This window comes from Rhinichthys klamathensis, unplaced genomic scaffold (genome assembly GCF_029890125.1).
Source record: "Rhinichthys klamathensis goyatoka isolate OS25496 unplaced genomic scaffold, OSU_Roscu_1.1 h1tg000066l_1, whole genome shotgun sequence".
NCBI lineage: Eukaryota > Metazoa > Chordata > Actinopteri > Cypriniformes > Leuciscidae > Rhinichthys > Rhinichthys klamathensis.
The window spans coordinates 395,643-467,731 of NW_026606609.1; the positions used below are offsets into that span (position 1 = coordinate 395,643).

The 72,089-nt window shown below is 40.6% G+C and overlaps 1 protein-coding gene across 1 annotated transcript; it reads right to left on the reverse strand.

Moving 5' to 3' along the window:
- Positions 1 to 7,005: 7,005 nt before the first annotated feature.
- On the reverse strand, positions 7,006 to 53,615 carry oprl1 (opiate receptor-like 1). Its single transcript, XM_056249997.1, has 4 exons — positions 53,326 to 53,615; positions 52,001 to 52,217; positions 12,372 to 12,724; positions 7,006 to 8,208 (listed from the first exon to the last, which is right to left on the reverse strand). The coding sequence occupies exons 2-4, from the start codon at positions 52,207 to 52,209 to the stop codon at positions 7,685 to 7,687; spliced, it is 1,086 nt and encodes a 361-aa protein (XP_056105972.1). The 5' UTR covers positions 52,210 to 52,217; positions 53,326 to 53,615; the 3' UTR covers positions 7,006 to 7,684.
- Positions 53,616 to 72,089: the final 18,474 nt, after the last annotated feature.

A 72,089-nucleotide genomic window follows, 5' to 3' on the forward strand; every position in this document is an offset into this window, starting at 1 on the left:
GCTAAACTTACGCAATACGAGAGAACCTCTCGTAAGAGAACTCAATTAACATTATAATAAACCTCAAGGAACAAATTAACATTTTAAAATAATAATAATAAAGAAATCCATGTCATGACCCCTTTGAGATATTTTAGGCGCATAACCAGAAAAATCCAATATTTCAATAGAATTGTGTTTTGCATTTAACATAAGTAGATTAAAACAGTGGCCATGAATGAGAATATACAAATTAGCTACCTATTCAACAAAATGTAAAATAGTTACGAACTGTCAAGAGATTGTGTTGTCCTGACCCCATCGAGTAACTTAACTAGTCTCATGTCTGAATTGGAACAAACCCCCATGACAACATCTAGGACAGTCTTCCCAGAAGAGTGGATGCTGTTATGGAGGACCCATGGTTTTAAAATGCATTCACATATTGTTAAGGTGTGATATTCAGGTTTCCATATATATTTGGCCATATAGTGTAGCTTCTAAATTGATCAGTTCCACTGTGATTCCTCTGCAGTCAGATCTACATGCGCTTGAGAAAAACAGCGGGGACCATTTCTAATTTAATATCTTATATCACAGACTTATTTTCAAAACATTTCCCCTAGTCCATATGAAACTGAAATAAGATGGGGCTGAGAAACCATGTTTCCATAGCAACAGAAATGAAAACATCAAATATTGATGAAATATAACAGGAAACAGAGATTCCTAGAGTTGTGCATATGTCTCATTTTGAGAGTGTGATTGTTTGATTTCCTAGTTAGCACTTGAACAAATGAAGTACATGTGGGCCCCAAGCCACATACAGCCGTCTAACATGTTCTGTTTTAACCTGCAAGTGCCAAAATAAAAGAAAATATTATTGTTTTTTGTTTTGTTTTGTTTTTATATATACACATAGTTTGGTGCTGCAGAAAAACAGTTGGTAACAACTGTGTATAAAGCATCAACCAAACATAAAGACACAACTGATTTACCACAAAACAACAGTGTATGGAACTAAGCAGACCTTATTTAAATAATGTATGAATTGCAGCATAATCATGTCCGGTATAACTGACTACCGGTATTCACTATGAAACTGCAATCACTGAAAGTGTGAAACAGTGTAAAGTCTACAGATATGTGATGGTTCTGACTATGGTGGTTCTGACTAAGGGTATTACAGTGATACTGACAATCCACTGACCAATGATGAATCTCAATAACACTGATCTAGAGCCAAAATGCTTCTGAAATAAATTTATTCAAACTTTACTAATTCTGGGTCACTGAGAATGGAAATTATGCTTAAAATGGTTGATTGGCTCTAATTTTCAAGATTCAATTTTCAATTTTGCTATTGAGTCAGTTTATACAACCTTGACTTGGAAATGGCAGGGGATAAGTGTGTAATAAAGGAAAGGGATCTCAATTTAAACCAGAAATGACTAAAATACATCTTTGCGTGGATCTATGAATAAATCCATGACTGGGTTTGGACAGTACTTACTTTTTAGGCAAAACAGTGAATTATGCAATCTGAAGCTGGTATTGCGTCATACATGATGTGAATTGTTATTCCTAGAAAGTCATGGATGATGCAATCATAACAACGCTTACATCTCTCAGCTAGACAACTTGCCCTATATTACTCCTGGAGGGCCACAGCCCAGCAGAGTTTCAACACACATACCTGTAGTTTTCAAATAAGCCTGAAGGAATTGATGAGTGTCACAGCGGGTTGAAATGACGAGGGAGAAATAATCTAATTAGAGCAGTGATATAGTTTATTTAAAAAAGAACTTAGGAATCAGACATGAACAGAACAACCACACTAAAATGCGATGAAAACAGAAAGAATAGAACAAAACACAGTGCTTAAATAGACCGACCAAATAAACTAGAACACATAACTAAAACACATGACAAATCCACACAAAATGGAAACAAACCCAGATGATCCCTGAATCACATTTGGTGGCAGTGGTTGAATGGCTACCCGTAAGAGAGCACCAAAAGGTAAGAGGCCTGGTCTGCGCTCACAAGCAAAGCTGGAGGCTAAAGTGGACGAGACCTGGGACAGCTTGACATCGGAGAGAGAAGAGGCCTCATCAGTCGAGCTTCCAGTGTCGAGCAAATCCAGTACATTACAGACCAGCAGGCCTTCCACATTGTCCAGCAGGGGCATCGTGAACCTGATGAGGGACTTCCTCGACACACAGCAAGCGAGGGAGGAGAGATATCTGCGAGAGCTTCGGGAATTTATCCAGCAGTCAGTCCCTATCAAGAAGGCGCCACTATACGCCTTAACAGAAACAACATCAAAACCAAAGTCCAACAGAGGAGGGATGGAGGGAGATTAAGAGGTGGGCGGGGTGCAAGAACACAGGCCAGGAACCAGAGATAATCTCCAGCCATTGTGGAGATGAAGACGGGACGAGCCCCAGCTGGAACACCAGGACGAAAGCCCACAGCGGAGCCGAGGGAGGATGGAGCCCTGGTGAAGAATTGATCGGCGGAACCAGGGGGACAACTGACTGAGACAGAGCCGATGGTGGTGGAGACCCAGGCGGAGCTGAAGAGCTGACAGGACCGGGCAACATCGAAGGTCCATCGCAGCGACCAATCAAGGTGGATCCAGGATGGTGGAGGACTGAGATGAAGGCAAAGTGACTGAGGACCAAGGTGGAGCTGTAGAGGAGCCCATTAAAGCTGAAGGATTTGAGGGACGAATAGTAGCTGAAGGCCTGGAAGTCCATGGCACAGGGAGAGCGGCAACTGACCAAGACGGAGCTAGCGGGATGAGGATGCCCAGTGTAGTCATAGGGACGATATTCCTGGGTGGAGCTGAGTGGGTGAGGAGCCAAGGCGGAGCTAGCGGGATGAGGATGCCCAGTGTAGTCATAGGGACGACATTCCTGGGTGGAGCTGAGTGGGTGAGGAGCCAAGGCGGAGCCAACTGCTCGACAAGCCGAGGTGGAGTTACGGGCCTGGAGGTTCTAGGCAGAGCTAGTGGTTCAACACTCCAGGGCCAGACTGGCGTGCTATCAGTCTGAGGCGGATCCACAATGGGTAGATCGGGCAGAGATGAAGGGCTGGAGTGAGAGAGCAGGCAGGGCTGAGGGACTGGGCAGTGCAGGCAGGGGTTCACAAGAAGTGGTCTTGGACAATACAGGACAAAAATGAATTTCAGGAATTACCCTCTTGGTCTACGCTGAACAGGCAGACATCTCACTTGGCTGACTAGAAACAGGTAGAGCAGGTGGGAGTGGGAGGCAGGGGGGAAGACAAACCCAAACAATAAGGTGCTGGGTGAAGAAATAGGCTCAGTGCGGGGAAACAAAACCGGCAGGAAACAATCACTTTTCCAATCTATCAGAGCCTCTCCATCAGCCACTGTTGAGGGGGTTGGGCTCCACATCATCCTCTCATACTTTACCAGTAAATCCACAGGAACATGCAATGCTGCCGGCTCATGCACCTGGTCAGACGCAGTTGTCTCAAGCTCCAGGGTGATCTGTGGCTCTGGCTTTGGCTCAAGATTTTCTATCACGACAGGCTCTGGCTCACGGTCTGCGGTGGACTCAGGAGTCGCTGTTTTCCTCCTCACTCTCGCAGATGGTGAAGGGGGAACCGTTGTTGAGGAATACCCACTCCACAAACTCCTGGAATGTCTTTTGAGGTCTTTCCCTTGAAAACGGACAAAGACAGAACAAAACACATGCTTAAATACACTGACCAAACTAATTAACAAAACGAACAGCAGGTGTGAAAATTAATCAAACATTAAAAAAACCACAGCAACAAACTTAGAACACAGAACTTAAACACATAACAAAAACCCACCCAAAACAGAAACAAACCCAGACGATCCCTTACAAAGAGCTGGATTAATTAGGGTTGAAGCTAAGCTCTGCATGGCTGTGGTCCTCTAGGAACAGGAGTTTTGCATCCCTGTCATAAAGTGTCTTGTTCTCTTATGTCAGTGTTTGATTGTGCAAAGAGACACATTTCCGTTAAGCCAAAGTAAGCAGAGATAAATCATACTTGTATGAGCAGTGCAGACAACATCAAATGGAGCAAATGGAGCCCATTAATGCTTGTAGACTATTTCTGGACAGTGTCAAGAGATGCTCCATTTAATGAATACAAGAAACAAGCCAAGAAGCACATAGTAGACTCTGAACAGGACTAAACTATGTACACAATAGATATTTTTATTTATTTGTTTTATTTATATAACCCTTTTGCTGATTTTTAAAGTATTCCATAAACAGGAACGGTGACAGGCACTGTCTACACAATATACATAGACGTAAAAGGTAAAAACTTAAATAGCTTGGAAACAGTAGCCAGTCGGTTGTTTTAATTGTCATATTTGAATTTATCACATCAATATACATAATAAATAGCACATTTTATCTCTGAAGCAGATGACTAATACAAAATTGTAGACCAGTGTAATTCCTGCGAATTTCAAGACATGTTCACATCCGAGGTTTTGTTTTCTTTAACAAGCACAAAGTGATCTGTGAAATGAAGTATGATGGCAGATACACATGCTGTGCAATTGAGGTGCCACCCAATATGAATGCATCTCATTTAAACATTTTTTTAGTTGAGAAATACAGTTGCAAGAAAAGTATGTGAATCCTCGGCTCAAACCAATAACACACAAACATTTATACATTTTCATATAATTATTGAACCCACTGTTTAAACATTCACAGTGCATGGTGGAAAAAGAATGTGAATCACTAGGTTTGGGGCTGCTTTGTTGCCTGAGGGCCTGGACAGCTTGTTTTCATTGACAAAATTAATTTATTCTCAGCTTATCAGGACATATAGCTGGAGAATACAATCCATTTTCTCCTCTTTTTGCATCTCATGTGAACTTGGGTGATCCAGCAGGACAATGACCCAAAGCTCAGGAGCAAATCAATAGCAGAATGGCTTCAACAGAAGAAAATATACCTTTGTATGTGACTCAGTCAGAGTTCTGACCTTAAGCCTAATTAAACCTTGTCTACACCAGATGCGAGCGGCAAAACAAAAGCAAATAGAACCCAGTGATGCTGTCTACACTGTATGCGGCACGGCGTGATGCGACACACAAATTTCTGGCAGTAAACTGATGTCCCGTTCTATTTCTGACGTACTTCAAGCGCTCGTACAACTTCTGACATGAAGAACAAATAGATTTGCAATGGTCATGTGTTGCATCCAGTGTAGACAGCTTCAAGCTGTTGCGGCGCAACAACTGTCGCATATATATATATATATATATATCAAAATTCAAAATATATCAAAATATCATCCAGTGAGAATTTCAAATCATAAACACAGTGCATTACACCCATAGCACGCAATAGAAGATAGAAGTGCCTTTTGATAACTGCTCTTTAATTAATAAGTATGCAGAAGAGAAAAAGATTTCAAAGATTTCCCATATAGGCTGTGTAAACGTCCATAGCACTAGCTGGCATTTGATTTAAGTCCATCTGAAAATGGTGCCACCAGTCAATAAATATGCAAGTAGATAATCAGCCAGTCAATGCAGCAAGTAAACAAACAATCACAATAACAAGTTAAAGTTTACAGGAATAAGCATTAAGTGTACATTTTCTCTATATTTCACTGACAGTTTCAATATATATATATATATTTAATTTGGCTTTTTTACAGTCTTTTTTTCACATTCAGTGGTCTGTGATGTAAACCCATGACAATGCTGGCTCTTTGTTGTCTGTCTCATCGAGAAGAATCCGTATGTATTAACAAAGCAAGATACATAGCGGCGCAGAAAACATTAAAAAAATAAACGAGGCAATGCTGATGGACTTCTTCAACAATGCACAGCCTCTAACGTGATTAACTTAATTTAATGCACATAATAGAACACTACAGCAACGGTTTTGCAATAAGTTTTCATTTCTTTACAAGTATTTTTTTTTTTTAAAGGGGACCTATTATGCCCCTTTTCACAAGATGTAATATAAGTCTCTGGTGTCCCCAGAATGTACACAAATTCCAATCGGAAGTGAGCATTCCTATGCCCTACTCACTCCGAAGGGCTGAACATGACCATAAACTATTCAATTACTTCCTTGAAGTGACCATTGCATTTCCCTTCACCAACGGAACTGTGGAAGGGCCCTTTGTGAAGGGATGCAGTTTTTCACTTTCATTTTGAATGCTCCTACAAATGGCTCCCCCTTGACGAAGTAACCTTCAAGGGTGCAAAAACGCTGTTTGGAATTCACCCTGCGTATGAAGTTTCAGCTTAAAATACCCCACATGCTTCAGATTCTTCGGCAACAACAAAACTGGACAATGTCACACAGCCAAAATGTCAGAAATTGTCAGTAGCGGTGTTTAGCCTTACATGTTAGTCAGACAATGATGGAGAGACTGAGGACTTATAGAATGCAACTGGACGTTTCTGAATGGTTAGTGGATAAATGTATGTAGTTGTTGTAGAGTTAAGTTGATTCAACTCATCGACTAGCATGTACCATCATGTTAATCTAAAAATCGTTCAGAAACAACTTTTGTGCAAATCCAGCGTTGAACTGACCCTTGTTTGTGAAGCAGTCCAGCGTAAAATGATTTACGCAAATATATAATACTTTAATGATTTTCTTCGGCACATATCCTTCATAAATGAAATTCAACCATGGTGTCCTCAATGGCTCAGATGTCGGAAGTCTAAGGAGACTCTTATAATCGTTGGTACATCAAATAACAGAACATTTGCAGTGTTTTTAGGCACAGACATTATGTATCTCCAGCTGCTACAGTGAGGGTTCTCCAGCTGCTACTCAGGTCTATGCTAATAGGGCAGATCATCTCTAGTCATGGGCGGGGCTTCTGGAACCACTCGTTTGGAGAGACTATTTATAGTTTATTGGGATTATAAAAAAAGGAGTGGGCGGATTTTACCATTATATGCTGGTTGTTTACATGCACTGTGGACACATCTGTGTTCAAACACCTTATAAAAGTAAATTTTGCATAATAGGTCCCCTTTAAGCTTGAAAGCTTGAATCTGTGCTACCAAACGTACATGAATATAAAATATTTTTGCTTATTGTACAGTCAAACCAAGAAAAAACATCAACTTTAAAAAAAAAACAATCAGGCTTTACGAGTCTCTGTTGTTTCAGATTCGTGTCATAAGTGTATGTAGTTATATAATATATAGTACAGTCCATTTACTATATATTGTTTATACACTATATATACTCTATAGTGTATATAGTACAGTCCAACACTTGGCAATACCACAAAAAGGACTGAAACACTTAATCCATAGGTTCAGAAGTATGTTTAAGGCGATGAAATCCTACAGTCTTAAATTTCAAGAGAAACATTGATTGTTGTAAAGAGAGACATAAAAAGCATCTGTACAAGGCTGCAACACTGACCGACAAAGTGTAATAATTATTGAATAAGAACAGAATTGTAGACAATAACATCCAAATCCAATTAAGACACTGTAAAGTGAGCCCCTTTGTCCCTAAAAGGTTGTGTCGTTTAACATGACTCCGCCCTCACTCCTAGCCCAACCCTTTCCCCCGCCCACCTGGCGGAGGTGACTATGGTGCTAGAGTGTTGTTATCTGAGTCAGCTCAGAATTTGAGTTTCCTGTCCCTGGATTAGGTCGCGGCTCAGGGCTGACCAGGGGCAGCTCCACGCCTAGTCATGCGGGGTTACTGTTCCCATCCGCAGTCTTGCAGTTGTAGGCCACCTCACGCGCAATGTTGCGCATACGGCTCGACTGCTGCGCATCAAGGCCAAACGGGGAGGGGTGGCAGAACTCGCGGAAGCAGCGCTTGAAGTTTTCATCGAGAAACGCATAGAGGACGGGGTTAAGGCTGCTGTTGACGTAGCCCAGGGCGATGCAGAAGTGCATGAACACCACCGTCTGGACGCTGGCTAAGTTGAAGCCCAGTGACTGCGCCAGGGCCATGATCTGGATGGGCGTCCAACACACAACGAAAGCCGCGACTACCACCAGCACCATGCGCGTGATGCGCCGAAGGTTGCGATCTTTCTCCTTGGATCCCGATAGGATGCGAACGCTGCGGAGGCGCTTCACCATGAGGCTGTAGCACACACTGATGATCGCCACAGGAATCAGGAAGGAGAGAAGGAAAACACACGTCCCGAACACTGGGTCCCAGTAACTGCGAGGATCCGGGAGAACTAAAATGCACTCGATGCCTGAGAGGAAAGAAAAATATTAGTCACATTTAAGCCTTGAAACTTGAAGGTTTTAGACAGATAGACAGACAAGCTGATACATTCAAGTTAAAGAATTCATGAGTATATTTTCCTGAAATATCCAGTGCTATGTACTGCTCTGATGACCATTGACAAAAACAAACAAAAAACCTTTAGAAAACTAAAAGGTCTAAAACTGATAAGTAAATAATATTGAGTGCCACTCATTCGATAATATAGAGATTTTTACAGATTCAGCATGCCCTTTTCTGAAAATGTTTTTCACAGTTAATCATTTTCTCCCTGCCACTCCTCTTGACATTTTTGACAGCCTACATCTGAGAGCATTAAAAGCCTCTCCATTTCTGATATGTGTGAATCCGGACTTTCTGCCTGCTACATCAACACTCCCGTTAAAAATTTGTCACAAGTGACAAGAGAGGGTCTTTCATCCATCCATCCATCCATCCATCTGGTCTAAAGCTGCACCCTGACTACATTTGCACATAAGAGGCAACTGCAATTCGGTCCAGAGAACAGCGTCTTTCATAGTTAACCTTTTTTTTCTCCACTAAAATCAATCATTTTGCAGGATCATTTCTAAGGCATTTCAAAATTGCTTTGTATTCGTATCATCCAAAATCAATCACTCAAATCAGTAAAACAGCAGGATTTTGACAAGCACAGATCTCCTTGCATCTTCAAATACTTGTGGAAACAGACTGGAAAAATATGCTTGTAACCAGTTGGAATTAGTTATAATAAATAGAATTATAAGTAAAACATGCAACAGTTTGCAGTGCTTCTGAATTTCTTTGCTCCCACGGTCCACCAATAGGAAATATGCAATCATAATGAATCATTTGCCATGTTGACCAAGCAACTCGTTGTTCCAAGTCCGCTTGTTTGTCTGAAGACTATTTTGAGACGGAACAGCTTTGCTAAAAAGTTAAATAAAGATTTAACAGCTACACTGCTGGACATTTGTTTACAGACATTCGTCCACATCCCTCCAGCTCTGAATCTCTGTCATCCTCCCTCCCTCTGCTTCTGTCTGTCTTTCCCTGCAGTGTCAACGGCAGCAGAACGCAACTTGCATGAAGTGATGAATAAATAAATATGTTGCAGCCTGGCAGTAATGGAGAGGAGAGAGAGTGTTACGAAAGAAATCTGTCTGAACATTCTGCTGAGAGAAACACTGATCATCTGAACTGTACTGCGTGTCCAAAGAGTTTGAGCTATTTTCATCAAACTCTATACAGTAAAGCACACTGGCATTGTTAGAACCTATTTAAGAGCGCATCTGTCTTTCATCTCAGACCCCAAGGATCTGCGATTAATTCAGCTGTCAGCACCTTAAAAATTCTGTGATTATGTTTCGTGAACAAAGGTGCAGTGAGCTAAGCGGTGCAGCACGATATTTATTCTTTTTCTCACTCTTCCACGAGTGGTCTCTTACATCCAAAATGGAAAAGATGAAACTAATTAACTTTAATGCTTATAGTGACACTCAAAAAAAGAAGAAGAAGAGAAAAACAAACGCCACGCCATATTACAGTAATAAGTCAATAAGACTTGGAGAGAAATGTGCTGACATAAAAAAAATGAATTAGAATGTATTTAAAAAAAATGTGATAAACAAAAATAATAAGAATGTTATTACAATAATGTGATAAACAAATTTTGGCCCTAGAAAATGCTATAGTACATTTATTTTTTTTATACTCATATTTACTAATATAAATGTATATACTTATAGTTATAGTTATATTTATAGGCCTATATTATACTTATATTTCATATTATTTATACTAAAATTCAATTTTTTCAAGAAATTAGGCAAACATTTTTATTCAGTAAGCATTTTTGTTTCAAATAAATGCTCTTCTTATGAACTTTCAAAGAATCTTGGGGGAAAAAATCACGTTTTTCACAAAAATATTAAGCAGTGTTAAGCAACTATTTTCAACATTGATAATAATTATACTAAATGTTTCTTGAGCAGCAAATCCGCATACTAGAATGATTTCTGAAGGATCATGTGACTCTGAAGACTGGAGTAATGGCTTCTCTATTAAAATAGAAAATAATTTTTAAATTGTAATAATATCACTGTTTTTACTGCATTGACAAAAGAAAAAGCATAAGAGATTTAAATATAAGAAAGTCTAGGGCCAGTAATAAAAAAAATAACAAAATGTATATATACTGGATATAAAGCAAGTCTTTAACCTCTAATAAATTTAACCTCAGGCACAAATGCATGCATAGGTCCAAGTAGGATTAGATTTATAATTCATCTGTAATGTACATGCTTTGTCCTTTAATGTGTTAGTTTAGTGGTAATTACTTCCCTGAGAGGGAACTAGAGATCAGCAAAGGTTTTTTTACACAACACAATAAATCTAAATGGGCTTATCCATTTTTTTTTTAGATCTATTATGTTCTTGAATAATGGATGAGAAGAGGGTGTTGAGGAGATATCGAACAGACCCAGGACCTGGCCCAAGTGTCACACATCCACACAAATACAAATGAGTGGTCACGCACACACCTTCACTGATGGACACATAGTTAATAGGTCACAAATCAAAATGTAATTTATATACAACCTGGAAATTTTTTCCCCCATGAGATTCACTCTTACAAACTCAAAATGCATTTCAGACTGACAGGAATGCACACTCACGTTTAAGAAGAAAGGCAAGCTCAGCATGGTATTAAACCTGTTTCCCGCTAATACAATTAACCTAGCAAGGTACTTTCATGTTTTTTTTTTTTTTACTAAAAAGAAACCTCATTCAATTAGCAAATGCTATGATTATCAAGAGCTCAAAGCCACGGGGAGGAAAGGCTCTTCTGGGTCACCTGTGGTTCTGCTTTCTGAACAGTGTGCAGAGCAATTACTGTAACTTCAATGGAACCCATAACAGCAAACTGATTAACACTGAAATGCTCTGATGTGCTTTTTAAAGCCCATTAATAGTGCATGCATTATTGACAAACAAACCACCCCACACATAAACAGCCGTATTACGATTCCCCTGTAGGTCTAAGGTGTTATAATTTGTTATTCAGTGTATTAGTAGATGTGGTAGTAAAACGGCTGCTCCCGATTGAACGTTAAATAAATGAATTAATATTCACTGACTGGACTGTGAGTTACTGTCATCATTCCCATATTTTCTGCATTTGAAGGTATCTTTTACATTAAAGTCAACAGGAAACTTTACTTTTACACACACCAAAAAAAACCTATTAATCACACACTTTTTTTCTCATTAATTACGATTAAAAACTTTTTTTTTTTACATATTTTATAATGTAACAATGTCACAGTTAATCTCCAAATGATTGCAGAAACAACATAAAAACATGGCATATTTTTATGAGTGAAGGCCAATATCATTGATACTAATACAGCTAACTGATATCTTAATGACATTTTTTAATTATAGCCATTCAACATTACACTGTAATTAAAAGCTATATATATTTTCTTAACATTTATTAGGCTTCAAACAATATAACAACTTTTAATTTAAGTCAACTTAAAACAATCCTCACATAAACATATAATAAACGTAATATTTACCTGTGCCCTTTCTACCAGTCTAATACATATACAGAAATTTAATAAAGATATGCATAAACTATCAATTAAATCTAGATTAATCCTTATTAAAGCTACAAAAGTTATTTAGTCAAGTCCAATGAGTAATTTCCTCAGTTAACTTTGTTCTTTGATTTACATTAATGACAGACCATATTAGTGACTGCTGTCACTGGATCTGACGCTGCTGCACATGACACGGATCTCACACGCGTCTCATTCTCACAACTCTTTACATTCATTTAAGACTTTGTTTAACTTATTTAAGACTGCTCATATGAGGACACTCGACAAAAAGTTTGTTGTTTGTTCAAGCACGAAAAAGAGAACTCGATTTTGGTTTGCTGTCTATGCACACAATACTGATGCGCGTCTTAATAAATCACAAATTAAATTTAGTAGTCAAATTTAATTTTATCAATAGTTTAATCAATAGTTTATAAATGTAATCAATAGTTTAATCAATAGTTTACAAATTTAATCAATAGTTAATAAAAGAAAACAAAAAAAGTAAATAGGGTCATAACGGTACACACACACACACACTCACCGTTGTCATCTTCCACGTCTCCAAGTACCATAGCCGGGACCCCTATGGCTGAAGCCAAGACCCACACACAAATATTGACCACTTTGGCCTTGTGGGGCGTCCGCATGTCCAGGGCTTTCACCGGGTGGCACACGGCCACGTATCGATCCATGCTCATCACGGTCAAGGTGAACACACTAGTGAACATGTTATAGTAGTCGATGGAGACGACTGCCTTGCACAGGGCATTGCCAAAGGGCCAGAAACCAAGGAACACATCTGTGCCCTGGAAGGGAAGCGTAGCCAGAACCAGCGCATCGGCCAGTGCCAGGTTGAAGATATAGATGTTGGTAGCTGTCTTCATCTTGGTATATCTGGGAAAGTGACAGAGAAAGAGACAATAAAAATAAAAAGAGAATGAAAATATGAATCAGGATGAACAGCTAAACACATTTATCCTGACAAAAAGCAGTCTGTGTTTGCAAGGAAACAGATCAGTTGTCGCTCCCCTGGGCCCTCCGCAACAATGGCATTAAAATGACATTTCACATCACAGCTTTACTTTTTAATGTGTTGTCAGCAATGTCTTGTTTTATTTGATAGCTACAACCTGTGATCCCCACTGTGTCAATGCTCCAAGATTCAGAAACAATTACAAATATTGGAATCAGAATCAGAAAGAGCTTTATTGCCAAGTCTGCTTGCACACACAAGGAATTTTCTTGGTAAATATGAGCAAAGCACTGCCATGACAATGCATTAAAAGCATGAATTATTGGGTTGGCAGCTGTTTTATGATGTTTGAGAAAGGTAGATAACAGTCGCTGTGCTGTACCAATAATCACATCATTCACAACGGCTCCACATTCACTCTAACAAATGTTTTGACATTGTTGAAATTAAAATTAAAAGCATATTATATCATATAAAAATTAATAATAAATAAATAAACAAATCATTATTCAATGAACACATGATAGTATTACTCATACTATGTAACCAATTTGTATATAAATATGTACATTTATTTTAATGTGTGCCTTGTATTGTGAAAAGAGCTACATGCAAATAAAATTGACTTGACATTTATTATTTAAATTATAATAATTAAAAACACTTTTTCTAAAAAAAATAATTAGTCACTTATATTAAGATGAAACTGCAGCACCAATGTTTTGCAATATGAAGTGATCCTCAAATTCTCTGCCTGGTGGTTTTGTTCCTCTTTAACCCTCATGTGGTGTTCAAAACCCTATAACACCTGTGGTGTTCCCGGTCAAAAATGACCGGCCTATAAAAAATAGCTTATAAGTCACTCATTATCCCATATTTTCACCCAATCTTGGATTCAATCTTTTTGTCAACTTGTTCTCTTTCAATTAGGACTGGTTTTATATTTCTGTTTGCATCTGATTAATCGGGGGCCTCATTTGTCTGAGAGTAGGCATCTCATTTTTTTAGTAAAAAACAAATCATTTATGAGTAAATTTGGAAATATGAAAAAAAGAAAGAAAAAAAATGGCTACTGTTGATCACACTAGTCTACTCTAATGTTTCACCAGGAATTTTGTTTTGAAACTTTTGTTTTGTAAAAAATATGGCACATAGTCACACTTGTGGTGTTCCCGGTCAAAAATGACCGGCCTATAAAAAATAGCTTATAAATCACTCATTATACCATATTTTCACCCAATCTTGGATTCAATCTTTTTGTCAACTTGTTCTCTTTCAATTAGGACTGGTTTTATATTTCTGTTTGCATCTGATTAATCGTGGGCCTCATTTGTCTGAGAGTAGGCATCTCATTTTTTGAGTAAAAAACAAATAATTTATGAGTAAATTTGGAAATATGAAAAGTAAATATGAAAAAAATGGCTACTGTTAATCACACTAGTCTACTCTAATGTTTCACAAGAAATTTGGTTTTGAAACTTTTGTTTTGTAAAAAATATGGCACATAGTCACACTTGTGGTGTTCCCGGTCAAAAATGACCGGCCTATAAAAAATAGTTTATAAATCACTCATAATACCATATTTTCACCCAATCTTGGATTCAATCTTTTTGTCAACTTGTTCTCTTTCAATTAGGACTGGTTTTATATTTCTGTTTGCATCTGATTAGTCGTGGGCCTCATTTATCTGAGAGTAGGCATGGTCAAAAATGGTCACAATGGCCGACCATTGAAAGTGAATGGGAGAGACTGAAAATAACAGAACAATTTAGTTTTCAGGAGCATGTTCATTATTTTCATGTACACATATGAGCATGTGTGCTTGCAAACATCGAGCCCTTGGACCTGTGCATGTTTCGATACATTTATACACACGCTACCCAGACACACACGTTAAAACACACAAACTTTTTTAAATATTACACACATTCTTTTCCACAGAGAGAAATTTGATCCTACCCTAACCTGCATCTAATATACATTTATCCATCTGATATTACCACACACACACACACACACACACACACACACACAGGCCGTGATCAGATTTTTGACTCAGAAACTAGTGAGGAGGAGGAAATTCAGGATGCATCTTGCAGTGAAGATGTTTCTGAAGAGGAAGGCACCACTGAATCGGCTACGGAGCTTGAAACAACTGATGAGGAGCAGTCTTCCAGTGATGAGGGCCCAGCTGAGGTTACCGTTTCATTCTGGTCAAAAGATGGAACTTTGTCCTGGCCTTCATCCCCACCTATGAGGCAAGGCAGGTTTTCTTCTGAAGGCCTTCCTCTTCAGAAACATCTTCACTGCAAGATGCATCCTGCATGTCCTCCTCCTCACTAGTTTCTGAGTCAAAAATCTGATGAATAACATCATGTGCAGAGAGCTGTTTTGCATTGTGCTGCCACAAATGAATGACAAGCAAGGTGCTGTGAGGCATTTTATATATGCCTGTGCTATCACATGATGTATATTTGTAAATATTGTCTAGTTCTGTGTGAGAACCTCACAGTTCCAAAACAAAATGTCATAATATTTTGTCTGAAAGCTGTGATGAAACAAGACCATGAAAGAAAGATTCTTTTGAAGCCGGGTCACTGCAGTCATGGCCAGTTTGTGTGTGTGTGTGTGTGTGTGTGGTAATGTCAGATGGATAAATGTATACTAGATGCAGGTTAGGGTAGGATCAAATTTCTCTCTGTGGAAAATAATGTGTGTAATACTCAAAAAAGTTTGTGTGTTTTAACGTGTGTGTGTCTGGGTAGCGTGTGTATAAATGTATCGATACATGCACAGGTCCAAGGGCTCGATGTTTGCAAGCACACATGCTCATATGTGTACATGAAAATAATGAACATGCTCCTGAAAACTAAATTGTTCTGTTATTTTCAGTCTCTCCCATTCACTTTCAATGGTCGGCCATTGTGACCATTTTTGACCATGCCTACTCTCAGATAAATGAGGCCCACGATTAATCAGATGCAAACAGAAATATAAAACCAGTCCTAATTGAAAGAGAACAAGTTGACAAAAAGATTGAATCCAAGATTGGGTGAAAATATGGTATTATGAGTGATTTATAAACTATTTTTTGTAGGCCGGTCATTTTTGACCGGGAACACCACAAGTGTGACTATGTGCCATATTTTTTACAAAACAAAAGTTTCAAAACAAAATTCCTTGTGAAACATTAGAGTAGACTAGTGTGATTAACAGTAGCCATTTTTTTCATATTTTCTTTTCATATTTCCAAATTTACTCATAAATTATTTGTTTTTTACTCAAAAAATGAGATGCCTACTCTCAGACAAATGAGGCCCACGATTAATCAGATGCAAACAGAAATATAAAACCAGTCCTAATTGAAAGAGAACAAGTTGACAAAAAGATTGAATCCAAGATTGGGTGAAAATATGGTATAATGAGTGATTTATAAGCTATTTTTTATAGGCCGGTCATTTTTGACCGGGAACACCACAAGTGTGACTATGTGCCATATTTTTTACAAAACAAAAGTTTCAAAACAAAATTCCTGGTGAAACATTAGAGTAGACTAGTGTAATCAACAGTAGCCATTTTTTTCATTTTTTTTTTTCATATTTCCAAATTTACTCATAAATTATTTGTTTTTTACTCAAAAAATGAGATGCCTACTTTCAGACAAATGAGGCCCACGATTAATCAGATGCAAACAGAAATATAAAACCAGTCCTAATTGAAAGAGAAGAAGTTGACAAAAAGATTGAATCCAAGATTGGGTGAAAATATGGTATAATGAGTGACTTATAAGCTATTTTTTATAGGCCGGTCATTTTTGACCGGGAACACCACAAGTGTAACAAGGTAACAAAACTCCCACAAAAAAATAAGAAAATTTTCAAAAAAACCCTGAGATTTAGTTAAACCGTTTGGGAACAAAGTCACTAAGTTTCAGTCCAAAGCGATAACATCAACTAGTATTTTCGGGAAAAAGAAAATCTTCTCCGGGTCAAATTGACCCGAACACCACTTAGTCAAACTGACATTTAACAATAATGACAGGTGAAGTCTTTTTCAGGCTCGTTCAGCAGGTTAGAATTTATGTCTGATGCCTCTGCTATCTCTCTGTCTGAATTTGTGTTTATTTGTTTATTTAGAGTTCTCTTGCATATCATTTTAAAGAGTGTGAATATATTTAATATGATGAGATCCTGCTTCTGACTTTGAAATGCTCAATCAATTTAAGTCATTTCTAAAGCAGTTCTGTTGCCATCACACTTCCAAAAACGTCCTCTTTTTGACCAATACCAAACCTTGTTCTCACTCAATTACTTGTACTATTTAAAAGGTTCCTAATTTTGTTTTGGAGGTCTGCTACAACAGGTTTACATGCATCAAACATTTTCTCATAATATACATGGGAGAATCACCAAATTTTGCAATGCTTCTCAGACGACTCGTTCGCAGATTCAGTCTCTCTTAATCCCTCCTTTCCGTGAGCTTGCTCTGCTCTGATTGGCCAGATGGCCCAGTCTGTTGTGATTGGTCTACCATAGGTGTCTCTCCGTGGCTACCAGTGCTACCATGGAGCGGCCAGTGGCCCGGGCCATCTCCTTGGTAGTACAGAGAGACAAGTCTGCCGCTCGATAATCGTGACGAGAGTGGCTTTGTTCCACGATCTCGACACCTCAGCGTGGATATCGGTGAAAAACGGGAGGCTCCGGCGAGAAGGCTGTGACCGAGCCTGCAGGAAACGTTCATCTAAATTACTTTTCTTAAACGTTTCCTGCTTTTCTGATGGCCATTCAATATTTAATTTGGCCACTGCTCTGGTCACAACCTCCAGCAGCTCCTCGAAGGCAGGAGAATGAGGTGGCTAGTCCTTACATTCTCCTGCCTCGAGGCCCAAACTATCTAAATCCTCAGATCCAGATCATTCGAGCATCGGGTCCTCGTCCTGTGGGGAAGAAGCTGTAGAGCGGACTTCCCAAACCTGAATGAGACCGACAGAGCTGCCCGCTGAATGTTGAGAAAGGGCCGAAGCCGTCTCAACATCGTCAACCAGCTCCATCTGCGATCCGCATGAACGAAGACGCCTTAAGAAGACGCCTCACGGGGAGCGTGAGCCTTGCCTGTCTCATCGAACAGGGCCAGGCGGGAGCGGAGCGTTCTGAGAGGTAGCAGATCACAATTTGCACAGATAGCACCCTCGAGCGCTGCCTGTGCATGCTCAACTCCCAAACACATGACACAGAGCGAGTGTGTGTCACCCTGGCACATATAGCGCGGGCAAGGGGACACACTGTAAACTTTCTTAATAGCCATATATTGTGCTTTGTGACTGACAAACAACACCAAATAAGACAGACAAGGTAACATATACCCCTTTTCCACCAAAAAAGGTTCGGGACTGGTGCTGGTTCAAAGTTGGTTCAAAGTTGGTTCAACTTGCGAACCTTTTCAGAACCTGTTTGTTTTTCCACTGACTAGAGAGCCAAGCGAACAATGTCGTTACGTCACTGTCTACGTCGCCATACGTGAGAAACTCTTGCGGCAACTTCAATCACAACAGTTACAATGGCGGACTACATCGGCTTTCTGCAAATGTTTCTCCTGGCTTTGCGATCTTATATAGAACACATTTGTGCTGCTCGTCTGGATAACTATAGACGGAGGTTACGTTCGAGAAGAAGGGTAATTATATAACTTGTTTCGATTCTTATTATTGATTTTAGCTCTTGTTGGATGCAAATGCAAGGCCGCTAGCTCTAATGGCCCTAACGTTAGCTACAGAATGTACCGGTAGCGCAGACTACCTATAGATTACATTGGAAATAAAACAAAAAAATGGTGCACCGATTTTTATCTTTACAGGCAACGTTAGTATTGCGGCATATCGCAAGATGGAGACCGCCTGTTGTCTGGGCACACGCCGCAAACCCACGATCTCAGCACTGGTGGGACACAATCGTTCCGGATTTCAACGCTCAACAGTTTTTGCATAATTTCCGAGTGTCCCGGGAGTCATTTGAGTATATCTGTGGTCGACTCAGGCTTGACATGGGGAGAAGGAACACAAATTACCGTATGTGTGTCACAATCCGAAAGCGAGTGGCAATTGGCATCTGGAAACTGGCCACCGGCAGCGAATACAGGACCATAAGCCATCTTTTTGGGGTAGGCCTCAGCACTGTGTTTAACTGTGTTTAGGACTTTTGCTGCACAGTCAACAGGGTGCTGCTTCCTGTGCACATTTCATTTCCTGAAGCTGACAAGTTTGTAGAACTGGCCACATTCTTTCAGAATCGTTGGAGAGTACCACAGTGTGTTGGAGCAATAGATGGAAGTCACATCCCTATAATAGCACCAGTGGAGTACCCTAGAGACTATTACAACCGGAAAGGATGGCATTCAATTGTTCTCCAAGCAGTGGTTGATAGCAAAGGTCTTTTCTGGGATGTATGCGTTGGCTATCCAGGTAGTGTTCACGACGCAAGAGTACTGAGACAGTCATATTTGTGGGAAGTCCTAAATGACGGGGAGTTATTATGCCAAAATAAAATTAACATCTCTGGGTGTGATGTTGGATATTATCTAATTGGTGACCCAGCTTACCCCATGCAGAACTGGCACATGAAGCCCTTTTCAGACACTGGCAGACTGACACATGAACAACAGACCTACAATTACCGGCTGAGCAGTGCATGGTCAGTTGTGGAGATGTGTTTTGGGAGACTAAAAGGGTGATGGAGGTGCCTCCTAAAAAGAAATGACTGCAAGCTGGAGCTGAGCAAGCAAATGACACTCGCCTGCTGTGTGCTTCACAACATTTGTGAGGAACATGGGGATAACTTTACAGAGGAGCATCAAGACAGACCTATAAACATTCACCCTCCTGTCCAGGCGGTACCTGAACATGGTAATCAAGAAGGGGCTGACATCAGAGCTGCGTTAATACAGTACTTTTGTACACGGAATGACTGATTTATTTTTTCTTACCACTGCCATACATTGTAATTCTACCTGTGTTTTTTTGTTAAATAATTAAACTGCCATAACACCAGATGTAACATTTTTATGTTTACTTGCTGAGTTAATAGTTATCTCTTTCTGGTTTCCTGAAATGCAGCAGTGTGTAAATAAAATGCACAATTTCTGCACAAATGTAAATAAAAAACAATTCTTAAACCTTGATTACTTGCATTTGTTTCTTTGTTGATTAAGCATTCCACAGCAGACATGTTTCTTTATAAAACGTTTATTTAAAAACAAGTACAAAAAAATCCCAAAAAATTAAAGTGTGTGCAGTGAAAAGTGTGCAACATTGTTTCTTTCTGATTTAGTAGCACTCAGCAGTGGGGTTGCCTCTCCATCACTGTGACCATACGCTCCATGAGTCCTAGCATTGCACTTGAGTCTGCATCCATTTTCTTCAGCAAGGTATCATTCATGTCCTTGCAGTGCTGCAGAAACCTTTCATCAGACCTCTCAAAATATTCCAGCAGCTCCCCATTCATGTCTCGTTTCCTTTTGCCTGTGCACAAAAAAACATAAAAATTAACACAGATCTTTGTGTATTTTGCAATTGTAAAGAATCTAACACAAGAGTCAATGCAACATATTAACAAAATAATATTATATGATATAATACTACACTGATACACCTTAACGTATGTCTACTATCATATCCGTACACTACCACTAGTACACACTTATTGAGCACTTTATGCAATCTTATCAAATACAACAGATCTGCAGTGAACTATTTAATGAAGACTGATAACAACAATCCTTACCCTTTCTGGTCGACTGACTGGAAGAGGAAGATGAGGAGCTTTCAGCTGCTGAGCTGCAAGACGGTGCTGGTGAGCTGCAGTGGAGTGGTAGCGGTAGCTCCCGGTCAGGTTCACAATCATCAATGGCCAACAACTCTATAAACAACAAAAATAAGACAGTGTTTAAATCACAAAAGTTTCCATTGCACCCTATACAGTGTCTGCGTTAGCTATTGTTAGCAATAGCATGCTAGCTAGCTGACTCAAGCAAGTAACACTAGTAATAAGTAGCATTGTAAACGAAACAGCTAAGAAATGTATAGTTGGTTTGCAACAAGGTGAAACATTAGAAAAGTTAAACTTACCAGAATCAGTAATGTTGTTGGCAATACCCTGCAGCAGCGTCTCATCCACCATAGACTCTAGCATGGCAGTGGCAGAATTTAATGCCCCGGTGACCTGGCACGCCGGTCTGTCGCCGAGGAACGAGTCCAAAACCTCAAAATAGGGATTTCTACTGCGTGGCCGTCCATTACCACTTTGGCCCAATTCCTTCTTTTGGTCCCTGTAATCCTTTTTTAGTTTTTTTAACTTGTTACTGATCTGCTCTATGGTTCTGTTAAATCCTGCTGCAGCCATCTCCCTCTGGATCTCCTCGAACACGTTTTGTTCTCGAAGCACCTTCTATTTTTTGCTGTACCTCTGCCGAAGACCATATCGCTAACAAACCGTTTGTCTCCTCCACCGACCACTGTTTCGCTTTAGAATCCATTCTTCAATCGTTGTTACTATCTTTACTAGCGCTGTGTTTTTAGCAATGAAGGTCACAACCTTTCCCGTCGTGTTGTTGGTCACAATAACCCCGCCCCCAGCACCCGACGTAAGCATGACATGGTAAAAGAACGGTTCTAGTCCAGCAAAGAGTTGGTGCCGCTTTGGAACCAGTTTTGCTGACCGAGAACCGGTTCTTTGGCTGTCGAAACACAAAGAACTGGTTCGCGAGTAGGCACCGGCTCCGAACCGGCTCTCAAAATGCTTTGGTGGAAAAGGGGCAATAGAATGCTTGCTGAAGACCAGAAAGCTGACGCTGTTATGATCCGGCGTCCTTTAATAGCTTCTGCTTCGCCGTCACATGCGGCGTCACGAGTGACGGCATGACGCAACACCAATCAAGATTGGACTAGTTCCATAATCCAGCTCTGTCGGTCTCGTTCAGGTTTGGGAAGCCCGCTCTACGGCTTCTTCCCCACAGGACGAGGACCCGATGCTCGAATTATCTGGATATAAGGATTTAGATAGTTCACTATACTGTCAAAGAGCACCGTCCTTCGGATGAGACGTTAAACCGAGGTCTTGACTCTCCGTGGTCATTAAAAATCCCAGGATGTCCTTCGAAAAAGAGTAGGGGTGTAACCCTGGCATCCTGGCCAAATTTGCCCCTTGGCCTCTGTCCATCATGGCCTCCTAATCATCCCTATATACTAATTGGCTTCATCACTCTGTCTTCTCTCCAGTAAGCTGGTGTGTGGAGGGCGTTCTGGCACAGTATGGCTGCCGTCGCATCATCCAGGTGGATGCTGCACATTGGTGGTGGTTGAGGAGATTCCCCCTTCCATATGTGTAGCGCTTTGAGGTCCCAGAAAAAGCGCTATATAAATGTAACAAATTATTATTATTATTCCATACAGGCTTAAGACTCTGAAGGCGTTCCCAAAAGTGTCGTCTTTCGACGCAGCACGAGAAAGGGAACAATCTGCATTAATGGACGCAGTTTTAAAGTAGGTTATAGTGGGCCCACAGCTGATTAGCAGAACTGTTTCAGTAAGACAGTAATAACGTGAGTTAGCCGGTTAGCCGGAGACCTACACAATATAAAACACAAAACTACATATTTTGTAAACCCGGTAGAAAATATATACATCAATAATTAATCATACTTACAGGTTGTAATTTTGAGGAGCAAGGTGGTTCAAATAAAGTGGGTACAGTTCCATCTTTAATGGATAAGCGTTTTGTAAATCCCATTTAGACCCAAGCAGACTTACTGAGAAGCAAATTTACTGACAAGCCTTAAAGGAGCCGCCCCTTAAAAAATGTATCATTTCAGACAGAGGGTCATAATGAGGGCTGAAAATAATAATTGATGTACACACACACACACACACACACACACACACACACACCCCTCTGCTCCGGGTGTGTGTTCACTGCTCACTACTCCTATTGTGTGTGCACTAACTTGGATAGGTTAAATAAAGAGGACATGGGGGTATGGGTTACCATATTTGGCCTTCACATGTCACTTTTTAAAAAGAATGTTTATTATTATTACTTTGACTATACTTTATTTACATTATAAGTCAACCTTGGAATTGTCCAAATATGCATTTTTACCAGATTTTGAGGAAACTGGGCACACTCAAATTTTACTTTTAGTGCACTTTATTAGCTTGACAAAAATAGTATTTAAATAATTACAGCCTTGTGTAAAACTGACTATCAGTTGTGCAAATAAATAAAATAAAATGAAGTATAATAATACAGCATCATTATAAGATGACATGGTGCTTTTTGACTCCTCTGGTGTACTTTCCTGGGTTGTTATGCAACAGCGTGAGCCAGACTGAGTAAGTGTGGTGAAGAAGTGAAGAAGACAGACAGCACATCCTCCTCCAGTCCTGAGTCACACAGGTATAGAGCAATTTTAATCATACAGCACCACAAACATCACCATTGAGAATAATAATAATAACCAGAGTAAGGCTTGTGGATCCAAAAGTAAGCACTATCAAAGCTTACTATCGAATACATTAATTTTAGATTATTTGTTGCACTTCCCAGGAAGTGGAACAAAAGATTGTAATTGCATTCTCACTCAAACAGAGTTTTTATATTTCCAGCTATATTGTAGCACAATACAAACACTGCCGTGAAATGACACTAGTGATAATAATTTCACTGAACTTCATGACCCTAATTATGAAACTGTATGTGTGAGTCAGTGTGAGTAAGAGCTTCACCAGCGATATTAGAATGCCGCTTATGAGCCCCTGTGGGTTTATGGTGACAAGTTGAACCGGCAAATGAAAACAACACCCTGTTTTCACTGATATATTGTATTTAATAAACAGACTTCATTAGAAGTTAACAGTAATTCTCTTATAACTGCCTCAAAATTACAAAGTATGTGTTGAATATTTTAATCACAACATTGCACTGATCAAATTACAGTTCAATATTTTAATGAAATCTCAATATACAGTTTCAATATTTCACTGTAAAAGCATGAGCATATAAAGACTGAGCATTTTAAGAAGGTTTCAAATATGTTTTCAAACACTGAGATCGTTTTCACACAATAAACACGGTATATCATACTATTGCAAGCAGTAGAGGAGCTCCTTAACACTCAGTAACACTCACTCCATTCCCATTGCTCTCACCCGCCCTGCATGCCACACATACCTTTTCCTATCCCCCCAAAAAAATAACCCCTTATTTTGCAGGCTTTGGTTTTAAAAATGGTTAAAATGTTTTTCAGCATGCATTGTACGAGTCAATCAATTATTAAATCAAGAAGGCAGTTTCCTCACCTATTCTGAGTTTCTAGATGTCCATAAAATTCCACTGACACCAAGAGAGTTTTCTATTGTCATGGATGTGATTCCCACAGGGGTCTTGACATTATTCAGTGCTAATACCCAAAACAGTATTGCACCCCCTTTTGCTTTTGATTTATTTGATACTGCAATTGGCAATCTCTGTTTTTCCCCTAGAGTTGGTTATAAAACTATTCGTTCTTAACTTCAAAACTACATTGTCACCATGCCAAACTGTATTGTTTATTAGAATAGACTTTACAAGAAAACTAAATATGAAACTCAGGCATAAATACAGACATCCCACACTGCAAAAACTAATTTCTGAGAGATGGCACAACCCGGGGGTGGGGTGTATGTAAATTTTAGGGTATGTGATGTCACTAAGCCGGGAGGAAGCTCATGTAGTCCTTACAAGCCATTTGTTGTAGTCCTTAAAAAGTAATTTCTGTAAAATAAAATATCTCCCTTTGCTTTGAACTTTGAGTGTCGTAACTTTGCAGATGTTGTTTATGCTGAAACAGCAACATTACACACAAACTAATGTTAGAAAAGATAAATTATAATCAAGCACCCCTTTATGATCTAGTATGACCCACTAGCAGTCAGTCAAGAGGCAGTCAATCCTACTTTTTGGTATTAAATTAGGCCAATCTACACTTTTTAAAAAAATATGATAACTAACTTGTAAGACTAGTCTTAGTGGATTATGCAACCAGATCAAATGAATGGCAAATAAAGTTGTGCTCAAGTTGTGTCTCATGTGTTTGTCACCAGCAGAGCTGATCTAGGTTTTTTTTTTTTTTTCCACAGGGTTACCAAATCAAACTAAAACGAGAGAGATTAAACATTTCACAGCAGGCGTGGTTGTAGCAAGAAAATCTAAAGTTGGATGAGTAAAAGAAAATCTCACTGGACAGAGAGAGAGATTGCTTTGAAATGTTAAGACTGAAGGCTGAGAGATTCAGTCTCTCTTAGTCTGGGATGGAAAGAGGAAGGTACTCGTGAGAATTGTGGTTGATCTTGCGCTGACAGCATTTCAACTCCTTGAAAACCAGACTGGGATCAGACAGCACTGAAACTAGACCCTGAGCCTGAGAGCAGCAGAAGGAAGAGATCAATGAAGTGGATGGATGGAGAGAGAGAGTAATCAAGGTTGAGACATCGGAGAGGGAAAATAGCGTTCAGATCTACAGAGATGATGAGGCTGCAGTGAGCTATTGGGGAAACCATTGGGAATACATTCATGCACATCAGCTTTTCTCTCTCCCCCTAATCATGTCTCATTTACACAATCTTGGCCTGAATGTTTACAGACAGTCTTGGGCTTGGGCCAGTCTCAGTCCATTAACTGATGCTAAAACTGGAAGGATATGGGAAGCATACAACAAAACAAAGAGATCTCTGGAAATATTTTTCCAATCTAAATTAGTACTGAAGTTTTAGATTGTAAGGGAGTATTTTTTTTGTGTGTGTACTTAAACTCTTTAGACAGCTTCATAATGCATTCTTGAACTGCAAATGCTATTCCAAATGATAGGCAGCAGGTTTAACTTCTGTGATACATTCTTGTGGATGAATACAACTACAGTTGAATACATTAAAAAGTAAACTATATTTTATTTTATTCAATATTAAGGTATTAATATTATAAAGAATATATATGTTTGAAATAAATTAATATAATGACCTCTTATACAGATATACACAATTGACAGTGAAGACATTTACAGTCTTACAAAATATTTCCATTTCAAATAAACGCTGTTCTTTTTAATCTCGTGACACTGATATATATATATATATATATATATATATATATATATATATATATATATATATATATATATAAGAAAATTGTAATACTATTTCACAATATTACTATTTGTAATGTATTTTTGACCAACTAAATGCAGTCTTGGTAAAAAATTAAATAAAAATTACAGACCCAAAACTTTTGAACATTATTGTACATCCAGATATAGCTCTTCTTCACCATTTGATCATCATCACAAGATTCCTCACTATAAGTATTATTTATCTGACTGTGAGAGATAGAAGTGGCAATGCTGATATTTTTTTCCGTACTGTGAGTTCAATTCTAATTTTGGTTCTTGAAACTCTCTCCATAGATTACGTATCCATGCAGGAAAAAGGAATGAGTAATCACTTGATCTCTGGTATAAATATTATATGACCTGCCATGTTAGATGATATATTTATGTTAATTGCACCCACTGACTGAAGTCACAGGGAGAAGAGTTGAGGTTGCTGGAATTTAATATTATTTTCTGCAGAGTAATGTCTCAAATCTTAATAAAGCAGCAGAGCTAGTGTTGGTGAGAGTATCTGAGCGTCATTCGTGAGGCAGAAGATTGTTTCTGTAGAGACTCTCACTCTGACACCTTATCTGCCAAAGACATTCACCAGCTTTAGTGAAGACCTCCTGAGCTACAAGTGTTAAATGTGAAGAGATGAAATACTGTTAGCATCTGTGTATTGAGTGTGGAAAGAAATATGAAATTTAGTTATCATATAAAAATCTGATTAAAATCAAATGAAAATAAAACAGGGTCAAGTCCATTTTTTTTTTTTTTTTAGAAATCTGTCATTTTCGGTAGTTATTGTCAAGCTGATGCATGTTTGACCAATAAGTTTGGTTTTAGTTAGGTATTTGGTGCTGTAAAAACAGGGTGTATGGTTGTGATTGACAGCTGTGCTTGCAATTGAGTCTGCAGGAGTGGGACCTTGATACTGCTGCACCACCTCGGGCTCCAAATGACGTAATGGTGCAAGATGTCAATAGTTATTTCTGGGATATTTTGGCTTCATTTGTCTATAGTGGAAGGAAGTGGAGACAGGTCATCCATCTTTTCTTTTTTTCAGTCTTTGTGCAGGCTAGTAATAGTAAGCAAAAATGGTTGTGCTATACAATAAACAAAAGTCTACTGGACTTTAAAGAGCCCATATGTATGTTTAAATTTGCTTACAAAGTGCCTTTTGTTGATGTACACTACAGTAGCATGGTCATACAGTAGATAATCTCAAAGCAAACACACACGGACTAAAAGCTCCAAAACAATGTGTGTTTTTCTTACTTAAACCTCAACAAATATTTTCTCCAATATATCTGTGCAAACTGCTCTTTCCAAGCACCAAACAACTGTAATTTTGTAATAAAAGTAAGGAAAGTCCATAAGTCATATGGTGACTGCATTGTATGTCATTAATCTTATGGCCGTCAATGTGTCTATGATGTGTAAACATGACATAAATGTCACGGTGTGATCTGAATGATGAAGTTACTGGTGTGTAACCTAGCATTTGGGAGAGATAACAAATTTTACTGTTGTTCCTTCTCAGAGCCAAAAGACAGCTTGTTTCATGAATGATGGATGACTTGCTTGAATGGTCAACATCCAAGACAATATATATATATATAATAAAAAATAAAAATAAATAAATAAATATATATATATATATATATATATATATATATATATATATATATATATATATATATATATATTTCTAGATACAACTATTTTACACAATATCTGTAATATCAAAGATTGTGTAAAAGAGAAAATATATATTTGTTTAGTGTTGCATTGCATCAAATGTAACTCGTTCCACATGAACTCCAGCAATGAGAGAAACAAATCTCCTGTTGAAGTAGTGATCATGTCGATGTATTTAGTATAATTATATTTGTTCACCCTATAGAATAATGATGACTGTCCTATTCACAACCAAAAGTGATCAACCGATCAAGAAATTGGTCCTTTCAGAAGCTGTGTGGATAGTTTTATGAGGAAAATTTACAAGGGCAGCTTTAGAAAACGATTGAATGTGCCTTTGCCAATTTGTATAACTAAACTTGCACAGAAATATAGCGGCTCAGCATTGTGAGTCAGACATTGAAAGAGATGCTTCAGAGGATGAGGATTTGAAAAAGAACCCACTATACACATATACAAATCAATGGGTAGCCTACACAGAGTTTTGTAAGGTCATGTTTTGAGGGAAAGAAAGAAACAATTGTTTAACGTTATCCTTGGCATTTAATAAAAAGACAGCCTGATTGACCGAAGTTAAGTACACTAAGTAACAAATAAATGTTTAAGTGGTTTTTACTGTATTTTTAATTGAATGCAGCCATGGTGAGCATACTGGTCTTTCAAAAACAGGAACATTGGTTTCTTCACACTTTCTTCACACTTTTTATATTTATTAAATATTTAGTATGCATGCTGTGAAGTTGTGCGGGAGTGTAAAACTAATGTATGTGTTCCACGTTTCAATTTTATCATTTGTCATGACGCAATGAAACATACCAAACTGTGCGGATGTCATTTTTGGCCAAGTGGTCCAATCTTGCAATCTTGTGGGTTTTAATGAAAATGGCCAGATGGACGAAGATGTCCTCTGCAACCAAGGAGGATATTGCTGAAGTGGCTACATCTGGTCAATGGGTTTTGGATATTGCTCATATGCTGGATGTGCATGGTCACAATGTCTACACAATTATTTCAAATCATCATGAGACCACTACCATGCGAATGTAAAACACTGTGGCTGGTCAAGAAAGACTAGTGAGCATTTTGACAAAAGGATGAAAATCATCTGAATGTGGGGCCACCTCAAAACAGCTTCTAAAGACTGGATGAGACAATTTCATCTTGAACTGTAAGCCAACGGCTACAGGCTGGACTGAGAGGTTGTGTACCAGTCAAGAAACCATTTATTAGTTTTACCTTCTGCAAAAAACACCTTGAATTTACCAAAGAACATAAGTGTGGAAGATTGGAGCCGTGTTCTGCAGTCCGACAAGTCAAAATATAACGGATTGGATGGTTACGGTATGTGGAGTGTTTTAATACCAAATGCATGTGTGGCGCCATTCACCATGGCAGGGGAAACATAATGGTATTGGATACCCAGGTGTTGGAAGGATCTACAAAGTAGCTGGCACTTTGAAAATGGACCAATTCCTGGGAATCCTACTGAGCACAATATAGCCAAGTATGGCAGATCTGCTAGGAGATCAAATGTGTACACTCACCTAAAGGATTATTAGGAACACCATACTAATACTGTGTTGACCCCCTTTCGCCTTCAGAACTGCCTTAATTCTACGTGGCATTGATTCAACAAGGTGCTGAAAGCATTCTTTAGAAATGTTGGCCCATATGGATAGGATAGCATCTTGCAGTTGATGGAGATTTGTGGGATGCAAATCCAGGGCACGAAGCTCCCGTTCCACCACATCCCAAAGATGCTCTATTGGTTTGAGATCTGGTGACTGTGGGGGCCATTTTAGTACAGTGAACTCATTGTCATGTTTAAGAAACCAATTTGAAACGATTCGAGCTTTGGGACATGGTGCATTATCCTGCTGGAAGTAGCCATCCGAGGATGGGTACATGGTGGCCATAAAGGGATGGACATGGTCAGAAACAATGCTCAGGTAGGCCGTGGTATTTAAATGATGCCCAATTGGCACTAAGGGGCCTAAAGTGTGCCAAGAAAACATCCCCCACACCATTACACCACCACCACCAGCCTGCACAGTGGTAACAAGGCATGATGGATCCATGTTCTCATTCTGTTTACGCCCAATTCTGACTCTACCATCTGAATGTCTCAACAGAAATCGAGACTCATCAGACCAGGCAACATTTTTCCAGTCTTCAACTGTCCAATTTTGGTGAGCTCTTGCAAATTGTAGCCTCTTTTTCCTATTTGTAGTGGAGATGAGTGGTACCCGGTGGGGTCTTCTGCTGTTGTAGCCCATCCGCCTCAAGGTTGTGCGTGTTGTGGGTTCACAAATGCTTTGCTACATACCTCGGTTGTAACGAGTGGTTATTTCAGTCAAAGTTGCTCTTCTATCAGCTTGAATCAGCCGGCCCATTCTCCTCTGACCTCTAGCATCAACAAGGCATTTTCGCCCACAGGACTGCCGCACACTGGATGTTTTTCCCTTTTCACACCATTCTTTGTAAACCCTAGAAATGGTTGTGCGTGAAAATCCCAGTAACTGAGCAGATTGTGAAATACTCAGACCGGCCCGTCTGGCACCAACAACCATGCCACGCTCAAAATTGCTTAAATCACCTTTCTTTCCCGTTCTGACATTCAGTTTGGAGTTCAGGAGATTGTCTTGACCAGGACCACACCCCTAAATGCATTGAAGCAACTGCCATGTGATTGGTTGATTAGATAATTGCATTAATGACAAATTGAACAGGTGTTCCTAATAATCCTTTAGGCGAGTGTACTTTTCAACATGATAATAATCCCAAACACACAGAGCATGCAAAAAAGTTATACACACACACACACACACACACACAGATAAATCCTGATCTTAAATCAGGCAAGGTGAGGAACAGTTTTAAGACCACGTTAATCATCTTAATACAGACTAAATGAACTGGAGAGAGAGAGTTAGAATTCACAAAATGACTGGCAGCTCAAATAATGTTTCGCTAAAACTAAGCAAAACAAATTGCTTTACGGACACTAGGGGTGTAACGATTCATTCGTTTTCTCGATGCATCGATTACAAATCCTGACGATGCATATGCATCGATCTTGAAACATGTATTTCGAATTGTGAATCGTTTATTTCGGTCAATATTCGATTTAAAATGCTAAGAATCGAATAATTTGCGATTCTATATCGATTCAGTGCTTTAAAACATAAAAACAGTCATTAAATGACTACATGCGCGAATTATGAGGCGTTGTGCGGCGTCATTTCGCGTCCTCACAGCTCTCACACATACTCGCTGCACTCTTACCATCTTTCACTGGATTTCGCTCGCGCTCGGTCCCATATAGCTCTCATCTGCAGATTTTTGAGCAGTCCGTGTTTGAGCTCTCCTCAGGACAGCCATTGGTGTTCACATGAGCAGATGACAGCTCTCTATCGAGAAAGCAAGCCATTGATAAAGCTGCCATATCATTGCGCGGTCACTGCTATGAAACAACGCATTCGTTGCGTGGAAACGTCACCGTTATTTTCTTTAAGATAAGATACTGAAGTTTTACGGAAATGGGTCATACCCGTCCTGAGCAGTTAAAGTAAAACCCCACTTATTCAAGGGTGCGCATTTATTACATGGAAAGAGAAAACGTATAATAGGTGTCTAAAATGTACACCGATTAATCATGAATGATGAATGAAATGTAACTTAATGTCGTTAAACTGAACTGATGAAATAACTACAACATTAATTACACTGAAATAAGAGCGCGTGGTTTATCCATCAATCAGATGCGCATTAAAGTTGCATTCGTAATCGTTAATATAGCACAAGTAGACAGCCGGCGCGTTTTCTTTCAGAATCACAAGGAAAATGTTCAGTCGGATAAAGAGAAAACAAAGAGTATAGCTATTCCATGAGGAAACGTTAGTTAAGGTTTTAGTTGGGAAAGTTCATGGTATTTTTAGTCTCACAATGGAAGGATGTTTAATGTAGGAACACTTTAAGGTTGTGTATCCATTCCTACAAAATAGTTAGCATGATGAACTATACTTTTAAAGCCTTTTTAAATCTTGGTTTACATTTTTACTAATGCTAATTTATAGGCTTTGGAAATATTTTTTATAAGAATAGATTCATTAAAAACTAACATGAACTAACGTTAACAATAGACAAAATGTCGTTGTTTTTCTTTTCTTTCTTTTTGTTCCCACTCTCTGACCCCCGAAGCCAGCTGTATAATTCACACCCTGACTAAGACCCATTGGGGGAAGCATTTAAATAATCCTATGAATGCATATAAAAAATTAAGAATCGAATCGAATTAATTGAATCGCATCGAATTTTAATGTGAATCGCATCGAATCGAATCTTTCTGAATTTGCAAAAATCGTTCTTGAATCGAATCGAAAACCTATGAATCGTGAATCGAATCGATTCGCTGCCTACCCAAAGATTCACAGCCCTAATTATAACTATATATGGGCGACAAAAATACACAGTGTGAAGAATGGATGCCAAATGGATGCTCTGGCACTGGGCTGGACAAATGTGCGAGCAGTAAACATCTAGCGTTCACTTCACAATGTCCACTTTCAACAAAGCAGTCAGGGCAAATGTTGTCACAAAAACGTTTTAGGCCTGATTATTAACCTTTTGTCAGGATTCCATCCACGTCACGATCGCCATAACCGCCCACTCATTCCCAATCACCCAGTCGGACACTCCCCCGTTCACAATCACCTGATTACTGATCACCGTCACCTGTGCCCCATCACCCACATGCAATATAAAGCACTCACCTTCACTGCAGTCACTTGTCTGGTCTTGTTGTTACATGGCTCACCTTCCACTCACGTGCTACTTACCAGATTCCCGATCCTTCCGTCTCATCCATCTCCAGTGTGACTGCTTCTAAACCACCTGCAAGAGAGAAAAGGACATTGCCATTTCAGCTAAGCCTATTCTATGTTTCCATATCATTTGATCCTCACCTGTTATCTCCGACTGAGTATTCCTCTGCACAAATAAACGACAATAACTTACCATCCAGTCTGTTTCCTCTGTGAACCCTGACAGAAGACCAGACCAGTAAAATTATGCAGAATCAGCCGGAGCCTGTGGAGGATCTTCCTCTCAGTCAACCACCAGCAGATGCAGCGATCAATACACCACCATCACTTCCGCAATCACCTGCTGCTTCGTTCACTGCCTCCGTGAGTCCCATGGCCCGGCCAGCGACCTTCTCTGGAGAGGAGGAGAACTGCAGTGGGTTTCTGTTGCAAGTATCGCTATACATCACTATGAATGAGCATCAGTTCCGCACTGACGAAGCCCGTGTGGCGTTTCTGATTTCCTTGCTGTCCGGTCCAGCGCTTCGTTGGGCAAGGTCATTGTGGGATTCTAATTCACCTGTGATTAAGTCTTTTAATTCCTTCAAACAGCACTTCAGAGAGGTATTTGAGCAAGCTGTGTCCGAGCTGTCTATTCATGACCAGCTATTCAATCTTCGTCAAGGTAATTCATCTGTAAGTTCATATGCCCTGCAGTTTCGCACTCTCGCCGCTTCCTGCGGCTGGAATGAGAGTGCTTTGATCTCTGCCTTCCGTCATGGCTTAAACTCGAGGATGCGCCATTAGCTGGTTGTATATGATGACAGCACGGGGCTGGAAAACTTGATCCAACTAACACTTCGGATATCTCAGCGGCAGGGTGAGCCATCCAAACTCCTTCCATGCGCCTTCTTCTCGAGGAAGCTGTCCCCGGCGGAGCGGAATTATGACATCGGTAACCGGGAACTGTTGGCCATCAAGCTGACCCTCGAGGAGTGGAGGCACTGGCTGGAGGGAGCGAATCATCAATTCACTGTCATCACTGATCACCGAAATTTGAAGTACCTCCGCGAAGCTAAGAGACTGAATCCCCGTCAGGCCCGCTGGGCTATGTTTTTCACTCGCTTCAACTTCACTGTGTCCTATCGTCCAGGCAGCAAGAATTGTAAGGCAGATGCCTTGTCTCGACTCCATCATCCCTCCTTGGAAGATGTTCGTCCGGAACCTATTCTCCCTCCAGCCGTAATCCTCAGTCCCATCGTCTGGGAAATTGACCAGCAGATCAACCAGGAAATGACTCACCAACCTGCTCCGCCGGGAGGTCCAGAAGGGTGTATCTTCGTGCCACCTCATCTTCGGACTCCCCTTCTGGACTCAGCTCACTCAGTTCCGGGCTCTGGACATCCGGGTAGCAAGCGTACCCTCTCGCTCCTCAGTCAACGGTACTGGTGGCCATCCATCGCCAGAGATGTCTCCAGGTTTGTCCGCGGGTGCTCAGTCTGTGCCATTAGCAACACACCGAGAAGACTTCCAGAAGGTAAACTGGTGCCGTTGCCGATTCCCAGACGACCCTGGTCCCACAAATCGGGATTGACTTCATGATCGATCTACCCAATTCTGAAGGCTTCACCTGTGTTTTTGTGATAGTGGATCGATTCTCTAAAGGATGTAAGCTGATCCCCTTACCTGGACTCCCTACTGCATTGGAAGCAGCGGAAGCTCTATTCAAACATGTCTTCCGGAACTTCGGTCTCCCTGAAGATATCGTCTCAGATCGGGGTCCACAGTTCATCTCACGTGTGTGGCAAGCCTTCTTCAGACTTCTCGGGATCACCATCAGCCTTTCTTCAGGTTACCATCCGCAGACTAATGGCCAGACTGAGCGTAAGATACAGGAGATCGATCGTTACCTGCGGACATACTGCCACCAGTACCAAGACAGCTGGAACCGTTACCTCCCCTGGGCGGAGTACGCTTTAAAACTCCCTGCGACAGAACTCCACCGGGCTCACCCCCTTCCATGGTGTCCTTGGATACCAGCCTCCACTCTTTCCTTGGTCGGGTGAGCCCTCGGAGGTTCCAGCTGTCGACTTCTGGTTCCATCAGAGCGAGGGGGTATGGGACTCGGCTCACGTGCAGCTACAACAGGCAGTTTGGAGACACAAGGAGCAAGCTGACCGTCACCGACTCAACACTCCCTTATACCAACCAGGTCAGAAGGTATGGTTGTCGACTCGGGACATTCGTCTCCGTCTGACTTGCCATAAGTTGAGTACTCGATTCATTGGACCTTTCACCGTCCAGAGGCAGTTGAACGAAGTCACCTACAGGCTCAATCTTCCCCGTCATTACAGAATCTCTCCTTCTTTCCATGTATCCCTACTCAAACCCTTCACTGACCCTGTCACTCCTGTCCCCGCAGATAATCCTCCCACGGACGTACCTCCTCCTCCCATACCCATCGAGGAGGAGCCCATCTACAGTGTCCGCTCCATCCTGGATTCCCGGCGGCGAGGTCCCAGGCTGGAGTTTCTGGTCGATTGGGAGGACTACAGGCCAGAGGAACAATCTTGGGTCCTTCGTGACGACATCTTGGACCCTGCCCTTCTCGTCCAATTCCACAATGATCATCCGGATCGTTCCGCTCCCAGGGGTCGTGGTAGACCTCGCCGCCGGCAGCGCTCCTCTCAGGCGTCAAGAGCTATAAAGCACTCACCTTCACTGCAGTCACTTGTCTGGTCTCGTCGTTACATGACTCACAGACTCTCCTTCCACTCACGTGCTACTTACCAGATTCCCGATCCTTCCGTCTCATCCATCTCCAGTGTGACTGCTTCTAAACCACCTGCAAGAGAGAAAAGGACATTACCATTTCAGCTAAGCCTATTCTATGTTTCCATATCATTTGATCCTCACCTGTTATCTCCGACTGAGTATTCCTCTGCACAAATAAACGACAATAACTTACCATCCAGTCTGTTTCCTCTGTGAACCCTGACACCTTTAATGACAAAATAGTTAGTGACTGATGTTTCTGTTACTGAGCAGATCCTATAGTTAAGTATGTGTAAATGTTTAATCAAAAGCCTGGTGGCTTCAGACAATTGCTGTGCCATCTAACACATTTCGTGTCATGCTGGTGAAGCCCATCAGAGCTTGTGTATAGCTTCTGCTTTGAGTATAATCAAACAATTTCTGTCCCAGTCTCTGCCAGTGGTCCAGATAATACCCAGCAGGCCCTGAGAGGATTACTATGCATAGAAAAGGACAAGAGAACGAAGAGACTACAAACAACTCAATTAAAACTGTGTGAGCAAAAATCAAACAAGCAAAACAAACTCTTCAGCTTTTAAATATCAATCAGTATTGTTGAGAATGCAGAACATTTTGTTTTGTAGTAAAATGACAACATCTTAAAGTTCAACGAAAAAACACAATCTATAAATTATTCAGATGGTTTTTTTTTTGCAAAAATGATGCTCTCAATATTCTAGCAAAAGTCTTTTGTATTTTAAAATAGTCATCACAAAATACACATCAACAACAATTTGATTATACATATTAAAAGTTCAAATTTCTTTCAAATTAATTGCATACCATTGTAACTTGGAGTAATTAAATCACTTGCTAATACATGACAAAGAAAAGTAAATAATAATGAATAAGAGGAAAAATCATTCCACGTCAACCACTCAACCAGTTTATGAGATTATTTACAGCTAGAACATATAAAGGTAAAATGGGGATGGTACCAATAGGGAACACTTTCTTATGATTTATAACTTCATTGCTTTATAACAAATCATTAGACGCATAAATCCTACTAACTGGATAAACTATTATAATCTATTATAAAATGAATCAAGCAGGGAGTTTTAAATATAAACTAATATTCAAAAGTTTAGGGTCTGTAGGTTTTAAAATGGTATTACATTTTAAAAACGGTTATATTTTTTATTAATTTATTTGTTCGTTATTTTTGTTTTGTTGATGCATTTTATTCCTGATACATTTATTCAGGATTATTAGACGAGTAAAAAGTTCAAAAGAGCAGCATTTATTTGACATTGAAATCTTTTGTAACATTATAAATGATCAATTTAAAGCATCCTTGCGGAATAAAAGTATTATTTTCTTTAAAAAGAAAAATTACACACAAAACAGGGTTTTAAACTGTATTAAGAAATGTTCCAAATTGTTGTTAATGAGGTTGTAATAATAAATACATAAATGTGAAAACAAACAGTTTATACAAAATTTAGTGTGATTTTGTGAAGGTGTAGCGCCTCCTTTTAGTGATAATTTTCTGGGGAAAAAACAGCAACAAAAAGACTTTCATAACCTAGTTCATACCCTGTTCATGGAAAGTGAGAGTCACTCCTGTAAATACATTCATATTAACTGAAATTTCAGAACAATTACCCAGAGACTGTACACAAGCTGTCAACCTGTGGCATCTTTATTATAGGCACAACACATCCAGTGACTTCAAAAACAAACAGCCTGGAAAGGGAAGTGAATTGAATTAGCCCCTGCCTGTACATAATTAATGCTTTACACATCTAAACAGAGCAAGAGCATGATTGAACAATTTCTCTCATTTGGCAAGAAGCTGCTGGGAATCACAACTTTGTCTGCCAAGCACATTAAAATGTTTGTGTCTGACTGCTTTTGCATTTTTGCCAAATGCTCTGCATTATCAACTCACACACCTGTATGTGAGTGTTTACACACATTGAGTCATGTCTGTCAGCATGTGGAAGGCCGATACAAACTCTAGTACAACAGAGTATAGACCTTATGTAGCCACGCCCCTTTTCCCCGCTGAGCTCATTGTCTTTTGACTTCCGGTCTGTATTTTCACAGCGATCTTGCCTAGTTATGAATGAACGGCTTGTTAAAAAAAATTCCCAAGGTCCATTTGTTAAGACAAGCTTTACAATGCTTATCATAAACATTACAATGCTCATGATAACTTTCGTTAACTCTACAATAAGTAAATCAACTTCACCAGCTTATTACTCCTGGACAGCGATGCCATAGAAATTTACAGAGCAACCGCAAAAACGGAAGTTCAAAGACAATATTCTAAAAATGGCGGCGCCCTCGTTTCTCTGGTGCATAAGGTCTATAGAGGCACTGTTTTTTGCATTCAAAGTGATAACCTCCATTGGAAAAAATTACCAATGGACAAACCAAACTGTATTCATCTTAAATTGCTATCTAAGGCAGAATAGCTTGAGAGATGCAGTGGATATCATCAGGGGATGGTACCAATAGGGAACACTTTCTTATGATTTATAACTTCATTGCTTTATTATGATTTATAACTTCATTGCTTCATTGCTTCATTGGACATTCATCCAAACAATCCAGAATTAGAAACACATGAAGTACTCTAATACTTGGGGCTCTACATGCTTGTGATACAATGAGGGTCTGCAGCCAAACTAGATTCAAATATTTTACAGTGTACATTGTTATTGTAAAAACAGAATTGGTTTTCCAATAGGGCATCAGCTTAGTGCCAGAGCCATTTAGGTGCAGATGACAATAAAGTAGATGACGGGCTGTAAATTAAAGCACTAGTAACTGCACAGCCATGTTATAAAAGATTCCCTGCCGTTTTTTTTTTTTTTACTTTATGAAATTGGAATTTGAATTAGTTGATGCTAGTGGGGTTTGACAGTCCCTCTGCACAATGTGCATTAATGTGTTGCATTCTCTGTAAACACTGGTTCACTTGTGTTTAGTCAAGTGTTTAGTTCTTATGTGCTCAAAAAATGCTCTTGCACAAAATGTCCACTATCTAATCATATATATATATATATATATATATATATATATATATTGTTGTAATCAAAATTATTCATCCCCGATTGCAAATCAGGTTTATTGGCTAAATTTACAGACAGTCTCCAAATTATTCAACCTCTTCATGGCAAGCATCTTAGTACTTCGTAGAAAATAATTTTGCTGTTATGACCTGCTGCAAATGAGATGAATAACCAGACACCAGCTTCTGGCAGCGTTTCTAAGGAATCTTAGCCCATTCCTCATGAGCAATGGCCTCCAGTTAAGTAGTATTATTAGGTTTGTGTGCTGCAACCGCCTTCTTCAAATCCCACCAGATTTGTTCTATGGGGTTCAAGTCAGGTGACTGTGATGGTCACTGTAGAATCTTCCAGGACTTTTTCTGCAACCAAGCCTTGTTGGAATTTGAGGTTTGCTTGGGATCATTGGCCTGTTGAAAGGTCCAATGACGCAAGCTTCAGCTTCCTCACTGATGGCATGCAGTTTTCTCCTAGGATTTCATAATACTTCAATGAATCCATCTTGCCTTCCACACACTGCAGGTTTCCATTGCCAGAGGATGCAAAGTAGCCCCAGAGCAACACCGAGCCACTTTGCTTAGGCCTATAGGCAGAGTGTTCTTTACAGCATATGCTTCATTCTTCCTCCTCCAGACATACCACTGATCCATAGGGCCGAAAAGTTCCAGTTTTGTTTAATCGCTTCACAGAACAGAATCCTAAAATCTGTCACTTATTTATATGATTTTGAGCACTTTTCTTGTGCTTTTGGGTAAGTAGTGTACGTCTTGAAGTTCTGGCATGGAAACCGCATGCATTTAATTCTTGCCTTACTGTGCAAGTTGAAACCTCAGTGCCTGTTGCCACCAAGTCTTGTTGCAGGTCTTTTGCAGTGACTCAAGGGTTTTTCTGAACCTGCCTTCTCAGAAATCTGGTTGCAGCCATTGATATCTTCCTTTTTCTGCCCCGTCCAGGTGGGACCACTGTTCCTTTAACTTTGAACTTGCGAACTATTCTTCCAACAGTGTTGCTAGGAATAAATAGTGCCTTCGCTACTTTTTTGTATCGTGTTCCTTGGTTTTGAAGGGTGATGGTATCTTCTCTTAACTTTTTGGACCATTTTTTTGACATAGCCATATTTCTAACATGCAGTCAAACGTGACACTCAACAAATTTAGCCAGTTTAGGTGTTCTCGCTCAAGCACACCTGGTGCAACTAATGAAGCCCTTGATTAGTTGCATCAGGTATGCTTGAGACAACACCTGTTTTTGCAGATTTGTGCTGTTGTGAGGGATTCTATTTAGGGGGTTGAATAATTTTGAGACTTCAGAAGTAATTAAAAGTTGCATTTTCAGTTGAATTTGGGGAAACCACTTGAACTTGTGTTTAACTGTTTCAATTTCTTTTGTCTGATTTTAATGCAAACAGTTAAAAGTCTGTACATTTTGCCAATAAACTTGATTTGCAATGGGGGTGTAATAATTTAAATTACAATTTAAATTATATATATATATAACAATTTCCTACATATATACACACATACACACACACATATTTTAACAGGTTTAAAAAGTGGTTCCTAATCAGGGGGTCGGACCCACTAAGGGGGCCTCAATTTTATTTAAAATGATGGATAATTGAAAATTGAAAAAAGCAAGCTTTAAAATAGCCTTTAAAGAACCAGGACTCCATGGTCTTGGAAAACCAGGTTATAAGGGAAAACATTTAAAGTGAATTTCTAAAGCGATTTCTAGATCTGGAAAAGTCATGTAAAAAAAAAAAAAAAAAAAAATGTTTACATTTATCGGTTACAGATCACAAGTACAAATTTTGAGAAAATCTGGATATCCTTATCCAGTAAATCAAAAACAACTGGAAAGCCTTTGGATATTGTTTTGCACAAAGGTGTTTGAGTCAAAAAGCCCCACACAATAAACTATACAGTATGAACAGATTCTGATCAGACCGAGTAATTAAAAAAAACAATTATGTAATGATTAATTAATTAATTCAAGGCCAAAAGTATCACACTCTTAGTCACGCAACTAGCCCTTTCATTCCCTCCTGTTAAGAGTCATGGTGCTGTCATCTACCTTGATGTGATGTGCCACTCTGCCCACAGTTTGTTCCAGTCTCCTAAGTTTAGTCTAAGGATGATTCAGCGGCTGAGCAGATGAAGTGACTTGCCTTTTTTTGGCAAAATGACTTTCCAGAGCTTGGTCATTAGGTAAAAGTGTTTCCACAAGGGTGAACATTACCGTTAAAACTTTCAGAGTCATAATAGATTCTTCTGAATGTTCAACATCAAGCAAACGGCTTTATTTCTGATGATCTGGGGAACATGACAAAGCCAAAGACCTAAATAAGTGTGTGCCTTCAAAATCTCAGATCTCAGAGGATATTGTTTTATTCAAGAGACATGATTGAAACATTTAGGCTGAATACTCAGTTTGATCTGAGATAGTATTATGCACCACAAGCAATTCCGACGTTCCTTTTTAGCTTTGATCACACAGCTAATGAATTGTTGTGCAGAGGAGCTTACGATTCAAATGCAACAATGCACTTGCTCACAGGAGCCTTTTATTGTTTGCAATACACCAAGAAGCAATCAAGCAAAACTAATAATGGCAATTGTAATGCCCACCAGGGGCGTCACTAGGATTTTCATTTTAGGGGGGCTAAGCCCCCAATATGATTTTTAAAAAATATATAAAAAAATTGAACACTTTAGTTTAGGATCTAAAGATCACTATTAACCATTTTCATTACGATGCAAAGGCACGGTTTGATAATAACTGTGGTCCCAAATGTGAGGTAGGGCAAATAGGGTGGTTCGGGGTCTCCCCGAGAAAATTTTGATTTCTCTGATCTACATATGTGCATTTTAAGATGTTCTGAAGGCCAAAAAACTTGGATAGTGGGCAGCTGATTATTTTTTTCTCCTCATCAGCATCACACTCTTTTTCTCTTTGTTTTTATCTTGCCCTGTCTCTTCCCCTCCTAAAGCTGAGCTTTGACTGATATAGGCTTTTCATTTTTGTCTGTCAGTGAAGAAAGTAAACATAGGGTCAACTGATAGGTTGATTTTGCCTAATCATTTTCTCAGACGCGTTTATTTACTGAAAGCTACTAAAGGTAATTAAGTTTATTAAATGCATTCACAATATGTAGGCTACACATTTATTATTGATCTTATGCCTAATACAGGGCCGTAGACAGGGCTTTAGTCACAGAGGTCCTAAATTTGAGGTTGGTAGGGGGTTCAAATTTTTTATTTCTCTGATATGTGCATTTCAAGACGTTTGAAGACCAAAAAAAGGATAAGAAATAGCCTTAAAACCATGTCAGTGGGCAGATTATTTGTCAATACCTGCTCTCTCCTCATCTCCATCACTCTTTCTTTTTTTCTCAGTCTCTTCATCCCCTTCTCTTCCCCTACTAAAGTTGAGCTTTTTTAATTAACTAAAGGCTACAATTTGTATTATATTCTCAATATGTACTCATTCATTATTAATCTTGTGCCTAACATGATGAAAACGGCTTTGTTAATGTTTCTTGTAAACTAATTATTACATTACATGAGTCACGTTACATGCCTATTTTCAGTTCAAAATGGCGAAATTAGACAAGACTATATTAGTTTGCCTGATTATTTTTTGTCATTCGTTTAACATTTATGACCTAAAAAAAGTAAAATATGAAATGTTAAGTTTAGCTACTTACATCTTATCTCGCACTTGACCGTAAGCGTCGAGTCGCACTGTTAACATTCACGCTCAGCAGCGTCTGTGAACATAAAGCCCGCCTACTTTGATTTGATTGGTCATCTCAAATATTCTGACATTGACGAGCAGTGACAGACCAATGAGGCTCAGATGAACACACACATGAACACACACACACACTGTCCTCTGTTTCTGACGTGCTCTCTGCTCGGCGCCGCTGTGGATTAAAGATGAAGAACGCGCTGAATCTGATTATAACAAGACTAAAGCGAACACGAATTTGTGTAGCCTACATTAATCTCACATTTTTAGGGGGGCTAGGCAGAAGTTTAGGGGGGCTGAAGCCCCCCTAAAAAGGGCCTAGTGACGCCCCTGATGCCCACCCACCTTGTATTGAAAGCATGTAGAGAGAGTTCAGATAAAAGTATCTGCCTGATGATAAAGTGACCACAGATAGAAAAGAAAGTCTCTTTTATATCTAAAATTAAGAGGTTGGAAATCTTTGTCAACCTGTGCCTCTAATTAAGACAATGACAATGAGGTGATTGTAGACAGAGAAAAGGGGTCAGCCATAAAAGGTTTGATTAAATTAAATATCATTTATACAGCACTTTGTTTGCACAAAGACTATCATAAGGTGAACTGAAGCATTTTTTTTTATATACATTATAAATAAATTAATTACATCTATACCTTCTGCTGGGGGCTCATGGAAGGGTGTCTCTGAGTTGAAGGATTTACTATTCAATGGTGAAGGGGCAGGCATACGTGCATGAATGTGTTTTTGAGCATTTCGAAAACAAAGTGATGACCTCAATGACAGCGAGGTGTTTAGGCTCTATAGCATCACTGGAGCAGTAAAGTCCAGGGCAGAGATCGCAGAGGAAGGTGATATCAGCTGCTGTGTTCTCTGCTTGAACAGCTTACACTGGATTAGAGTGAAAAATAGTTCAACCAAAAATGAGTATCATTTCGTCATTTACTCACCCTCATGTTCTAAACCTAATTTTTACATTTAGGCTGCATTTAACTCTGAGAAATTATTTAATATTCATCTAATCTGAAAAAAAGTCAGATGCTTGTATTAATATCTTGTCGGGCTGGTCTTTGGCTGCATTTAGTTCTGAGGAATTAAATGGCAAAATAGCCATCTGGAGATGGACTTTGAGAACACAAAGGGCTCCTCCTGCGATGATGAAGCACATGAGGAGTTACTCAAGGTGGTCACTCATGTAGTGGCCAGATTACAGCTAGACTGGCCACAGGAGAAAGAGCAAGTGCTCAAAGTAAGAGCAGACCAGGGGAGGGGCCTCAGCGACGGTCTCTCCCCTTCTTCCCGTGTATTTGTGCCCTCGACGTCAACATATTCGACTATCGTGGGTGCAAGGGCACGTGGTTATACAATGATGCCCCAGTTGGAAGAGACACTCATCATCACTTAAAAAGTAAGCACTCCCCACCAAGCCGTGCAGAACAACATTCATGCTGGTAGGGAAGGCGTTTCAGTCATCGGTTCAGTCATCATGCTGGTGCTGCTCTGCACACTATTGCAGCACCAAGCTGACCTGCTGAGAAAAAAAAGCAAGCTCCCCGGGACAGGGCACGTAAAAATATATTAAGTAGCTCCTTCGCGACACCGCTGTTCTATCCCCGTCACCTCCGGTGTTTCGGGGGAAGCGGTTTGTAGAGAAATGTTAAATATTCGGTTGCTTCCTGCAAATGGCCAAATGGCCAGGGCAGACTGTGTTCACGCCGTTTGAACAAACTAGCGCAGCAGGTACTGCTTTAGGCTCAGGATAAGTTCCTGTCCCTCAGGGCGATTAACATTCCCGGAAGCAGATCTATTGTCCAGACAGGAGGTCACACACGGGGATTGGAAGCTCCATTCCGATGTAGTCAGTCAGATCTGGGAAAGATTTTACGAAAAAGAGGTGGAACTCTTTGCGTCACAAAAAACAGCGGAATGTCCCGTGTACTTCTTGCTGACTCCTCCAGCCCCCCTGGTCATTGCTGAGAGCGCCCCGTTGGCCGATCAGAGTCTGGTTCTCAAAAATAAAATCTCTCATCGATGGCTCTCCGTGGGCGATACCGAACAGGAGAGATCTCCTGTCTTAGGCGCGGTTGATGATATTCCATCCCGGCCTGAGTTCTGGAATCTTCCTTTTTGGCCCCTGAGAGAGGACGGCTAAGAGATGCTGGACTTTCAGCGGATGTAATAGAGACCATTCTGAGTGCTAGGTCTCCCTCCACTAGAAGAATGTACGCTCTTAAGTGGCGCGTCTGTGAAAGGTGGTGTACATCATGCAGACCCAGTCCACTGCCAGATTGTTTCAATGCCGGAGTTTCTGCAGGAAAAGCGGTCAGCAGGCACATGTCCTGCTACTCTCAGACTCTGAATGACTACTCTCACGACTGAGAGTACCACAAAGCAAACTGTCACATTGGGTGAGGGATGCTATTGCTCTAGCCTATGTGGCGCACAGTCAAGCTTTGCCTCTAGGTGTTGGGGCTCATTCTACCAGGGGGGTTGCGTCCTCCAGGGCTTTAGCAAGAGGTGCCCCCTTGCAGCAAGTATGTGATGCAGCAGGCTGGTCCTCTCCGCACACATTTATTAGATTCTATAGTTTGGATGTTCACGTTACTCCAGGCTCACTTATACTTGAGTCGACATCCCAAGCCCTGTCTGAGGCCCTTTTCGTGTTTGTGCGCATGCACTACACACAACCTTGAGGGGTCCAGACACTTCCAGTGCGGCAGAGTTGGTATTCTTGTTCCCATAGCGCTGTTCCTGAAGCATTGAATGTAGCTTTTGAAAGGGAACGTCTCGGGTTACTTGACTCTCACCCTGTCCCCTGAAAAATCGAGAACGAGATGCTGCACTTCATTGCCACACTGGGGGTGTGTTCAGGACGTTCTTCAGACAAAATGACCTGATGAACGCACCTGTCACACGTCTATTTATAGCCTCTGACACAAGCATTCCGTCAAACAAAACATTTCTTCCCATAGTGCTGTTCGCACAGCATCTCGTTCCTGCTTTTTCAGGGAACAGGGTTACAGTAAAGTAACAAAAGACATTATCTATTTTAAAATGTAATTTATTCCTGTGATGCAAAGCTGAATTTTCAGCATCATTACTCAAGTCTTCAGTGTCACGTGATCCTTTAGAAATCATTCTAATATGATGATTTGCTGCTCAAGAAACATTTCACATTATTATCAATGTTGAAAACAGTTGCTTAATGTTTTTGTGGAAACCGTGATACATTTTTTTGCAGGATTTTTTGATGAAAAGGAAGTTCAAAAGAACAGCATTTATTTAACAATTTTTCTAACAATTCAAAAGTGTTTACTGTCAATTTGTTCAATTTAATGCATCCTTGCTGAATAAAAGTATTAATGTTTTTTTTTTTTTTTTATCGTACTGACACCAAACATTGGAATGCTTTTGATCAGATATATATTGGACTACATTTATAATACTTTAATTGTGTCATTGCGTCTTATCTGAATCTTGAAAACTCCTGTACCCATACTGTTACTGGTTGGAAAACAGGTGCTTTGTTCAAAATTTCTCCTTTTGTATTTTCACAGAACAATGAATACATGTTTAGAACAACATGGGGCTGAGTAAATGATGACAGAATTTTAATTTTGGGGTTAATATCCCTTCAAGACCCACTGCTTTGTCCAGTGCAAACATCGTTACATTATTATCCTGCCAGGCCTTTGATATACTAAGAACAAATTGACGTTCAGAATATTCTGCCTAATTCAACTGACAAAAATTATCTGATGTAGTGGCACTGATGGCCTCTCAAGTCAGGTTTTAAAAGAATTCCCTGAACTGACAAAATTGAAATGAAACTATCTTTAATGTAGATTAACATCACATTATGGCATATCTGCATGAAAAAAATGGCCTTAATAAATGTGCCATGACATTCAAAACTGACACCAGCTCATGGGATTATTTTGAAATTGTGGTTTAATGTTTTAGTTAAGATTGCAGACCACACATGTTGTAATGTGAGCATGCACTCCATTCAGGGATGTCAAAAAAGATAACCATTTTAAATCTCACAGAAAAGCCATTTATTGAATACCTCCAGTCAGCTACTGTCTATCCCTAAATTCACAATTATAAAGTAAAAGACCTTTTAATTGTTTCCTCTGTGGGCCTGATTATACACAAAATGCACATTTATTAAGTTTATAACTATTAAGTTATAATCAGTGACAATCGATGATCTCTAATATGCCTTCTACTATCTAGTGATTTTGCAAGCCCTGCTAATTTGCTAGTAATAATTCCATTGTATCCAGTGCTTTAAGTGGCCCAAAAGAGGTGGTGGTACTCTATTATTATTTATTTATTTATTTATTTTTTGCTGACTCCCCTCCTCCCCTGAGGTAACAACAACTATATTGAAGGGGGTTTATATAAACAGCAGTCAACAGATGACCTTATAAAAAATAATAAATCCTTTTATTAGTTTGTGGATTTGCTTTAGCTAGAAAGAGCTACTGAACATAAATAAAATGTGCAAAATGGTATTGAAAAAATACCCTTAGAAGTAGCTACAGTAGAACGAGCTACTGAACATAAATAAAATGTACAAAATGTGGATATAAATCCAACTGGAAAAACTTGTGAAAAGATATATTTTGATTAGTCAAATAGCAAATAGCATATAGTGAAGCTCTATAGCCATCTAGTGGTTAAAGTGATTTTTATTTTATTTTAAAACTGCATTTTCCAAAAATGGCCAAAAATCTTACATTAAACCATGTAAAATTATCCATGTTATCTCCATGAATGAAAGTTAGAAATCTGGGTCTTTTATAAAGTGAATTTGACATAAAATGCTGTTTTTTGTGTGTAAAAAGCCTATTTAAATAAATATTTATTTATAGAAATTTAAAAGATATCATAAATCCTCCAAAAACTGCACAAATGTTGAGTAAAAACATTAATAAACAAAGGTAAAAATCCATTTGTAAAAAAAAAAAAAAAAAACTTTTATTCTGTTACAAAATTAAATGTTATTGTCTGAGCATCAAAGTCCCGCCCACAGCCCGAGAGAGCTTCGGTGCCGGAAGTAAATTTCCCATTCATTTCTCCCATTGACGTTTTGGAAAAACCGTATCTAAAGAGTTTCAGAGCATGTCTGAGGATAACCAGCTACGGCTGAACTCATAAGCATACAACATATCATTTCGAGTGAAAAAACGAAGAGAAAATCCAAATAAAATCAAAGGTACAAGACTGTGTACATATTTTAATTTCCGAGCGAAGGAACTACTCATCCCATAAACCACCGCGCCTCACTGAAGTCGACTGAAGCCACAACCGCGAAAGAGCCTTTTGAGCGACTTCCAAATCTGACGAAAGCCACGCGAACTTTTTCCTCCAGTGAATTGTATATAGTGAATGTGCAGGGAAACTCCTTTTCTGATTTAATGAAGCTTATATCTAAAACACATTGAGCATCTGGCTCGCTCATAGGCTGTACTGCGGCAACTGCACATCCAATGGCGCGGGAGCCTCTGACGTGCGACCAATGAGCTAGCCCTACGTCATTACACGATCTTCAGTCTTCACGGACCTTCGCGGGGTTTAACCAGACGGCACAGCACTGTGATGCTCTATTTGTATTTTAACCGAGCAGCTAACTGCTAACACTGACAGCGGCAAAAGCGACGCATGCGCTTTTCACTTGTAAAACTCAAGGGTGTATGGGTAATGTAGTCTCTGCTCTCGGTGGGACGAATTAGGAGGCGTGCATTGTGAAGGGAGCTCTGAAAAGCGGCAGCGCAGCCAAAGGATTAAAACAGATGTGCAAATGAGCGTACCGATACGCTAAAAGCACGTTCTGGGCGCACGGAGAGGTGGCGGTACGCTCAAGAGCTATATTTGAAAGTGGCGGTACTGAGTACCGGTGCGTACCGGCCCACTTAAAGCACTGATTGTATCAATTTTAATAAGGGTTAGGGGTTAACAGCATAAATCTACATATATATACTGATATATAACGCACCAATCAAGTCAGACAGTCACTGGCATAAGTCACTGGCAAAAAATAAGAGTCAATTCTATTAAAATAATTTTACACAGGAAAAAAGGCAAGTAAACCACAAAAGACCCCACATCAAAAACCTCTAATGTTCAGGATGAATTGACAATCAGCTAGTATTACTAAAGCCAAACAACATTTAGGCGGAATTTAGGGCATGGCAAGGCAGTGCTAAAGCTGTTATGCAGCTTCATATTCATTTCTCCTTGTAATGTACTCTCTTCAGTCCAGTGAGAGAGGATGAATTCATTACAGCTCTGGTATCGATCTGAGGCCTCAGCTGAGTCAACTGGAGGAGAATTCTCTCCAAAACACATATTTTACCTCAAAGCTCATCCAGGGAGTTCTTAGAAGAAGAATGGATGGGCAGACAGATGGACAAGCAGACAGACAGAAGTACAGTATCCAAGGATGTGCATGGATAGACAGACTAACCCATGGATAGATGGATAAACAGACGGATGGATGGATAGACTGATGCATGGAAGGATGGATGAACGAAGAGAGAGATGGACATATAGACAAATTGATAGATGTGCAAGGATAGACATAATATATATGGATGCATAGATGGATGGATAGATGAATGGATGGACGGGTGAATGGATGCAAACAAATAGATAGACAACCCATGGATTGATGAATGGACAAAAAATGATGGACGTAAACGCTCAAATAGACAGACAACCCATGGATGGATTGGATGGATGGATGGATGCAAACAAATAGATAGACAGCCCATGGATTGATGGACGGACGGGTGGATGAATGGTCAGGTGGATGGATGAGTGGTCAGGCAGATGGATGAACAGATGAATGGACAATAAAATGATGAATGTAAACGCTCAAATACACAGACAATGGATGGATGGATGGTCAGGCAGATGGACGAACAGATGAATGGACAAAAAAATTATGGATGTAAATGCTCAAATAGACAGACAACCCATGGATGGATGGATGGATGGATGGATGTAAACGCTCAAATAGACAGACAACCCATGGATGGATGGATGGATGGATGGATGGATGGATGGATGGACGGACGGTCAGGCAGATGGATGAGAAAAAAAATGGATGGATGTAAACACTCAAATAGACAGACAACCCATGGATGGATGGACGGACAGACAAACAGATGAATGGACAAACAGATTGATGGATTTAAGCACAGACAAAATGGATGGATAAATGGATGGACAGACAGACAGATGTATGAACAGATGGTTGGATGTAAGTGCACAAATAGACAGACAACGGACGGACGGACGGATGGACAGCCAGTCAGACAATCTGATAAGATGGGCGGACAGATGAATGGGTGGATGGACAGGCAGACGACAGTCAGGCAGATGGACTGTCAGTGGATGGATAGATGGACAAGATAACAGGCTAAAGTTCATATAAATTTCATCATCCCTTACACCATGGCACTCATGAAATTACCAGCCATCAATTAACTTCATCAACAGTCAAAAACAATCAAACATCTTTAACTGTGAAGAGACACTAACACTAGTTAATGTCATCAGACAACCAAGACATGAACAGAGATTAAACTCATGGAAATCGCTCAACCATTAAAGGCCTTCCAGGAACAACTGCATTTAGAAAGTGGATCCACTCAGCATTTAGACCAGCACAAGACAAAGTGATTAGAATGATGCATATACAGTTTAATCCTGCCACTGGGTCCATGCTTCTGAATTGGTGAGATTGGTGAAACGCTGGTCTAGCAGGAACACTTTTCTCTTAAAGTGGGAAAGAACAGCACTGCAGAAGAAAACCGCTTACATCCTCATTCCTATACACAAACACATGATTGATTCACACAACAGAACATGCAAGAGGTAGATAAAACAATACAACAATGTACAGTAAGAGAGTGAACAAAGAGAAGATGCCACAACCTTCACAGATGAAATCATCAGCGGCACTCATCCAAGCAAAAGCAATGACACATCAGACTCATAATCATACACTTTCCTTCAGTGAGGAACAGTAAACACATTTGTGGCCTCCACGCATGCTGGCAGATGGAGAAGGTGGGTGAGCTGGGTCTGAGTGGGTGATGGCCTAAAGACTCAGCACAGAACAGGAAACTGAGGCTGCCCGATGATTAGTCACTGGTACATCACTATGCGCCATGATACAACATCATTACAGGATATCCAGAGAAAATCAGATGTACAGTTCTGTTCATGACTGTATCCGAAACCAAAATGATGATTAAAGGGATAGTTCACCCAAAAATGAAAATTCTGTCATCATTTACTCATCATTTATTTTATATGCGGAACCGAAAATAAGATATTTTGAAGAATGTTGGTAACCAAATCATTTTAGTGACTTCCACTGTATGACAAAAAACAACAACAAAAAAAACAGAAATTTCTCAAAATATCTTCTTGTAAGTTCCACAAAAGCAAGTCAGTCATACAGGTTTGGAACGTCATGATAGTGAGTAAATGATGACGTAATTCTAATTTTCTTTTCAGCTTATGAATATCTACTTTTAGAATAATGATTTAGCTCATTTGAATATGTTTTAGATCATTAGACATGACTGCATGGTACCCTGGAAAGAGTGAAACCAGATTGAAACAGACTGAATTTCTTAAAAGGTGTCTTCATACAAGCACAGACTGTTAATGCACTGACTGTCTGAGCACAGAACCAGCAAGACAGCTGCCTTTGGTTTTGGACGCAGCCCAGTTGTCTGAAACCAAATGGAATTAAATTGGCTACATATGTGACCTTGCTATGAAATCCAAAGGATTGTGGGTAGATATGTCCGTATTCTGTCTATTTAGCTTACCGTATGTTGGTTCCCATTATAATTATTGGATTCTCATTCTGAAATGATATTGGCGTACAACTAGATGATGAAACAGTCAATAATTGTCTATGGCATCTACGGTATAAAAAAGGAAGTGTGATAAATTGTGAAGGATTGATGCAACACTTGGCACTTCCAGATGGTTCATGAAATGAGAAAATTGGGTAAACAAGAAACCACTGATTTGGGGAAAGAGAGAGGGAAAAGTGCAATGGTTAGTAAGATATAGATTTTTGACCCACCCTAGTAGCTACACTCATAAAACTCCAGAACCAAAGCACTTGCATTTTGTAATACAACACAGGAATGGAGAGAGGATGGGGATGAGGGGATGAAAATAAGTCATTGAGAGAAAGCGTGTAAACAAACAGAATGACTGAGAATGGAGGGTGAAAATTAATTTCACATCTCTAGGCCCAAAGATCTGTCGATAGTGATCAAAGCCTGCTGGGTGAAATGATTGTGCATTGGGGGTCTCAGCTGTATACAGTGGATGATAAATGTGGTTTGCCTTCTCTCAATTGCTTTAAAGGATAGTTCGCCCAAAAATGTATTCACCCTCATGCCAAAATTGTTTTTGTCCATACAATGTTGACTTTTATTATATGGACCAACATAAATATACTGAGACATTCTTCTTCTTTTGTGTTCAGCAGAACAAACAGTCATACAGGTTTGGACAGAATTTTCCAATCAGGTTTCCCAGCCAAACAGGAAGTTCTGCCATAAAACCATGCCACTGGCTGGGCCAGTGTAAGAAAAGAAAAGAAAAGAAAAGAAAAGAAAAGAAAAGAAAAGAAAAGAAAAGAAAAGATCACTTTCAATGGCTACTTTGGATAGCTGAATTGTCCACTCCTGTAAATAAACACTTCAGTCACTGTGCTGAAGGTCATGACCCAGTGATCTGCTGTCAGGATGCAGAGGTTTTTCCTTATGGGTCTCAAATAAACATCCATGACAGTGCGGCGTACTATTGGTGCACTGCATTTCCAAAACCACAGATTACAATTGCTGATTTATTATAAAATAATATAGTTCTATCCTGTTAGACCTGTCAGCTTACCTGATAATGACGTACATGACCAGGCAGTTTCCAACCAGCCCCACCACGCAGACGAACATGTAGACCACTGCTATAGTGATCTTGACGCCCCTTGGGAAGAAGCTGTCAGTCCCGTTGAAGGAGCTGAAGTTGTTCTGGAACAGGGACTCGTTGTACAGATGGAAGTGTCTGGGGTCAGCAAAGCCGGTGGAATCATTTGAGTACTCCATGAGTGCAGCTATTGCACACAGACACACACACACACCAAAAACAACAACACAAAAATGCTGAGTCAAAGTCTCCATACTGTCTATCTCAGATGAAAACAGGCATTCAAAAAGATTGGTATTCTACTGGTTTTAGCTTGGTTAATCTTACATAAACAGGTTAAGGATGTGATGCTTATTTTTTGTCCGGATCTACTAAGTTGTTAAGACAATCTAATTCACCCAGACTTGAAGTATCTAGTGACGTGAATACACTTGATGAACATGTTTTCAGTTTGTGAATTAAAATTAATTTTCATATTTTTGTGGTAAAATTAAAAAATAAATAAATAATCAATCTTTAATTATTTATTTAACAAAAAACGTGTTTCCTAATCTAGCTGTGTAATAAGCGGAGCATTGTACGAATTGTTGGCTCTTTGAAGAATTGCTTTTGTTCCTCTTTTGTAACATGTAAATGCATGTAAATGTAAACAAAAATATGCAGTTAAGCAATATAGTTTTAAAATATTATTATTTGAAAAACTTTGTCACCAATTCAGTCAGTCTGGTGTTACCAATATGCAGGCAGCCATTTTGTTGTCATGTGACATGACAACAAACCACTAGCCTCTGAAGTTTTATGAAAGTACAGATTTTGACCATATTAAAAATTCGTTGTTATTTCAAATTGAGTATCCCTGAGTAAAAGTTATTGATATTTATGACTCAGAAATATACTTGTAAAACATTTATTTTACCTTGTAAACATGTTTGGAAAAATATGTTTACTTGAAAAAAACGTGAGCACAAATATAGCATTAAGAACTTGAAACATTTTTTTTCCTTTTTCTTTTTTTTCCCCCTTTTCCCTTTTAGATCTCAGACAGCATTATTCGTCATTGACCCGCATTTATTTAGCTACAGTTGATGAGGTAGGGGGGATATGCGAGGCGCATAGTGAACATCTACTGCACTGTCAACAGTTTGCGCATGAAATACATTACACAGTTTGGCTACACAGAAAACAACCCATCCATGCGAAATTCCTGGTAACATACACACCTGACCACACAAAGTGTAGCCGACAATATTTTCTATCACATCGCTTCAGGAGGATTCAAATAGAGCAGCACATACCGCTGTTTGGAGAAATCCCGTGTGATCGCTTATGCGTCCGACTCCTGTAAGCAAGCGACGAATTCTTGTTTCTGCTATTCTTTGTGTTTTAAGCAGTCTCAGAGCTCTGTTTCTAACAGCCAAAGATATTCACATCCCTGTGCATCTCAGGAAAAAGAGAAACATTTTTTTTTTTTTCTGAACGAGCGCAGTGGGAGGGGGAGGTGCGCTAAAGCACTTGCTTGTTGTTGCGAATCTTCAGCAGCGACTTACATCTCCACTAGGTATCTTTCAGTCTCTCTCTCCTTCTCTCTCTCTCTCTCTCTCTCTCTCTCTCTCTCTCTCTCTCTCTCTCTCTCTCTCTCTCTCTCTCTCTCTCTCTCTCTCTCTCTCTCTCTCTCTCTCTCTCTCTCTCTCTCTCTCTCTCTCTCTCTCTCTCCTGGCACGCGCTAACCCAAACGTTGATTACGCAGGGGTGGCGCGCGCATGCAGGTGTCAGTGGCACGCGCGCGCGCGTCTGAACAGGTGTCTTTGGTGGAGAGTCAGTGTAACTGCTGAACTGTATGTTTTTAGAAAAAGTATAATTTACTTTACATATCATTACTAAAATATATTATGTTTAACGAGGCAATACATACGGCAAACTCCAGTAAACGTGTTTTTTTATTATGTTTGTGTATAAATACTAGTACAGCTAGTTCCAAAGGCAGCAGTTTTCATTTCCATCTAGTTTTAAATTGAAGTAGGCCTACTAAAACTAAAATCAAAAACTTAATAAAAACTATAAAAACAAAATTACTTGAATTAAAATGAAAATAAAAACAGAACATTTAAAATTATAATCGAATTCAAAATACAAAATATAAACAACTATAATAGTATACCAATGATACTAAAAAAAATATATGTACATATATATTTATTTTGCATTTTTGTATTGTTTAGTTCATGTTTACTTCCCTGATATTGTGCACTGTGTTGTACCCTTGTCTTTTAACAAACACATTTTAATTTGACCACAAATTTACCTTAAACAGTGCAGAAAAATGACAAAGGCAAAAAGATAAATAAAATGATGAAAAGCTAATAAGATAAAAGGTAATCAGTTGCAGCATATACACTTTCGCTTGAATGTGTAAATACATTTTACCTAAAATCTTGTTGACAAATAACATAAATGTATATGTTATAATCAACCACCCATTTTTCACTTCTCATGACACTTCATGTGGCTCTCTGGCCTCAAGCTCTTATATTCAAGCATCATTTGTGATAATTGCAGCAAATTGCAAAGTGCAACAGTTTAAATGGGTAAGTCATTAATGCCTTTTGAATTATTTGCAGGATACAGCTGATTTTGTCTTTCCTCAGCCATGTGACAGAGAACTGAGAAGCGCACAAATGCTTTCTCAGCTGAATGTCAGTGATACATGTTGTATGTGCTGCCCTTAAATGTTTCAGCTCTGAGAACTTTAATGAGAGTTTGAAGGGGAGTGTTGGCTTCAGGGGAACTCATGATCAGCTCAGGTATTAACGCTCCGTAAATCACAGCATCGTTACTTTGACAACATGTGACACTCATCAGTCACATAAGCACAGATTCTTGTTTTTTTTTATGCCTAAAGGAAACTTGCATTGGAGGCTCAGAGTACTTGGTGCATTAATGTGGACTCATTAACATTTTGCTCCATGATTTTTTTGCTCTCCTAAGCAGTTTCTCGCACTGTGGACCTAGTTGAGTTAACAGAATATGCTAAGTGTTATATATTAATAGAAAGCAATATCTGAGAGAGGAACCTGCTCAATGAAATGTTACAATTTGACATGCTTTATTCCTGCACTGCTGGTGGAAAGCTGTTTACTACATAGGCATCAGACTGGCCGCTGTCCATGGTTCTGAAACATACAAAAGTAAAACAGACAAGCTCTCAGCTTTTAGCAGAAAACATGGAGTATAAAGTCATAATATAGGGGAGACCAGGGCAAGTTGTCACATAGAGCTCAGTAAGTTTTGAGACAAACGATTAATCTACCAGTGGATTTGTATGTTGGTTTCACACATTCAGCTCGTAAAGTGTCTTATAATATAATATTTTGTTAATTCAGTCCTTTAACTTCCAATATAATCACTTTTTTTTTTTTTTTTTTTTTGCTGTAGCTGTTGTGTAAACAAGTGTAAAACACAAGTAAAACCACCCTATCATAGAATCAGAAAGATTCAGATAGCTTTTGAAGTAGATTTTTAATGTTCACTAGCTTTTTGTCACCCAATACTTTAAGGTCTTATAGTACTTTAAACAATAAAATAAACTAAAGCAAAGGTGTGACCACTAGCCCCGGTCTACTATTTTAGCTTTTAAAAACAATTTAAACTGCATTCTTATTGCAATGCTACACACATTATTTGAATCTCAGCTGATTAAACCTGTTAGATGTGAAATATCCTGCTGTGCTTTTATAAGCCAGGAAATTAGCAGCATGTTCTGCTTGGATTCATTTGATCACCCGTATCATCTTATATGTAGCAAATCTGTTTGCATTATAAATGTCAGTCTGTGAATAATAATGTGAAAATGTTTCACCATACAAATGCTAATGAAATCCTTCCTTCATGGTGTTGTAAAACCTGCCAGGATTAGATTAATGCTGATGTCATTTCTGATGTCATGTACTATTATATATCTATTTTCCCCTCTCTTGTGTACACAATATTTGAATTATGTCCACTAAATGTGATAAGGGTTCACTTAATAGGTTTCAGATAAGGTATGTGTACTTTTATTTACAACACCCCAATCGATTAATTAATTTATCCACCCTCTAGCACAAGGCTATTTTTGTAACGTGCTTAGGCTGTAGAAAACGCACAACGAAGACAATTTTATAGCAGCCATACAGCCTCTATATTTTATTTTATTTTTACATATGTATATACTGCTGTTCAAAAGTTTGTCTTTGCACTGCTGTTCAAAATAAGTATCTTATGCTCCCCAAGGCTGAATTTATTTGTTACAAAGTACAGTAAAAAAGTAACATTGTGAAATACTGTTACAATTTAAAATAACTTTTTTCTATTTTGCCTTAAAATGTAATTTATTCCGGTGATGGCAAAGTTAAATTTTCAGCAGCCATTACTCCAGTCTTCAGTGTCATTCATTTGAAATAGAGATCTTTAGTAACATTACTGTCTTTGCTGTCACTTTTGATCATTTAAATGTATCCTTGCTGAATTTTTTCAGACCTCTTCAACTAAAAATTTGAATGGTTGTTACATTTAAATTTTTCAATTGGCCATATTGAATTTCTGTGAATTGAATTTTATCATAAAGCAACAGTCTGTTAACATTGGCTCAATAGTAATATGTTGAGCCAATGGGAAAAAAAATAGTTTACCAAACCGTGTTTGTAACGAGGTTCGTTGTTATGGGAATAAGGAGGCGGGAACCGGCGATCATTCAACAATTTAATAATAAAACAAACAAATACAAAATGAAAGTATAAGCCAGCAGCCCCTCGTGGACGACTGCTGGCTACACAAAACAGAAACAAAACACAACATAAAATCAGGCCTGTTCCTCTCTCGATCTCCACTGTCGTCGCTCCTCCTTTATGCTTCCGCTCCTCAGTGAGAGATACGAGACTGGTGCGTCGCGCAGGTGTCGCTCATTAGTAATCCCGCCACCTGCCTCGCGCCGTCCTCCCACGGCCCTCGACCTCGTCCTGCTCGCCACATACCCCCATCGCCCCTCGCAGGCCGGGGGGTACCCACGAGACTGCGCTCTACCCCCCCCCCCTCCCCCCTCCGGGGGAACCGATCACGGTGGCCGCGGCACCTGGTGGTATGGATAGACAAGCTGAGAGAAAAGGAGAAGGAAGCATGAGGAGCGACAGATACGAGAAAGGGGAGAGAGGAAAAAAAATAAAAATCATGGTCCGGTTCCTGGACACACTGCCGCTTGGTCCTCAGCCAGCTGAGAGACTCACTCGCGGTGCCATGCGATGGTACTGGACATCCGTTGGGGACGGCTCAACGCTCCTCCGCCTCCTGGCGGACGGCGATGGCTCCTCCGGTCGAGGGTAGCCGGCAGCGAGTCCTCCGTTCCCTGCTCCGCCCCCATCATGGCCGACGGCAACAGGCTCCGGTTCACGCCGAACGGGAGTGACTCTTCCGCTCCCTCTCGGACGGCAGGCACCCCTCCTCGACCCAGGAGCACGGCAGCGAGGTCCCCGTCCCACCTGCTGTTAAATCGCTCCAGCACCATCGCATCGGGCAACAATCGGCGGCCATCGCTCCCTCGTGCTGCCCGACCTCCTCAGCACCGCGATCCCCCTCAGCAGCGAGGGCTCTCCGACAGCGTGTCCCTCCTTCTTCCCGGGTTTCGGCACCAGTGTACCAGGGTTCGTTGTTATGGGAAGAAGGAGGCGGGAACCTGGCGAACATTTCAACACTTTAATAAATAAACAAATACAAAAATGAAAGTATGAAATGAAAGACTGCTGGCTGTGGCTACACAAAACAGAAACAAAACACAACATAAAATCAGGCCTGTTCCTCTCTAGATGTTCACTGTCGTCGCTCCTCCTTCATGCTTCCACTCCTCCATGAGAGATACGAGACCGGTGCGTCTCACAGATGTCGGTCATTACCACTCACGCCACCGGCCCCGCGCCGTTCTCTCACGTCTCTCGGCCTCGTCCTGCTCGCCACATACCCCCATCGCCCCTCGCAGGCCGGGAGGTACACCCGAGACTGTGCCTACAGCCAACTCACTCCAGCGCACCGCCTCGAGCGTCCATGGTGACGGACTCTGCTCACCATGCTCGATGGCCCCGCAGATTCCCCACAGCGGCGAGGACTCTTTGACAGCGTGTCCCTCCTTTTTCCCGGGTTTCGACACCAGTGTAACGAGGTTCGTTGTTATGGGAAGAAGGCAGAGATGCTCACAAGTCTCTGAGCTAGAGTCCAAGTCAAGTCTCAAGTCTCTGAGCTAGAGTCCAAGTCAAGTCTCAAGTCTCTGAGCTAGAGTCCAAGTCAAGTCTCAAGTCTCTTGTGGTTATAAGTGTTGCATCACGTACAGCGACCCATCCAGGTTGCTTAGAACACTGCATAGCTTTAAGGAATTCAAAGCATGTAATATGTTAGGTTACACTTTATTTCGACAGTCCACTTTAGACATTCTACTAACCATGTACATTTTCAACTACATGTCAACTAACTCATCGGAGTTAACCTCCCGTAACGTTAGGTAGCTAAATCAATAAGCAAGCTAACGGTAGATGGTCAATGCTGAGCTAAACATGTTTACTCACCTATCAGTGTGCGTTTTCAGATGCCTGATAAAATTAGATGTAGTTGAGCCAGAATCTTTTATCGTGATACTGCATATTTTGCATTGAGCGCTTCTTTTGAGCGCGCTTGTTTGAAGTTTGAACCCAAAGCTAACGATGAATGGCACAGCAGCGGCCGGTGCAGTCAAACTTTTTGTTTGTTATCCTCTCATGTGTGGTCGCGCGCGCTCTGCCAGCAATAGGCCACGTAGTACGTGGTTACGTAGGCAGGTTATAGGTAACGAAGGGAGGGGGATAACAGCGAGCTCATCAGACGTTTCCTAAAAATAAACATTGTTCACGAGTCCCGCAGCTCGAGTCCGAGTCGAGTCTGAAGTCTTTCGAGGACGAGTCTCAAGTTGAGTCTGAAGTCACTGTGTGTGGGACTTAAGTCGCACTCGAGTCCGAGTCTCAAACTCGAGTCCCCATCTCTGGAAGAAGGAGGCAGGAACCGGCGAACATTCAACAATTTAATACTGTAATAAAAATACAAAATGAACGTATAAGTCAGCAGCCCCCCGCGGACGACTGCTGGCTACACAAAACAGAAACAAAACAACATAAAATCAGGCCTGTTCTTCTCTCGATCTTCACTGTCATCGCTTTTATGCTCCTCCGTGAGAGATACGAGACCGGTGCGTCGTGCAGGTGTCGCTCATTAGTAATCACGCGCCGTCCTCCCACAGGCCTCGACCTCATCCTGCTCGCCACAGTGTTGTTGGTCCAATTAAACATTTTAAATTGTAGTAGCAGTTGTTTATTTTGTACTGTCCTAAAAGAAAGAGATGTATGAAAAACATTAAGCGCGATTACGTATTAATTAGTTAATCAGAGATTCTTGTTAGTTAACAGTAGTTACTAGAATGTTAATATTGCGTTACTCATTTGTTCCTGTGTAGTTTTTCATTAATGACGAAAACAGCATTCTAAAGTGTTACCAGACATTACCTTTAAAGTGTAAATTGCAGGTTAACCCTCTGGGGTCTGAGGTGTTTTCTGGGTCCTTGAGATGTTTTGGCATGCTCTGACATTTGTGCTTTTTTCAGTTGCTTATAAACATATTAATGGCACAGGTGAAATTACACTCTATATAGCACACACAGGGCTACCATAATATGTGAGCAACATGTATGTACATGTTTGTATTTTTGAGAGAATATTGTTTATGCGTGGTTATTGAAAAAAATAAAAAATAAAGTTTCTAATATAAGGCCACAAATAACATACTAAATATCTGTCCACAAGACTTTTGACTAGTGAATGTTGTCGCCTAGAGTATTTGCTTCAAATTGATCTGAAAATCATTCTGCCTAATCATTCACATAAAACAATAGATTGTTTTAAATTGTGAAAAACATTTTTTTGTTTGCAAAGGCAATATGCGGATGGGCGGATCGGCCCAACCCCCTCATGAATAATTAGGCAGTTCTCACCTGAGCAGACTGCATACTAATGAGCCTTTCATTCAGGGGTGTCACACAAGAAAGAATGCAAGGACAATATATATATAAATAAATAAATATTTATATACACACACACACACACATATATATATATATATATATATATATATATATATATATATATATATATGTGTGTGTGTATATAAATATTTATTTATTTATATATATATTGTCCTTGCATTCTTTCTTGTGTGACACCCCTGAATGAAAGGCTCATTAGTATATATATATATATATATATATATACAAACAATCAAAATATAAATGAAAGCCAAAAGCACATTTTTAGTCACACCTTTTAGCCATCCACATACCATTTTTAGCCATCCACCGCGGTAAAAATAAACCAGTCTCATTTCAAAGTCGTACGCGAAATGACCGCCAGGTGGCGCAAAGGGACATTTAGCAAAACGTAAGTGGGGCTAATGTCTATTAACAGTAGCCTAAGGATGAAATACTACAAGTTATGGTAATTTCCAAATAAGCCTATACAAATTGTTGGTCATACAGATAAGATATAATCTTTTAAAACTGTAAAAGGCTAAAGTAGGCCTACACTCACAGGCTAAAGACAAAACGTTCTCATGTGAGAATCAAACGTTTGGATATTTCTCAGTAACAAAATTCATAGCCGAGCGGTAGAACTTACGGTTCATCATCAAGATGACACAGGTTCAAATACCGCACATACATGGTCTGCTGTAAATTTTATATTTATCATTGCAGAGAGATTTGTCTAGCTCTAAAACTCTGTTACACCATACAGTTTTTTTTTATATAGGCTATATATATATTTTTTTTTTATTCCAGGCTCTCACGCCACACCCCCGATTTCTCACGCTGAAGTGTCAACCCGGTTGGTCAAATTCCTGAAAGATATAGTTTATCTATAGATCTACCTGTTGAGCCACTCGTGATCGACTAGTTATACCGCGAATTAGTTAAAATATCCCGTAATCTATCTAGAGCGAGCGTGCATGCAAGACAGATATTGTGCTCCAAACCGTGCGCGCGCATGGCAGAGAGGTCTGTTCCCTACAACCTAGAGTTTTTAAAAACATGGTTTTAAGTAAAGTGTGATTTGCCAGGGGGGACTGGGATTTCCTTCTGGTCTAAACATCCCTACTTCTGCTGAATTATTTTAATCCCCACACCCCTCCCTCCACAGCTAATCAATGCTATAGGCTACTTCACCAATATCAAATATATAAAATAGAGATATGCAACAGGCACGTTTAAACGACAAACAATAAAATCAAAGCCAGCGTTTCAGTTGTTCATTAGTTCCAGTGGCCTGAATGCATGCACGGCTTTTCAAAATTTCACAAAGCGTGTTGAGATTATTTTGAATGAAATATTGAAGTTTATAATTAAGTGTTTTGGCACACCACGCCGAGTGGCCCTATGCATTTTTCTAAAGTCGGGTTTTATTCTGGCATCGTGAGTTAGTGTTCGACAAACGCGGCGGCGCGTTCATTTAGATTAATTTATTTATCTCATTATTACAGCTAAAATAACTTAATAGGCGACTCCGTAATTTTTTGGTCATACAGATAAGAGTAGAGTAGCTTACATCGTTCAAAACTGTAAACTTGTATTCATATTAGGCTAACGACAAAAACAGTATATCTGTCCTCTCTGTCTCCGGGAACTGCGCGTCACAAAAATGAACCGAAAGCCACTTCAGCTCAGTCACGATAAGAAATCGGCTATTTCTAAAGAATTTAAATGTCTAAATATTTAGGCTAATAAATGTTATCTGATTATGTAGGCTAATCCATATGAAAACGAGAGGTACAGAGGATCTACTCAAACATGCGCTTCCCAATGAGAAAATGACAAGACAAGGGTGAAAATCTCGCTCTAATTAAATGTAGGCTAAATCGCCCTGAATTAAAATGTAAAAACATAATAATGTATTTGTCGAAATGTTGCGATATTGTTTCATTTAAGTTCATATTTATTCTATAAATGTTATTTAATTTAGCAGCATTACCACGAAGCACCGTGTTTCGATATTTATTTGAATACAAAATAAAATAAAAACTTAATTCACAAATTGCATGCCTGGTTGTAAGGATCCAAAGATCCCTGTAGACTTTAATATTAAGTTGAACATTTTGTTCATGACAACAAATTAACAAGCGTTTTTTCAGATTATATTTAGTTTTGCTTGGAAAAAGCTGCCCCAAACCAGTTTTATTTCATTAATTATTGAAATAATGAAATATTTAGTAATAAACTTTTATGACAGAAATATCACTAGGCTACATGTAACTTAAATCATTTAATTCCTTCATTATCAACACTGTCTAGAATAGCGATTTAAGTGTGAATTGCGACTTCTCTTTGTGTTAAGTCAGCCTCAGACTCCGATAGCCTGTGGGGGGTTGGAGGGACATTTGCTGGACAAAGGTGTTAATGTTCCTCTTTCATATGGAGAGTGTCGGATAGCCAGCCTGATGAGCAGGCAAAATTATTGTAAGGATAAATCTGTGTCCAAATGTAGGCCCCATATCTTATTAAATTATAAATATTGTAGTTTATTTATTGTAGCCTATTTTAAGTTTTTTTCACACAAAATTTCAATTGAAGTTATTGTAAGGTATTCAACAAGGCATGCTGTGTCTTTGAAGCAACAATTAAAGGCTAAATAATTATCATGCATTGATCATATCATGCATGCGCAGCGAGGGAGACTAAATAAATTTGTTAAAAAGAGTTCCAGCGCGAGAGAGGCAAAGAAAAACGCATGTTTTTAATTTAATTATGTTTCTTTGGACAATTTTCGTTTTGTACTGTTTTAATTGTTTAATTTAGCTGTAATTTCTTTGGCAATACAAATTTAAAATGTCGCAATAATAAGATTAGCCTAGTGTTTCTTATTTTGCATCGCAAAAGAAATAAACTCTAAACCCGATGCAACCCTGTTTTAAATAAAAAAAACTGTCCCGACACTTTATTTAAACCTTGAAATGTTCGAACTTGGTTTCAAACTTAAGTAATTTTAGTGTTCTTTTACATTACACAATAATTTAGCAGACTAAAGACGAGCTTCTTCATTTTCATTTTCTGATGCAATCGGCTGACAATCTTCCTTCATCAGTTTATGTCGTTTGTGCAGCGGCTGCGGTTCTACAGGAATGTAGCAAATTTATGTTGTAATGATAATTAAACAAAACTCTTGACTTTAAATAAGTAAACAGTTATAAACAGTTAGCTATTTAAGCATCAAGGTGGTAAAATATAAACGCTGTAGGGCAACATCGATTAACAACATGTTTGCTACATTGAGATTCGATCTCGGGTCGTTTGCTCCTCGAAGCTCGTGTCGTTGCGTTAACTACCGAGCTATCGTCTGTACGCTGTTTAAGTTGTAAAGCCTCATTGATGTAGCCTAAATGTTTTTATTGCAATGTTTTATGTTGAAATGTTTTCATTATTTATTCAATTACATTTCAGTAGCCTAATTTCAGTATTGTGATTATGAATTATTTTAACCACGTTTCACTTGTTGAATTCATCTGCTACCAGCTTTCAATCGCTCTGAATCAGCGCGGTGCGGTAGCAGATTACGCATTAGAGAGAATAAACCGGAATAAACGAACACTTTTCAGAGTCTATGATTGTAGCGCCTCTTAGCGGTAAAAGGCAGCAAATACACCACACATTTTATCACCGCGGTGGAACGGCTGATGTGGGCATTGTCATGGCTTGCCGACATTTGCGTTTGAATAGCGCGCGTCCTCCGTGGGCGTGTCAGATTAACGCGTAATGAAGTGTAATGAGCTGGGGAAAAAAATACTGACAGCACTCTCTTTTCATACAGATTGCATAAACTGAGAAAATTTGTTTTTTATATAAATTACTTCATTTAAAAGAAGAGAATTCAAGCTTCATAAAGAAAAATCTCTCGTGCCTGTATGACAAGTAATCGCGGAGTTACAGTTAATCTTAGGACGCGTTTCAGAATGGACTTCACTGACAGAGAGAACGCAGAACTCGCATCATGTTTGTTTTTCTTTATTTGGTGAAAAGCACAACACTTTGTTTTTATTGTGAGTATCCACAAAAAAAATAGAAACTTAACAGGATCGATTGATGTATAACATTTGCCTGTATGACAAAAATCGACTGAGTTATTTGAGTCTCTTTTGCACTGATAAGAAAAAAAGCGAGCAGATCACGCCGGCGTGATTGCAGACCCCAGAGGGTTAACCACCACAACCAATTAATGTGTAAATTAAAGTGCTCAATATGTATATATTTAAAAAATGTTAAAATAATATTTATTGGGGTTTATTCAAAGGTAGCATGTTTTTTTACAGTAACTGGGTGATGACGTCATAAGAGGGAGCGCGGGCAGTAATGCACTCACTCTGTGTGTTCGGGTTGAGGGAGAATAAAACGATTTGCGGTACTCCAGCAAACTAGAAATATCTATGAATAAAACATAAAAACTAATACATTTTTATTCATCTGTTCCAGAAAAGCAACAAGAACAACTAAAACAAAATAGAAACGATTTACAGGCCAGAGTTTCTATTTATAACATGTTTGCAGCGTTGAGCGATGTAGCCAATCACAGACATGTGTGTTGATTTCTAGGAACGCAATGGCCAATCAGAAGCATTTACGATAGACCTCCCTCACCGCTCAAAATGGACTTTTTGTTCAGTGATGAATTCTGTATGCTGGCAAATCCTCGAATTATAACAAAGTGTAGATTTTATGAAAGATTCATTGATAATAACAGATGTGTGAGATCACGATGAACTGATGTCAGCTTTTTAGGAATTATTATGCCAAACCATGCATGACTGTAAGTTAGCCTGCTTGTTTTTATGTTATAACAGTGTGGTTTGTGTGTTAATGCTTTAATAAAAAAAATATTTTATCAGGAGCATTTATGCTGATGTATGGTGGCGACACGTAGGCTAACTTGAAAGTATTTGGAGCTACAGAAAAAAGTCTTTTTGCGGGCGGGAGCGGGACAAAACATAAATGTTGCGGGCAGGAAAAAGTAACATAGAAAGTAGTTGAGAACGTCAGTTATAATAATGACCCACGTATTAAAAAATGGTCGGGTTTAAATCGGGCTCGGGCTCATAATTACAGTTAATGTGTCGGGCCGGGCTGGGCTCGGACACAACGTGCTCGGGTAGGGTCGGGCTTGCATACCCGAGATCTACCTCGGGTATGCTAACACTTACAGGCACGAATTAGTCGTTTGTCCTTGGGGAACTTGTGGAGCTTCTCCCCCGTTTTTGATGTATTCGTACATCCCGCACAAACACAATAGTTAACCATTTTTGCTAGCTAGGTCTCCAATATAACTGCTAGCCTACTTGCCGTTTAGACTAACGGTAACTCTAGGCTTGGAGCAAAGACCAGGCATAGACAGTAAAAGCTTGGAGTTGTCAGGTTTTGTACAGGTTGCTGGAGACAAGGGAACAGAATTTCAATGCAGCTGGTTTATTCACAAACTCAGGTTACAGGAAAATACAGGAACTCAGGAAAATACCAGGAACTCAGCAAAACACAACCATACATGGACGACGACCCATAAACACTGAGGCAAAACCAAGGGCTTAATGGGAAAATTAACTAGACACAGTGAACGTGACGTGAACAGTCTCTGGATCAGCAGACGCGGACCGGGCGGGCTCTGGCGCAGGATCTGGCGCAGGATCAGCGGGCTCTGGCGCAGGATCAGCGGGCTCTGGCGCAGGATCAGCGGGCTCTGGCGCAGGATCAGCGGGCTCTGGCGCAGGATCAGCGGGCTCTGGCGCAGGATCAGCGGGCTCTGGGCTGGTTAGGATCAGCACATTATGGGACTCGGAACTGGACAGGATCAGCGTTTCTGGTAACATGGTGCTGGACTCATTGGCCAGAACTGATGCGTGTGTAGCCCACACACACAGAATTGCTGCAGACATCACCATCAGCGTAGTGTCTTCTTGGATGTACTCACGTGCTGCGTGTTCAGTCACTGGCGGACAGGTGACGGGCTCAGCTTCGGATGGGCAGACTATGGATTCTGGTTCTGGCAGATTGACGACGGGCTCTGGCTCTGGCAGATTGACAACGGGCTCAGGACATACCGGACTTGAAATAGGCTGAAGGGGAAGATTCTCTACCACGTAGTTCGATCCACAGACCCATAGAGTTTGATCAATGAACTCCAGAAATGACAGATTGAGATCTTTTATCAGAATCAGCTGGGCAAGCGGGTCCTTTAATTCACCCCAGAAACTTTGCATCAATTCTTTTTCTTCCAACGTCACGTCACTGTAGAGATCCATATACCGCCCCGCATAATCTTCGAGTGAGCGCTCACCTTGAAAGAGGATAGGTGTGTTGATTGGTTTCACCTTTTTCCTCCGGTGACATCTCCTCTGGTTCATCTCCGTTTCTTTATGGGTGGGTTGTTCTGTCAAGTTTTGCACAGGTTGCTGAAGACGGGGGAACAGAATTTCAATGCAGCTGGTTTATTCACAAACTCAGGTTACAGGAAAATACAGGAACTCAGGAAAATACCAGGAGCTCAGCAAAACACAATCGTACATGGACAATGACCCACAAACACTGAGGGAAAACACAGGGCTTAAATGAACTGGGATTAATGGGAAAATTAACTAGACACAGGTGTCGGGAATTACTAATACCACAGACAGGGAAAAACTAACAGAATTAAACCAAAAACCACAAAGACAGGGGGAAACAAGATCAAAACACAGAACAGAACACATTAACAATGTGACAGGAGTCCCTTTTATGACGTCACGCCCAGGGGAGGGGGGGGGGGGGGGGGGGATGACTGATAGCAATAATGGCTGCGAGTGACATGGTGAGAACAGGCAACGACCAATAATGGATGAGAAGAAACAGGGTAGGTTAAGTACTATAACATAGTGCTAAAACAAGGCGCAAAGACACTGAAAGATGGAAGAAGGAAAACAACAAGGGACTGCTGAGAGATTGATGGTGCATGGGTGTGATGCCTCATTCAAACGACGCAAAGCTTTTGAAATTGTGAAAGAGCGTTTTTCACAGATGTGTCACAGCATTCTCAGTTTTATAAAATATGAGTAAAATATGAGCATTGGACAAATAGGAGGCAGTTAAAAACACTCATCTATAGGACAGCTATAAGACCGACCCTATTATACGGAAGTGAGACATGGCCCATAACAGGAAACCTGGCAGACAAGATCCTGTGAGATGCGAATGCTGAGGTACTGTCTTGGAATAAGTCTAGAGGAACACCAAACTAATGAAGAGATAAAGAAGCAAGCACAAGTAATGCCAATACAAGATCTGATGAGGAAAAGACGGCTACAGTGGTTTGGACACGTGTGCCGGAGAGACGAAGAGGCGGACATAAGGAGAGTCTTGGTGACGCAAGTAGGAGGAAAGAGAAAGAGGGGAAGGCCGAAGCACCGCTGGAAAGACACCATCAAGACAGACATGGTGTGGTGTGGCTTAGAGAAGGAAGATACAGACAATCGTGACAGATGGAGGTGTCTGGTTGAGATGAAGATCAGGCAGAAACCCGCTACCCGAAATGAGAGAAGCGGCGAAAGGTGACAAAGGTGACAAATTGGACAAGTAGGAGGAGATATTGTTTGCTATTTTTTCAGCAAAACTTAAAACAAGTCAACTTAAAACTGTGGCCGCAACCCATTTTATTTACATAATGTAATTTATTTACAAGTGAAACAAAAGAGGAAAAAAAAGTGTAAATGTGGAGAAGTTACTGTCACATGCCTGTCCTGTCTTGTGTTGCACATGGGTGTTGTTATGTTGTGCCATGTGCTGTTGTGATTGTTGATCCCTCCTCCTCGTTACCTGATTAGTGTTTGAGTTGTTCCACCTGTTCCCTCTTGATTTGTTCCCTTTTTAAGTCTCCTCTTGTATGCAGTCTTTGTCGGTTCGTTGTCATACGTCTTCCCAGTTCCTTGTCAATGTTCAGATGTTCAGAGTCAGTGTTGGTTTCATGTTCATTTATTATGTTTTCCCCCTCGTGGGTTTTTGATTTGTGTTTGTACTGTTTTTGTTATTAAACCCTCCTTGTTTTGCACTTGAGTTCTCTTCCTTGTTTTTGTACTAGTACCCGTGACAGAACGAACCGACCTCTTTGAGAACTCAGCAGCATGGAGGATTTTTGCTGGAGGTATATTGATGACGACGACTTGGATTGCCCTGATTACATCATTTCCACATTTGGATCAACCCAATTCTCTCCGATCGGCGGTGTCAGAAGGACTCCGCCAAACCTGGGTTCCAGCGGGGGGTTTTCGTACTTCTCTTCCCCAGCCAAGGAGCGGGAGAGGAGAGATTTTCGGGGGACCCGCCAGGTAATTTTTCGTGGGACCCGGGGAGGTTGTAAAGGAGGAGGAGGTGGTCGAGAGGAGGGTCAACATCACTCTCCATCCTGGCCCCCCTTCGATCCTGGACCGGTGGAAGACAGTTCTGGGCCGGCTTCTCGCCGTCATGGACGGAGGAGGAGGAGACGCCCGTCTGCCCAGCGAGAGACTGCTCACGTCCCGTCTGCCCAGCGAGAGACTGCTCACGTCCCGACTGCTCACGTCCCGTCTGCCCAGCGAGAGACTGCTCACGTCCCGTCTGCCCAGCGAGAGACTGCTCACGTCCCGTCTGCCCAGCGAGAGACTGCTCACGTCCCGTCTGCCCAGCGAGAGACTGCTCACGTCCCGTCTGCCCAGCGAGAGACTGCTCACGTCCCGTCTGCCCAGCGAGAGACTGCTCACGTCCCGTCTGCCCAGCGAGAGCCAGCTCACGTCCCGTCTGCCCAGCGAGAGCCAGAGATCCCTTTTGGCGTGGCCGCCAAAGTTGTGATAGACTATCTGGAGCGTCTGACTCGGATCTTGGAGAGGCAGGTCTGTGCTATGCCTGTTCCAGAGGCAGAGCCTATGTCTGTTCCTGAGCTGGAGCCGGAGGCAGAGCCTATGCCTGTTCCTGAGCTGAAGCCGGAGGCAGAGCCTATGCCTGTTCCTGAGCTGGAGCCGGAGGCAGAGCCAGTGCCTGTTCCTGAGCCGGAGGCAGAGCCAGTGCCTGTTCCTGAGCCGGAGGCAGAGCCAGTGCCTGTTCCTGAGCCGGAGGCAGAGCCGGAGCCGGAGGCAGAGCCAGTGCCTGTTCCTGAGCCGGAGCCGGAGGCAGAGCCAGTGCCTGTTCCTGAGCCGGAGCCGGAGCCAGTTCCTGAGCCGGAGCCGGAGGCAGAGCCAGTGCCTGTTCCAGAGCTAGAGCTCATGTCGGTGCCGGACCCAGTGTTTGTGTCTGTGTTTGTGTCTGTCTTTGTGACTGTTTCTGTTCTAGTGTCTGTTCCCGAGCCGGTGTCTGTTCCCGAGCCGGTGTCTGTTCCCGAAAGATCTGCTCCGCCCTGGCCGCCCGAGGGCTCTTCGCCGCCCTGGCCGCCCGAGGGCTCTTCGCCGCCCTGGCCGCCCGAGGGCTCTTCGCCGCCCTGGCCGCCCGAGGGCTCTTCGCCGCCCTGGCCGCCCGAGGGCTCTTCGCCGCCCTGGCCGCCCGAGGGACTCTGTGTTTCTCCCTCGCCGCCCTATGGACTCTGTGTTTCTCCCTCACCGCCCTATGGACTCTGTGTTTCTCCCTCACCGCCCTATGGACTCTCTGTTTCGCCCTGGCCGCCCAATGTCCCTGTCCCGCCCTGGTCTGTCCCTCCCGTCCCGCCCTGGTCTGTCCCACCCTGGTCTATCCCTTCAGTCCCTCCGATCAGCCCCTTCCGTTCCGCCTTGATGTTTCCTTCCTGCCCCGCCCTAGCCTGATGGAGCGTCTGGTAGCCGCTCCGTAGGGAGGGGGTTATGTCACATGCCTGTCTTGTGTTGCACATGGGTGTTGTTATGTTGTGCCATGTGCTGTTGTGATTGTTGATCCCTCCTCCTCGTTACCTGATTAGTGTTTGAGTTGTTCCACCTGTTCCCTCTTGATTTGTTCCCTTTTTAAGTCTCCTCTTGTATGCAGTCTTTGTCGGTTCGTTGTCATACGTCTTCCCAGTTCCTTGTCAATGTTCAGATGTTCAGAGTCAGTGTTGGTTTCATGTTCATTTATTATGTTTTCCCCCTCGTGGGTTTTTGATTTGTGTTTGTACTGTTTTTGTTATTAAACCCTCCTTGTTTTGCACTTGAGTTCTCTTCCTTGTTTTTGTACTAGTACCCGTGACAGTTACCTCAAGAAACAGGAAATGGCATTCACCCATATTAAATCTGGCAAACACAAGTGGCAAAAACTATGGCTACTGATTTTCATATTATACTGTAGATACTGATACATGGTGAGCATTAAAATGCTATTTAGTCTAAATAAATAATGTACACTATGAAAAATTGATTTTCATTTTTAGATTCCATTTAACAGTATTACAATTAATAGGGTTTTAAAATTGACTTTAAGTGAGTGTAAAGGTAATATACATGTAACACCGTGTCCTAACCCGCCGTGACGGTGATATGTGATTCTGTTTAGGAAATGGTTTCTATTTCTGCAACAACGTGCTGGAACAACAACATACAAAATATGATAATTGCAAGAAATGATCATGTGCTATCTTTAATGTCAAAATAACTTAATGTGAGTTTCAATATAATGCATGCCAATGGCCCGGTCACGACTTCATTGGCATCCTTCATCAGTCACTTTAAGGAAGTCTTCGGTCAAACCGCATCAGAATTAGCCGTCCATGATCAGCTATTCAATCTCGGCCAAGGTAATACTTCAATAAATGCTTATGCTCTGCGGCTGGAATGAGACGGCAGACGGTTGACAGCCTCTCGCCAGGGTCTAAACCCGGAAGTGCGCCATCAGATGGTCATTTATGACGACACCGTCAGTTTGGAGAGTTTCATTCAGAAAGCTGTGCGTATCTCAACGTCTTTCAGCCCACTCATTGGATCAACCCGCTTCGCATCCTCCACCCATCTCTCCATCCATCTCTCCATCTGTCGCCCTTCCAGCACCAGAACCCATGCACTTACCATCTGTCCAACGCTGAGCGTCAAAGAAGACTAACACAGCACTTGTGTCTGTATTGTGGGGGAGAAGGTCATATCATCACCAACTGCCCGATACGTCCACCACGCCCAGCGGTGAATACCATCCAGTTTCTGCCCAAAGTTGCACCTCTCACTCGAACGCCTGTCCAAATTCTAACCCCAAAACTTCTCGTTTCAGTGCAAGCGCTCATCGACTCCGGGTCTGCAGGGAACTTCATCTCTCATCAACTTCTTCAAAGATTCAACCTCCAGAGGAAATGCTGCTCACAAGTATTAGCCATTCACACCATTTTCTGCAAGCCTCGGCATTCTCCCCTACAGTCACGCTACGTGTTGGCTGCCTGGATTAGGAGAAGATATCGTTCTTGGTGCTGGAAGGATCCACCGCTGACATCATCCTGGGACGCCCCTGGATGACCCAGCACGAACCCACCATCAACTGGAACTCTGGAGAGATTCTACGATGGATTGATTCCTGCTTCCAGAACTGTCTGTCATCTGTGATCAAAACGTCTACACGTCGGACCTGTCGACATCTCTCAAAATCTTCATCCAGTCTCCATCCACGCACAGACTGTTAAATATAGTTATCCTCTTCCTCTGGTCCCTGCCACGTTGAAACAGCTCCGTGGGGCTCGCATCTTCTCCAAGCTGGACCTGCGGAGTGCCTATAACCTCAATCGGATACGCGAGGGTGATGAATGAAAGACGGCGTTCATCACTCCGGCAGGCCACTCTGAGTACCAGGTAATGCCGTATGGTCTGTCCAACTCACCCTCCGTATTCCAAGGCAACATGAATGAGGTGTTCCCGGAGTACCTCCAATGCTTCGTCATCGTCTACATCGACGATATCCTGATCTACTCCCGGAACCTGGCCGAACATCGCCACCACGAGACGCAGGTCCTCAAGAAGCTGAGAGAACAGTACCTCTATCTCAAGTTGGAGAAGTGCGAGTTCCACACACCAT

Bases quoted from the DNA above. Each gene is read 5' to 3' on its own strand.
- oprl1 (XM_056249997.1), bottom strand. From the start codon at position 52,209: ATGGAGTACTCAAATGATTCCACCGGCTTTGCTGACCCCAGACACTTC. The intron at 12,725-52,000 runs GTAAGCTGACAG...TCACTTTCCCAG, and splicing joins GTCATGTACGTCATTATCAG to ATATACCAAGATGAAGACAG. The intron at 8,209-12,371 runs GTGAGTGTGTGT...CTTTCCTCTCAG, and splicing joins AGACGTGGAAGATGACAACG to GCATCGAGTGCATTTTAGTT.